The following is a 67,688-nucleotide window of genomic DNA, read 5'->3' on the forward strand; positions in this document are numbered from 1 at the left end:
TAAATTATTTAATTCAAGTCTCAAATTATATTTTAAACAATTTAATTCATAGCAATCACTAAAACTAATATTATGTGCGTAATAATTCATCATAAAATTAAACATAAACAGAAAATAAATTAATTTAATTATAATATATTAATATTAATGTAATATAATATAATTATTATTATTAATATTTAATAATTATTTTTTTAATATTAATCTAATTAGAATATAATTATTATTAACATTTAATTGATAAAATTACAAAATATGAGAAAATAAATTAAATAAAAAATTTATTAATTTAATAATATTTTATTATTATATAGAGAATAAATGAGTAATCTAATATAAAAATTAAATTTTGATAAAATAAATAAATGTAAAAAATTATTGATATTGACTAAATTTAAAGATAAATTTAATCAAAGTAATGCCAATCCTCTTAATTGCTTCATTACAGATTCGAAGAAAGCATCCAATGTAAGCCAAGAATAAGCCAAGAATTCTTCTTAGAAACTTCGGCTGTAAAGCCTGTATTCATCCAAGTCGGCGTGCGAATATTTGTAGAAAAAGATGAAGGAGAGTGGGATTGCAGAAGAATTGGAATTGGCAAAGAAGAGATGCTGGGTCGTCATAGATAGAACACCGAGATTGCCTCTCATCGACTCATGCAGGAGCACTCTCCTTAGACTCGCCCAGTCCGAGCTCAATTTCCTCTCCCGGTGTCCCACTCGCTGTTCCACACGCCTCAGGTCAGCCTTCCACAAATTGATCTTGAAACATTATGTTCTGTAAAACCCGTCTGGTTCAGTTCAGATTATACTTGAATTAACGAGAGAATTGCTGATTTTGCCGATTTTATACAATAGAAGAAGAAAATTAGAAAAAAAAAAAAAAAAAACCTGGCAAAGATGGTGCTCTCTGTGAACTATTTCGTATGTGAACTAGTATTAAACTTTATCTCAACTGTTTCGTACGTGCACTAGTTTTTTTTTTGAGATAGATGAGATGAGATAAATTGAGATTAAAGTTAAAAGTTGAATAAAATATTATTAGAATATATTATTTTAATATTATTTTTATATTGGAATTTGAAAAAGTTGAATTGTTTATTTATTTTGTGTGAGAATTTTAAAAAATTGTAATGATTAGATGAGATGAGATGAGATGAGAAAAGTGCGGTGAAAACATACTCATTTTAGTAGAAATTAGTGGGTCCAAATCTCTAAGGTTGAGTAAATGGTAAGGGGGGTTTAGGATGCCTATTCTGAATTAGATTATCAATTATTGTAACGTCCCAATGAAAGGCCCAAACCACACGATCTATATTTTAAAAGAATTAGTCAATAATACAAGTGGAACTCTATTGGAACATCGTAAGGAGCAAAAACTTCTCATTTTCAAGCAATGTGGGATCCTATACACTACCTACCTCATCCTCTAATCATATGGGGTATCACAATCTCTCTCCCTTAATTTCCCGACATCCTTGTTGGGCCCATCCGTCTTAGGTGGTAGGACTCAAATCCCACAATTCGGGTTGGAATAGGCTTTGATACCATTTGTAACGTCTCAATGGAAGACTAAACCACATGGCCTATAGTTCAAAAGGATTAGTCAATGATACAATTGGAGCCTCATTGGAACATTATAAAGAGTAAGAACTTCTCCTTCCGAAGCAATGTGGGATTACATACACCACCTACCTTATCCTTTTATCATATGGGGTATCACAATTATGTTTTCTAGTGGGGCTGCATTGTAATCTAATAAGTAAGGTTCATTGGTAATCCTGGATGGGTCATTTTTTGTTCTTTAGTTGATGTTCCCAAGTAATTGGCCATAAGTGGTAACTGTGTTTCTGCTTTTCTTGAAATAGAAACTAGTGATTACTAAGATTTGATCATTTTTTCTATGTGGTGACAGTTCAAATATTGGGCACCTCGAAGCAATCGTTCACATTCTCCAGCAGCCATGTCTAACCGGTGTTTCCAGAGTTTGCAAGCCAATACCTGTATCATTTACAGATTGGAATGGGTTGAAAACCAATTCTTGTTCTAAAGGCGTCCATGTTGATATAGTTTGTACTCTCAATAGGCAACCTGTGTGGATTATTGTATCTGATAGGAACCCAAGGTACATTCCTTGGGATAGATGTCAAAAGAGTAAGGGCTTGAGATTGCGAGTTGAAGAAGTCCTTGCTGCAGCTCGGTCTTCAATGACATTGAAACCTTACTCGATCATTCTTTTCTTCTCGAATGGTCTTGGAAACTTTGTTAGAGAGAAACTCAGAGAAGAATTTGGGGCATCTGAGATTGAATTGGAGTTCTCCGTTTTTGATTTTGACTTCTCTGAGGATTTGGATGGTGAGTGGATAAATGTGCTTGCAAGATCGTACCAAGATGCATGTGTGCTTGAAATAAAGGTTGATGATATTGGTGATATCATTTCAAGTCCTGGATATGATTTGAAAGGGGCAAGTGTTGCTGCAGTCACACCAAGGCTTTCAGGAGAGCTAGCGGAGAGAAGTGTGGGTGATCCTTTTTGTTCACTCATTTCGAGGATGAAATACTGCCCTTTTGAAGTTAAAAATTTGGAATATTCTGAAATGAAGGAGCTGTTAAGTGAAGTTGATCTTATAAATTTTGATACAACAGCATTGATTGCACTTGTATCAGGGATCAGTAATGGTGGTACTGAGAAACTTTTGGGTACTCCAGAGAGTGCATTGAGACAGCGGTTTAAGGGAAACTTTGAGTTTGTGATTGGACAGGTAAAATCACTTTATTTTTGTGTTTACTTCCACTTTGTCGAGTTGTGTTAGTATGGAACTGATACATTTGGTAGGTGTGAGCAGCATTGGTGGGGTCTGAATGCTGATGAACTTCTTTCCTTGTACTTCTCTTAGTTCGTGGTGTGTAAAAAAGTGCATGATATGTAAAGTCTTTGTTAGTAGGCATACTGCTTAAAACATGGTCTGACATAACTATCCTACCATGCATGACTCAACTGATGTGGCAAATCAACACATAAAACTGACATGGGTCAACTACTCATTTGTTGCCTGTCTTTTCCCATGGTAAAAGTTCTCTTTGCAGTTTCTCTTGCATATTACCCGCACCTTTCAAGGTATTCTACAATCAGATGGTGGTCTTCTTTGCTGCCAAATTTTCCTATGATAAAAAGTTCCCTTTGCAGTTTCTCTGGTGTATTTCAAATAACTTTCAAGGTATTCTACAATTAGATGGTAGTCTTAGATGCAGTTCTTCATTTCATTCATCAATGTCCCCATTCTTTTGAATAGTTTTTCCATGATACTTTGATTGATCCATTCACACACCGAAAACAAGGAAAAAGACAAAAAAGAAATGGTGACCTATTACCCCATAAAATTTTCAATTTTCCTATTCTCTTTCACTAATACTCAGTAGCGAGCCAATAAGTTGCAACAGTAACACTGCAGTCCTACATTGGGAATAGGCATAATCCACATAAAGTGGTAAGCTATAAAGATAGTCAAGAATGCTAAATCCCACATTCGCTATTGTAACACCCGGATCCAAATTTTATAGGCTTGGATAAAGATTTTTTAAGTTTGGACAATGGACCCAATTTTGTTAAGGTTAAAAGGGAGATTCTTTATGGAGCCCATTAGTCCGTACCCATTATTTGAGGATCTAGTATTGAGGAGATAGGATTGGATATGAAAATATGGACCTAGATTTAAAAAGGCCCATTAGGAGGCCCTGCCCAATTTTTTTCTAACCAAAGCCCATTTGATTTTTGGCTGTTAAATTTGTGAGAATCGGAAATCAATCCATGTTGGGTAAGTTAGAACCCAATTAGGTGCCAAGAAACCCTCTAGATGAATGCTATCCACACTAGGTTGTTTTAGAAGAATTCTTGCACCAGCCTGTTTTAGGACTCTTTCTAGATAGGATATGAGCTGTTATAGATCTGAGGGAGTAGAAATCAGCCCCACCTATGACTTCTAAATGGGTCCAAAAAATAGGAACATATTTTCCTCATAGCTCCTAGCCATTAGGATTATTAGAACCCTTTTCTAAGCCAACGGTGAGTTAAATTCGTACACGGTACAGCCCTATTATTAGGTTTTTCAGGCCTCATAAGGACCATATGGACTGAAAACTAGAAAAATGGAGGCTACTGTGAGTCTAGAAAGTTTTTATAGCAATCTCACGTGATGTGTTTCAAGAACACCCATCCCTAACCCTAGGAAAGTTGCTGCAATTTTAGGAGATTGAAAAAAAAGCAAAGAGGTAATTAGCATGATCATATCCTTACGTGTTTGGTAAGCAATGTTTTTAAAGGATTATGTATGTATGGCCCTATATTGAAAGCCCTTTTTTATGTTCCAAATTATGATGAAAGTGATTTTTGAATGGCAAGTTATTATGTGTTTTACCTGCACCATGATATGTTTTCACTAAAGATATTATCAACAGTTATATTTACTATGTGTTTGACATGCATCATGATAAGAAAGATAAAAGAAAAGTTATGAAAGAAGCTTTAAGAATGGCCATGAGAAATGCATGGTACCAATGCATTTATGGGTGGACGTGCAAGCCATGGACCTAAGCATTGTTCACCATATCTATGTTATGATAAGTTAAGCGGTTCCCCTTGTGGCTACAGACATTTGAATCGGTGCACAACCTTGGACACAGGGTTAATACGTGTTGGCCATGAAGATAATGATATGATTAAAGAAAGCAAAAGATAAATTCAATGAGTTATGCATGGCACGTGTTTACGTAAAAGTATTAAGCGTGCATGTTTTTCAAAGAAACCCTATGTTTACTGTTTGATGTACTACTTGTTGAGTATTCAACTCATTTTTTTAATTTTTTTTTGTTTGTTTTTATGTTTTTAAATGTACAGGTAAAGAAAATAGTGTTGATGAGCAGCCAGCCAGGCATAGTTCATGTTTCAAGGGATTTTCAGACTTAGTTAACAAGTGTTTTTCACCAAAAGATTCGTTTTAAATTTCTTGCTATGAGAATATGTATGTATATATATATATGTTTTATGCTATGTTTTTGGGAAGTTACTTCCAATAAATGAGGTATTTTTATTATGTTGGGTCTCTTTACTTGGCACTTGGCACGAAAGTACATAACACTCCTAACCTATGGGAAGGGAGTTTTACAGCTACATGCTAGGTGAAACTGGACTTTTTAAGTGATTTTAGGAAAGCTCTGAAATTGACTAGCCCCTTGGGAGTTATAGTGCTGATATAGTTATAGTGTAGATATGACTAGTGCTTTCCTTGGTCATTAAAAATCAGAGCCACGCACTTGTCAAAAAATTAAAAATCAGAGCCACGTGGTAAGGCCAACCATCTGATATTGGAGCGCTATATGATATAATCTGACAAGGACATTAGGAATTTGAGAAAAAAATAAAGAAGGGGGGGTTGTAATACGTTGGTCCCCATTGGGAACAGTTGTATAACCCACAATGTTGGGTAAGTAATAAAGGTAGTTATGGGTGCTAAGTCCCTCACTGGCTACGTACTAGATGAAAATGGGTTTAGAAGTGATTCTGGAGAAACTTCAAAATTGACTAGTATGTTTAGAGTTATAGTACAAATATGACTAGTAGTTTCTCTGGGTCAGTAGATAGACTTTAGAAAAGTCCGTTTGACATCCCCCCTTCCCTATCAAAATGTTAGACACAATTATTTAACACACACAGAGAGCCCTGTACCACCACCCCCCCCCCCCCCCCCCCCCCCCCCCCCCCTTCTCTCTCTCTCTTCTCCTCCCTCTCTGCATGGCAGTCACATGGTAGTCTATGTTTATGTGTTGGCAACAATGGAGTTTTGTGTGCTTTGTCACTTCAATACTCCCGGCATGTATTAACATCCATGTTCTAGTTGACGCAATCTTGTCTTCTTTTTTGGCAGGTGATGTCTGAAATTGAGAATCCAATTCATGTGGAACTGGGTGGTGTAATATCTGGAAGGAGAGGCATAATATGTGAAAGTGTTCATTCAGAGTTCATGGATTTAGTACTGATGTGTGGAGGGCCTGATGAGAAGTTCAGAGCCAATCAATTACTCAAGTGTCTGATGTGAGTTTCTTGACTAGTTTGTTTCCTTCTTGAACCACTATAATCAGCAACAATGATAAAAATCATAGATGTGCACATTATAAAATCAGCTTAATTATTTACTGATTTGATACAATCATCATTGGTATGTTTCTTTTTTTGTGAGATAGGTTTTTTAATTCTGTACTCAGTATATTGAGGTTAAAAGAATTCCAATCTTAATGGGTAAGAAAGGCTTCTTAGTTAATTTTTCATACAAAGCTGTCACTAGTGTTTAGTGTGGTCCTTGGAGAATTCACGTGAAATAAACATAAAATATTGGCTTCTAGGTTCTATTATAAACAATTTGTCCATTCTTTAAGTAATTCAGATTGTTATCTATTTTATTTGGTGTAAAGTCATATATCTATTAATTACTTGTTAAAAAAGGTCATATATCTATTAATTACTTTGTTTGAGAAGATAGGAAATAAATTTAGTGTTCTGGTAAATTTGATTTCCACTTATTGAACTTGCTTTTAATTATCCTCTTAAATCAGCATATTGTCTATAACGTTTAATGTGCTTGCATTATGATTTATTTATTTTATGTGTAAATTCTTCGAGGAATATTTTCTTTGTTCTTACACACAGACACCATGTGCACACCCCACAAATGGAAAGCTTTTGTGTTAAACTCACATAAGGTCACATGATCCACCTTCTTGTGATTTCAACTTTTGTTACTGTTTAGGAACATTCCAGTGGGTCATAAATTCCGCCATAGTTCTTTCCTCCACCCTCTCTCAGCAAAGAAAACTCTACCATGTCCTTGAATAAGCAAATGCAATTCTCTTTAAATGGAAAGGATCTAAAAAATCCATGTGCTTACTCTCCTGCTAATAGAGTTTACTGTAGCTGAAAATATGCAAATTTGAGCTCAGTGTGTCTCATCTTTGCTAAGAGAAGCAATTTATTAATTAGATTTTTTTTTGGAGGTAAATATCTCTGTACATCGGTGGGAGTTGAATCTACAAAGCTGTCACTAATGTTTAGTGTGTTCCTTGGAGAATTCACGTGAAATAACCATAAAGTATTGGTTTCTAGGTTCTGTTATAAACAATTTGTCCATTCTTTAAGTAATTCAGATTGTTATCTATTTATTTGGTGTAAAGTCATATGTCTATTAATTACTTTGTTTGAGAAGATAGGAAATAAATTTAGCGTTCTGGTAAATGAGATTTCCACTTAATGAACTTGCTTTTAATTATCCTCTTAAATCAGCATATTGTCTATAACGTTTAATGCACTTGCATTATGATATGGTATTTTCTTAATTGGTCTTCAGAAAATACTGATGCATGCATAGATCGCTATCTACCAACATGATATGGTATATGGTGATACAATAAGTTCTTTAGTGTGTTGGACTTGATGTATAGTATCTTAAATATCTCTCAGCAGTTTGAATGTTGATTTCTGAACTCATGTTACCAGAAGCACCCTCCCTTTTTTTTCGTACCATATATATATATATTTTTTTATAATTAATAAGAGATTTTATTACCAAGAATAGGTATAGCCCAAGTACACAGAAAGTATACAAGAGAAAAAAACCTACATACACTCTAGAAACCAAAAATGACTAAAGCAAATCAAGAAAATTCTCTCCATTCAATACAAAAGCCTTAGCCCAAGTTCTCCCACCGATCATTCTTTATCTTCAAAGCACCTCCCATTCCTCTCTAACCATAGGCACCGCATCAAGCACAAAGGAATCATCTTCCAAGTGGTAACAATACGTTGACTCCTCTCAAAACATTTCCAACATGCAAGAAAATCCACCACATGCTTAGGCATCACCCAAGCAATGCCCATCCTACCAAAAATCTCATTCCATGTCTTAGCCACCTCACAATGAAGGAAAAGATGGCTAACAGATTCACCATCTTTCTTACTCATGAAACACCAATCTACCACTTAAAGTCCATGGTTTCTTAAGTAATCTGTAGTGAAAATTTTTCCAAGAGACGCCGACTAACAGAAAAATGCCACCTTACTATGCACCTTAACTCTCCAAATGTTTTTCCAGGGGTAATCATAGACACAATGACAAGTTAGTGCATTATAAAAGGAACTAACTGAAAATCTGGAATTTCCTGCATGAACCCACAGCAAACCATCCTCCCATTCCTGAGCAATCTTCAAATCATGTAACCTGCCAAAAAAATCAGAGAGTACATTCACTTCCCAGTCATGCACATTTCTGACAAAATCAACACTCCATCGTAGATTATTATTCACAAAAGTCAAAAAATCAGTCACTGCAGCATCTTGATCCCTAGCAATCCTGAAAAGGGAAGGGTGAACACTCTTGAGAGCTGAATCCCCCCACCAAATATCATGCCAAAAATGAATCCTTGCCCTGTCCCCCACCTTGGATTTTACATGATTGACGAACTCCCCCCAACCCACCACAAACTACCCCTCTTACTTCATTAGAACACCAACTCCCCCACACCCTCCCATATTTAATGTCAACAACATTTTTCCATAATGCGTCCTCTCAATATGATATCTCCAAAGCCATTTTCCAAGAAGATCTTTGTTAACAAGCCTCAAATTTTGCACCCTCCAAATCTCCACAAGAAACTGGTTGACAAACCTTATTCCAACTTACCAGGTGAAACTTTCTTTTTCCTCCACTTTACCTCCCCACAAGAAATTCCAAAAATTCCTTTCAATTATATTTGCCACCCTCGCTGGCAAAGGAAAAAGAGGAGGGGGATAAGTAGGAAGATTAGACAACGTACTCTTCATCAAAGTAATTCTACCCCCCCTTTAGACAAATATAACTTTTTCCAACTAGCTAACCTATTCTTGATCTTCTTAATCACCCCATCCCAGATCATAATAGATTTGTGAGGAGAGGAGTACCCAAAAGAAGACCAAGATACCTCAATGGCAACAAAGATATCTTACACCCCAAAATATTAGCTAGATCTGAAATATTCGAAATGGGGCCCACTGGAACAATTTCAGACTTAGATAAGTTGATTTTAAGATCCGAAATAGCTTCAAAATCTAACAAAACGGCTCTCAAAGAATGGTGGTCTTGATTCGTCACACTAAAAATTAAAGTGTCGTCGGCAAAAAGGTGTGGGACTTTAAAGCAACTTCGAGACCCCTTTCCCACCACGAAACCTGACAAGAAACATCATTCGACCACTGCTTTAATCATTCTACTCAAAATATCCATAACTAGAATGAAAAGAAAAGGAGATAAAAGATCTCCTTGTCTCAAGCCATGAGAACTATAGAAGAACCCAACCGGGGTGCCATTCACCAAAATGGAGAATCTCATCATTGAAATACAATACTTGATCCATAAACACCACTTCTCTCCAAAACCATATCTCCCAAGTAAGTACAATAGAAACTCCCAACTAACATGATCATATGTCTTTTGATATCCAATTTAACTAAAATTCTAGATCCACCCAATCTGATTATACCATCCAAACATTCATTAGCAATTAAAACTGAGTCAAGAATTTGTCTCCCCTTCACAAATGCATTTTGAGACTTCAAAATAATTTTTTCTATAACCACACTTTTGCGATTAGCTAGCACCTTAGAGATGATCTTGTACACCCATTTACCAAACTAATAGGCCGAAAATCCTTCATTTCCTCAGCCCCTACCTTTTTAGGTATTAGTGCCATAAATGTAACATTGAAACTTTTCTCAAATTTCATAAATGAGTGAAATTAAAAAAAAAAAAAAAACCTTCATAATATCTGCTGCCCATATGACTAATACAAGAGGGGGGGTGAATTGAGTTGTATTTAAAAATTAAAAATTATAAATCAAATACACAATATAAAATATAAACAAAATACAAAACAACAATAAATATAAAGAGTAAGGGTAAGAGAAAAGCAAACTCAGTATGTTAACGAGGTTCGGTCCCACTGCCTACGTCCTCGTCTCAAGTTATCCATTGAAGATCCTCAAATTCATCATTCAACCTCCTTCAGGTGAAGATAGAAACCTATTACACCTTTGAACAACACCGCTGCTACAAAGGATCCGTGTAGAACACTTTCTACACTTGCAATCACCTTACACGTGATTTAATTATTCCCTGTATAGAACACTTTCTACACGCACAAGGGTTATACACATCCTTTTACTGATACAAGAGCTGATAGTGAGTAGGTTATCAGAGAACACTCCTCAATGAGTGAAATAAGAACAATACAGTGCAAACTATATCTCTCTCAAAATGAACAAGGGTTAAGGCTCAATGTTTAGAGAAGAGAGATTGAAAACTTTGAATGAAGGTTGAAAAACTTGCAATGATATCTCTTGGTATTGTTAATTTGAAGCTCTCAAATGATTTATTTATAGGCATATGAGACTTCATATTCAAATTTAAAAAGATTTACATGTCAAATACAACATCATTTACTTTTTCAAAAAATTCAAAGAAAAATTTCTTCTTTTTCAATTGTCAAAGACAACATCATTCACTTTTCAAAAAATTCAAATAAAAGTTTCTTCTTTTTCAATTGTCAAAGACGACATCATTTACTTTTCAAAAATTTCAAACCTAATTTTTTTACTTTTCACATATGACAAAAGGAGTATTATTTATTTTTCAAATTTTTTAAACAAAATCATCTACCTTTTGCATAAGTCAAAAAAAACATTAATCACTTTTGAAAATATTCAAATAAAACATGCATATGTGAATGATGACAATCAATCATATTTAATATTTTTAAAATTTAAAATTTTAATCATGTCATGCATATGTGAAGGATGACAATCAATCATCTTTCAAAATTTTCAAATTTAATTTTTAAAATATTAATGCATATGTGGAAAATGTATTTTAATGCTTTATGATAAAATATTAATTTTGAACCTTAATCCTAATTTCAAATTTTTTAAGAGATTTACAACATTACTCTATGAGCTTTAATGTGAACTTGTTCCCTTCTTGCTCATGCTTGGTTCCTTGATGTGCTTGATTCCATTGTGTAGACAACTTGAGTTTGAGACTCATTTAATCTTTGAATTTGTTTGTTATCATCAAAATCCATGTGTAGTTATATAATTACATGAAACTTGAAATTTTGGATTCAATAATATCTTCTCGCACTATGTCCCAACAAGTTTGGAAAAAAGCCATTGAAAAACCATCCGGCCCGTGCCTTGTCCCTTGCCATTCCTCTAACCACTTCAAGTACTTCTTCTTCAAAAGTACTCTCCAACCATTCTGAACTCACCTGGTCGATGGAATAAAAAATCTGCCCATCTAACTTAGGTCTCCAAGAGTATTCTTCCTTAAACAGCTTCTCATAAAAGCTCACAATATGTTCCTTGATGGCTTCTTGATATGAAGGAATGTTATCACCTTCATGAAGGATCTCAATAGCATTATTTCTTCGATGAGAATTCGCCATTTGGTGAAAATATTTTGTACATTTGTCTCCTTCCTTCAACCAAAGAACTCACGATTCTTGCCTCCAAGATATTCCTTCCATTAGAGTGATCTTCTTTAATTCAGCTCCCTTTTTTTCTCTTCATGACCACACCGGATATATCCCTCATCAATTCCTTATCCTCCAAACACTGCAGCTGTACCAAAAGATGCTTCCTCTTATTTTCCATGTTCCGAAACACCTTTGCATTCCATTTCTTCAAATCTTGATTTAGAGCTTTCAGTTTTCCAGCTAATACAAAACTCAGAGTACCAGGAAAAAGGTAAGATGACCACCACATCCTCCAGCCACATATTTTCGAATATAAAGTATCTACGCCCTCCGATAATGCCCCCACAATCCAACATAATGGGATAATGATCACAACAAATTCTTGGTAACTTTTTCTGACTCAAATCAGGAAAATACGCTTCCGAAGTGGCCGATACCAAAAATCTGTCCAGCCTAGACCAAGCCCTTCCATTTGACCAGGTAAAGTCCCCACCCGCCATCGGTAAATCAATCAAATCTAACTTGAAAATCAGATCTGAAAAGACAGTCATAGCATGAGAGAAGTAAGAATCCCCCACTAGATTGCTAGGAAACCGAGTAATGTTAAAATCCCCTCCAAAACACCAAGGAAGATCTCACCAGCAGCGAAGGCCCGCCATTTCATCCCATAAAATACTCCTACTACTATCCAAATTAGGACCATAAAAACCTGCAAAAGCCCATTCAAATCCATCATCTACATTCTTAAAATGACAAGTCAGCAAATATTCTCCCAAATAATGTTCTATCAACTCCACAACCCTCCTATCCCACACGACAATGATGCCCCCCTGAAGCCCCATTCAATACTAACTCAACCCACTCCACACAATAACAGCTCCACAAACTATTGACAATTGATTGATTAACAAACTTGAACTTGGTTTCCTGAGAGCATATAACATCAGCCCTCCACTTACGTATCAAATTCTTCACTTGAAGACATTTTCTACAATCATTAAGCCCCCAAACATTCCAAGAAATAATCTTAGGTTTCATTGATACCATATTTTTTAGTGGAAAGAATCTCATAAAAGGAACGTTGCACCAAAATCAAACGCGAGATCTGTTGCTTTAGGTCCAATGTTTAATGGTTTTTGGTTTAAGTTATGGAATTGAAACTTATTTAGGCTAGTTGGTTTTGTCTAGGATAAACCTATTCAAACTAAATTGAGTTTCACATACCCGTAAGTTATACTGTGTGTATTTGCACACATAAAATACATTAAGTAAATAAATTTTCAAGTTTTTTGTGCCATTTACCGTAACTATATGAAATTCATACCATGTAAATAATTTTCATGAAGTTCAGAGCTGATAAGCTTGAGGTTTTGAACAGGCTAGTGCCGGATAGTCCTTCACAACGTGTTATGGGTCTGCCAACTACAAGAAAGCTGGCATTGAAGAACAAGGTAGTTTTTGGCACCGGTGATTACTGGCTTGCTCCAACCTTAACTGCAAATATGGCATTTGTTAGAGCAATTTCACAGACCGGAATGTCCCTGTTTACCATTGAGCATAGACCACGAGCTTTAACTGGCGATTAATCTCATACATGTTAAGACATGCTTCCATAAATATCCATTGCAGGTAAGACGATCTCAATTGGATACACTTGATCTATATATATATATATATATTTTTTTTTTTTTCTCTGTTTTTTTTCTTTTTGGCCCAAAAGGAGGGCAGCACCTTCGACACTTAATTAAAAAATTCCTCACTTGTGGCGGAGGGAAACCGTGGTTACAACTCAACACTTTTTTTTTAGCCATAAAATGTCGAATATGAGGAATACCCAATTTGTCCATGTGAATTAATCCCCGAATTAAAAAATTCCTCACTTGATCTATTATATGTATATTTATGTTGCCAAGGACATGATCCATGCATGGCAAGAGTTAACTAATTCAATTAGTCAAAGGTGTGAAATCCATCTGCCTTGAAGAACTTATATAACTTCTGCCACAATGACGCACTTCAAAGGACCAACAGATTGTCAGTGTCATTTTTTGTTTTTTAGACACAGATTGTCAGTGTCCCGGTCACCCAAGTTCCTACACCTTGAAGGAAAAAATAGATATGCAGAAGAAAATAGAAGCACGCTACCGGAAATTACTTTGGGGGGAACCATACAAATAAAGATTTTGGGGAGGAGGTGCGGGGGAATTGAATTTTAATAGAATTTACCTTTAAAAAAATCTTGAAAAATTAACTTTTAATAATTTTTTCAAATGTTTTGGGGCTCAAGCCCATCTTTAGGGTGGGATGAGTGTGAAGGGATTCAACCAACCATCGTGACTTAGAAACTTGAATATGTATTATTTTAGTTAGAATTAGAAACTTGAGTCTTAAAAAAAAAAAGACGGGCAATGGTAGTGTTTATGAGTTTTCTCAACTTTTATAAATTTATTTCTTTTTATGATGTAAATGTTTCCATGCCTAGGAAAACATCATCTGGGGTCTTTCATATGTTTCTAATTACGTAGTAGATTTTAGCTAGAATTTTAGTATTTGGAATTGCATTGTAGGCACTAATGTTCATAGCACTATGTTGCTGCAAGATCCCAATGCTGTTGGAATAAGAGTTCCGTATGGCACTATGGCATAGTCTCAAACAGGACAGGGTGGTTCATACTTCATACTGCCAAATCCTATTTACCTGGCAGTGATGCCAAGCTCAAACGAGCCTTCTGCTCCCTGGGCTTTGTGCCTTTGCATCAGGCTTAAGCTAATCGAGACAACTAAGGTTTAGTACACTGATCTTTGGAAACTTTACTGCTAGGGTTTTACTTAAAACTGGGGTGTGGAATCAAGCAAAACCATAACCAGAGGTCCAGAAACTAATCAATTGTAGCGAGTATTTTTCAAACAAGAATGTGAAAATTATGAATATAGGATATTATTAATTTATTCACTTATTACAGTTCTAAATATGAATTATTAGTTTATTTGCAATATAGTAAAATGAATTTTGCGGCCAAATTTGAATTCTGCATTGATATACAAAGACACAGAGTTCAATTGATTAACACAAAAAAGTATGGACGACTATCTTAATAAAGACAACTTTTCATTTCATTCAAAAACAAAAAAAAAATAAGTTTCCATTTATGGAAAATCCGTTTGCTTTTCTACAATAAGTTACCAATCAATTGAATCTGTATTTCGATTGAGTATGTATTGAGGGGGCCCCAAATGTCAATTTTCTGTTTTACTAAACTTCTACAAGTAATGTATTTTATGAATCAGTGGGGTCCAAAAAGGATGTTTTGTTAACCCACTTAGGTATGTTGATTGAGAAAATTGACACTGCCATTGCTACCTTTTTATTTTTATTTTTATTTTTTTGAGAAAATGACAATGTCTGATTTGATTTCGACAACCACCTCGGTATTTTTCTGATGGATACCATACTCATGTCATGGAATACCTTTTCGATTAGGGTTCCAATTTCCAGTAATTTCTTTATAGTTTTCTTTAAGTCTTTGTTGGAATGTTTTTAATAATATTTATTTTTACCGTTGCTTTCCTTCACATAAATGGCAGATTCAATGCCATCGATATTGATATATTCAAGTTGTTGTTAACGGGCATGTTACCGTTCTTTTTTAATGTTGGCTTTGAAGTTTATTAAGAGGGTTATTTAAGTTGGTTGCTTTTATTATTTTTCCCGTTTGTGTCCAGGACGTTTTGGTTTTTTGTCCAATAAGTAATATATATGTTAGTTTATTTGGTTGTTACTGGACGTACGAGTCTGAGAAAAAAAATATATTTTGGATAAGTGAGATAAGGAAAATAAGCTTAGTGAGTTTATATTTTTTAGAGTATTTCCAAAGGAAAAAAAAAAAAAAAAAGGTGTTCCTTTGGTGGAGTTTTGGGCTCAACCACTTGTGCAGAGTTGGTTCGGGCTGTACGACAATCAGTTGGGCTGTTGTATTCTGGATAAATCAAGTCAAGAGAAATTCTGCTAAACCGGTTGATATAAGATTTTGTACACTGCAGAGGGTTTGAATTTCCTTAAAGAAAGCGAGATTTTTGTATCTCAGTTCAAACTGGCTTCGTTTTAATTTTAATTTTATTGTAATTTTTATTACATTATTATGTAATTTCACCAACAATCTTCAACCATTATATTTAAATTTAATTATTTAAGGTAATGTAAGAGAGGCTGAGGTGTAAGATCTGAACCATTTTTTGGGAGATTTGAAGAACTTCAATTTGCAGATACATACCCAGAAAAGTCTATAGATCTTGAATGATAGTTTCTTCTCAATTACCAGGTCGATGAAAATTTTAGATTGGAAAATGAAGATCAAAGGAAACACTCGTAGTATGTGTCATATTGTTATTAAATACAACGCAATTGAATAGTGATATGTATGACGGAAAAAGAATCAAGTTTCCCATCCAAAACGTGGGAGACACAGCAAGTTGTGGAAAGACAAATAACTCAAAATCTATAGTGATGAATTCAAAGCTTCAACCTGAACCTACAATCGCTGGCTTTAATGCTGATGGAATTATTAGCAGATAAACTATCCACGACCAACAAGCATTCCCCCAAGATCCTGACCTTTTTGAGCTTCAGCTTCCCAAGTTTGATTGCCACCGGTGCATCAACCTTAAGATCCAAAGGAATTCTTCCAGTTTGTTGTTGTTCCTGGATTGCAGTCATCAAAGTGCTACCATATTGCGTTTGGCCAGTTAAGGCCAGATGCAGTACTGTCTTGTTTTGATGTCCCTGATAGAACTTTGGTAATTCCCCATCACAAAGCTTAGTGTTTGCATACCACACACTCAACTGGCCCCCTTTCTCGTAGTAAATTCCGATCTTCTTGTTTGGATTATAGGTCGTGATCTTCACATCGAATTCTGCGTATAGGGACATGTCAATGTTGAGCCCTAAACTGCTTATCTTCAAGCTATCAACTGAGTATGACGGAAGCTTTGGTTGGAAGACTAGGTATAGAATTCCAGCAGTGGCTCCGACTATAACTAGTAGGAGAACAAGGAGGCTAATTGTCCAACATATGCATTTGCAACAACTACTACTCTTTGCTGGCCTTGAATGGAATTGGATCACCGGAACAGAATGCTTTAACAGAGGGGGACGCCAAACGGGACTACCTTTCTCTGATATCGACGAGCCATGAGGCACCAAGGGAGCTGTTGGTGGGGCTTCCACGCCCACCACTGGATGGATTCTTTGGTGCTCTGCCATTGGTATGTATATATTTTCTTCTTGAGCTCAACAAATATGCACCTCTTCCACAGTGATAGAACCCACCCTTTTTCTTTCTGCAACTAAATTTCATGTCCAACAGAAGCCTTGTAAAGTGTCTGCAATCTGTACTGTTTTATAGATGGATTAGTTGGTCTTCCAAAGTTGACTTTTTTTGTTTTTCCTTTTTGATGTTTCTTTTGTGGGGGTGGTGGCTTGATTAATTTGTTCTTCAGAGGAGGAAACGGGTTGGAGTCTAACCTTCCTCACCTAATAACTACACGTACAAAGGCCAAGGTATATATAGAGGTAGTTCAGCTACGCATGCAGTTCCCACTCAATAACTTTCATTGGCGGGAATCTTTCTCTATTAAATGGATGCATGCGACACTCTGGAGCACATAATTCTCATTAGGTAGGTTTCGTGGAAAAACATGGCTTCAGATTGTGCCATAAAAAAAAAAAAAGAAAAAAAAAGGCACGTCTTTTTAATTACTAATTAATAAGAAGGATGGAGGGAAAAAAAGAAAGAAAAAAAGAGCATGAATACGTGACTGTGAACAGAAAGGAGATACAATTTGCAAAAAAAAAAAAAAAAAATGTAAGGAAAGAAGCAAAGAAAGGAAGAATATTTGGAAACAACTTCCTCGCGTTTTGGTTTGAAAGGAAAAAGAAAAGAAATGCAGCACGAAGGAAATAATAAAAGAAAGTAAGAAAAAAAGGAGAGTACGTAAACATGGAGAGAAGCATTGGACTAATCCGTAATTTTCTACCAAATGAGTTATTCTTTCTTCTCATTGTTTTATTTTATTTTTATTTTTATGTAAGTCTCATGTTCACTTTTTTCAATAAAAAATACTTTAGCTATATAGGAATTACACAAATGTAAATTTACAAACTGATATAACACTGATATGACTTGATGTAATACATCAAATTGTAAATTGTAAAATAAATCTAACGTATCACATGAAATTACGTCAGTTTATTAATTTATTTGTATATAATCTTCTTGTATCTATAATAATTCTCATTTTTAAAATGATTGCTCGGCGCTTACGAATTTCTCTCATTTCTATTTTATTTAAGTTCTATAAGACACCAGTTGGGCTTTAATGGCTTGCGAAATGAGACTTGGCCCATGGCTAAGAGACGACAAACTCTCTTCATCTTCTCCTGAAATGCTGCTGTGGGTTTTGCTTAATCTCAAAGTAGAAAATTTTGATGCCACTCATGCACTGCTCTTAAATAAACAAGCCTTCATGGGTATCAAATTCATAACTCACTTACTCTCAATTGGATTAGACTCGTGACTTTATCATCTACGCCCTTAAATATGACATTCGATTAAATAACTATAGAGGTAAATACACTGAAATTTATTTCCATAACCATATAGTTCCATGCAGCACAAGAACCCCAAAACCAGAGTCCTCCACAGGCACCACTTTTACATTAAAAAAATCCTCAGATTAATGTCAGATCCTCACATACAGAAGCAATATTTATGTCAAATCAAATTTAGTACATCTAATTCTATTTCATGTGAATAACACAACGCAGACAACTACCTTCTACCATGAGATCAAAAGCTTTGTTGATATCTTCAAATGGAATATTATGAGTGATGAATTCCTCAAGCTGAATTTCCTGCAGGTGAAGTAGTGAAAAGAAATACATATTAATCAACTATCTAGTTATTCATATAAGAACACAACAATTGGAAATGAATGCACTGTTCACCACATTCATCCAAAGGGTATAGGCTGATCTCGAATTCTCTCCTCCTTTTTTCTTTTTTTTTTTCATAATTTAGGATAGATTTCAACCTCAGATTTCAGGTAAATATCATCCAGCAAAAGATAGCACGATGTCATCTTGATTCATATTTCATAAATCGGCATCCTTTCCCTGGAGCATTATTCCTGCTAGGCTTTCTGTATTCAATTATTTTCTCTATCTATTATTCCTTTACTAATTTTGGGTTTGGACTTTCTGGGGGGAAGGAGGGGAGAGGGAGAGTTGAGGTAAAAATGCCTGTAAAAAGAGGGGGGGTAAGTCCCTGGGTTCACATATCCTTTCTTAGAAAATGATCATTGGACTTTCAAAACTGACTTTTTACCCTTTAGGTTTTGGATTTAAATAAAAAGGTCCTTCCATCAATTATCCGTTTGAAACCTTTCTGATGGATAAATTTTTTTTAATAGGGGCCTAAAAGTTTTTTTAATAGGTTAAAACCTTCCATCAAATCACCGACTTAGCATCACAGGTCAAATGCCATAAAGAAAATAACAAAAAAATAGTTCAAAATAGCCAAAAGCATTTAAAAAGCAAAATAAATAAATAAAAAGGAAACAAAAAAAAGAAAACGAAAATAAATTAAAATAAAATAAGCCAAGAATATTTCAAACAAAACCTAAAAAATAATTAAGACAAGAAACAAAAAATGTACAAAAGAAAAAAAAATATAAAAATATGTAAAAGATATAAATAACCAAAACATAAATAAAAATTACAATAAGTTTTAAAAGCCATAAAAGAACATGTGGAAAATATAAAAAAGCCCAAAAATAAAAGTAAAAAACTAATTTTTAACGAATCAACAGTGGTGACATATAGAGGGTTAGTAAAAAAATGAATAAGGCTGCTAATTGCAAAATGCATAAGTTTTTTTACAAACAGCCGAGCAGGAAGGACATTTTTTTTTTCTTCTTATTGGAACCAGGTGTCTGTGAACAAAGTCTTTGGCCCTTGGCAAGGAGTTTCCCGCAAATGCAACTTGCGTAATTCAAGTGGAAACTCCCCCACTTGATCTAATCAAAATTAATCAAAATCTTATATTTGGGTCAGTCAGTGACTGAAGCTCAAACATGTTTGAAAAGCACATTGGTGTCAAAATTTTGTAGTCCTAAATTAATATGCTTTATGTACTGTGCAAAATTTTATATAACCCAATTCGAAGTTCAAAACCAGTACTCTCTTAAGTACCCATGCAACCATATTTCTATTAGGGTAATGGCCTAAGTATCTCAAGCTGTGTTTCCGCACTTCAGAGCTTTGTGTTACTGAACCCTACTAGAAACAAACATGTGGCATGTTTTATGGCTGAGCAAGCCCACTCCAAAATTTGATGCTCTTAACACTATGGAAAACAAGAAATTGCAGATAGCAGATCTACACATTTGACAAGCGAAAAGAGGTAAAGTTTGGTCACGCAACTCTACCAGAAGTTTTCATATCCACTTACCTTCTTTGCGTACATGTCTACTAATGAGGGAAGATCAGACTTTGGTTTCCATCCCCCAAATAGAGATCCTTTCAACGTTCTTCCAGTGAGAAATAGAGAATAATGAGCTTTTATCTCTGGGTTTACTTTAGGTACGCCAAGAGTAACAGTCATACCCCACCCCTGAAAGAAACATGGATGGACAAAGAAATATTCAAATGAAAAATGCAATTCAAAATGCTTCCTTAAAGACAAAAACATGACACAAGGGACATCGAGAGAATTACATCACAACATGACTGCAATGCAGTAGTTATCATTCCAGTATCACCTATACATTCAAATGAGTAGTCTGCCCCTCCACCAGTGATATGCTTAATAACCTGAAAGAATTTTACCAATCAGTATGTTGGTTTCTTAATGCTCCAAGGGGTCCAATTCAGATAAAGATTCAGATGGTAAATAAAATGTCTGACAGTCATTTGCTTAGTTCTATTAACCTGTTGAATAGGTTGATCAGAGTGATTTGGATCAAGAAACTCTGTTATACCAAAAGCCTTTGCTGCAGCAATAAGAGCACAACACGAACAAAGAATGTTACAATGGCTCGAAATACTGCTGCCAATAATATGAAAGAGCAAAAGTCATGGTACCTTTTTCACCCTTCTTCGGATTAGTGTCCACACCGATAATTCGAGATGCCCCCCGAAGTTTGGCACCCTGTGCAACCTAGTCTTACAAGAAGTAATGTCAGGATAACTAATTTCCATGCTCTTATTGAGGATACAGATAGAATGCAGGACACAGATAAGAAGTAATGTTACTGTGCCAGCAAACTTACAGAAAGGCCCACTGTTCCAAGTCCAAAAATCACCACTGTTGATCCTTTAGAGATATTAGCAACATTCCAAGCTGCACCCAAACCTAATAAAACAACCCCATTGTTAAGCAGACTCAACTAGAACAAAGAATTCCTTTTCCATAGCACAAAGAAACGAGCATAAGCATGTATAATATGCATGTAGGTGCACCTCCACTTTTCCTTTTTCTTCTTTTCCTTTTTAACATGGAGCAACTCGCCCAGAACCAAAAATTCTTTCTGCTTCACAGAGCTTAAACAAGGATACACACAAATATTTCTACCACGGTATAGAAGTTGAGTGACATTACTATTTACCTAACTATAATTACATTTCCATTTGCATCCCCATGATGTGTTTTCATACTAAGATATACCAAAACAAAATTAAATTTATTCAAGGTCTCACTACCAAAATTTTGCCTAAAATAGGTTGATTAGGAAAAAAACTGTATCCCAAGTGGTTGATGTAATTCCGGTAATATACAGCCCACGCTCTTCCCAGAAACCATGGAAACTCCAAGATCCTAGTGCATAAGTGCATGTGTAGGTGTAAAACAGATGCATAAAAACAAAGGGTGCAGGAGTGCCAGACTTTATGGCATTATCCTGATTTGGTGTTTAAAAAGGAAAAAACAGTGGGCACCGTGGCATCAGACTTTATGAAATCATGATTTGGAGTTTTTACCTGCGGCTACTCCACAACTGAGAAGGCATATTTTGTCCAGAGGTGCAAGTGGGCTCACTTTGACAGCACATCCCGAATGCACCACTGTATATTCACTGAAACTTGAGACTGCACAATAGTGAAAGATGGGCTTCCCATTTATCGAGAAGCGTGTCGTATGATCACTATGCATTACACCTCTCCTTTCCAAACCAAGTGCTTCACAGATGTTGCTTTTGCCTGATTTGCATGGTCTACATTTCATGCATTCTCCAGTAAATACAGTAAGCACGTGGTCTCCCTCTTGAAACTCAGTTACTTCTTCCCCCACACTCTCAACAACCCTGTGAAAAAGCTACTAATCAATCCAAAGTTCAGTATCCATTGAGCTTTGCTACACATAAGCCCACACATCACACATTTTTTTATTTATTTTTATTTTTCCCAATTTTCTTTTTGAGTTTATTCTTCTTAAACTAATTAAATTTTTTTACTCATTATCTATATATCAAACATTTGATAAAAGAAAAAAATTTAAAAAAATTAAAAAAAGTATGGTGTGTGGTGTGTAGGCTTTATGTTTAGAATTTTCCGGACTGATTATCCTCATGGTATTAACTCTGCAAAACTTGGTGCAAATTTTCCAGTATCTTTACCAAAGTTCAATCTTAGTGAATGTTCTAGACTATCTCATGCACAAAATGGTACAATCAAACATGATTGTCTTCAATCCTGTTAGCATCCAGTGTATAACCAAATTATTGCTGTGCATATCATATGGACAAGTCAATTAGCATGACTCCTTATACTTAAATGAACATTCAAGGAAATCAGTTGAGAGAAGGCTGGCCAAAAAAGAGGAGAGATTTTGATGCAGACCAGGAAAAAATAATTATGGTTGTTTTTAAGGGTGAGATGTAATAGATGTAATCAGGTGTGGGAGAATCCCACCTCTTTGGAGAGATCTGAGTTTATGATTTGATCCTAATCTATGAAGGGTTTTCCTTCAAAATATTGAATCCCAACTCCTATGAGACTGCTCACTTTAATTCTGGTGTGCTCCTGAAATCATATAAGCCTGCCCATATGTAGAGTTGAGATCACATGTAATACCATGGACGAGTAAGAAGGTGTTGAATGAGATCCAACATTGCTTGGGAATGAAGTTCTTGCCCTTTATAATGAATTTCAAGAGACTCCAATTTTAACATTAACTAGTACTTTTTGAGTATGCCCCTAGATGTGGCTTGGGCCTTTCATAGGTTGTTACAAATGGTATCAGAGCTAGGTTCAAGCAAAAGTGTAGGACTTGAGCACTCCCAGTTATGACGGGATGTAATGGCCTAACAAGCACATGAGGGATTTAAGGGGAGGAGATTGTAATACCCCAAATTGTGCATAGGAATGTGATGAATGGGATCTCACTTTGTTTAGAAATGAGAAGTTTTTATCTTTTATAAAGGGGCACCAATTGTAACATTAACTAGTCCTTTCGGAGTATAGGCCCGGATGTGGCTTGGGCCTTTCTTGGGTCATTACATCACAAGAGTGTAGATCATTAGACCTTGAAAACCAAGAATTTTAGATTTGCACTAGTAGATTAGAATGGAAGACAGAGATCAAATGGACTTCATTACCACTTTAGATCTTCAACAAAACAATTATGATTGCTTGGAGATTCGATGATATTAATGACTTTTTCTAAACTCAATATGTTTTTGCGAGTATAAGCAAAGATCTAGAGACTTAATTTCATCAAATTATATAAATAAATCAAAAAGCATTCATGGGAAAATATATATTGGCAATCAAATTACTAGGAAGTAAGTCAGCATTACCCTGATGCTTCATGGCCAAATATTCGAGGAAATATAGCCTGGAAAAAGAAGCATATTGTGTCAGACCCTGAGAGCATTCCCCTGCAGCTCCCTTTACCCACCACCCAACCAATAACCAAGTACTAAGGTGAGAAGTGCAGCGGAAAATGTATATCAGTGTATCAACTATGACTTCAGCTTCCGGAAGGTAACAAAGATGACATACTTTAAAGAGATTTAATGCTTAGGAAATTGGCGAATAACCTAGAATTATCATATTATTTAATGTTCCGTTTCCAGCCAATGCTACATAGTTATGTAGAAGTCATTGCTGGCATATGCACTATTTTTCGAAGTGGCATGAATGTTAGCATTGAAAACAAGATATTAAATTCTACTGTGTTCTAGCAGAAAATGTTCTCTCTTACATCCTGATTTTGGCCCCTTTACTTTGTTTGACTGATCTTCTCATGGAAATACTTAACAGCATATCCCATATATCTCAATCCCTCAGCAAGGGAAACAATGAGAATTATAAATTCACCTTTCAATCTAATTTATGCTTTTAAATCTGCTTCGAATTAGGATTAACAGATGTTAAGCTGGATTCATAATTATGTTGTCTCGAGTGAGCACTTACAGTTTTTTTTTTTTTTAATTTATTTATCCCGAGACTAGGTTCCTAACCCATAAATTTCTTCTAGCCAGGGATTTCAATTCAAGAGAGATATTCAGAACATACAAAACATATCATGCTGTGAAATTAAACAAGGTGGTATTGATGGATGTATGAGTTTTTAATGTAAAGACAATTAAGTCATTACCCTTCCCACTCCCTTAGATGTGGTAAACATTTCAAAGATTGTCCTCCAGGTTCATGGATCAATAGAGGTAGTAAAAAGAGCTCAGAATATGAACAATATTGATAGCATGTATGGCCATAATTTCCTTTCCTTGAACTTGCCAAGTTTCTAGCCCTTAAGGCCATAAGTTCTCTTAAAGTTACTTGTTTTTGTATAGTGGCACACCTGTCCCCCTCTTAAAGTCACTAGTTTTTGGTTCAGAAAATCCCTTGTTGCATAACTTTCTAATTAAAATATGTTCATGGTTACAGACATCTTAATAAAACTTTTGTCCATATATGGTGAGGTACAAGATGAATCCAATGCTATGGACAATGCTATAGTTCCATATACAATGTTAACTTCGGTCTTCTTGAAAGAAGATGCTTACCCAATAACACAGATTAAATTATCAAATTATTAGCTATCACAGAGTTTGAATCATATTGCAATGCATCTTTAGGACCCTAATAGCTGGCCTATTTTCCTATCTTGGAAGTTTTTAGAAGCTTCAATTTTCCCCCACAATCTTTTAGAAGGGGCAGCACGGTAGCACCACGTTAATCTGTCTGAAATGTAACATTAAAAGAGAAAAGTGATAGAGTCAAACTGCATATATAATTGTCCTATTCTCTTAACAACAGTACTTGACCGCGAAGTAAGCAATTTTTTCTCTCGGTTTCAACTTTATTCACCAAAAACCCAGAAGTACGTAAGAGAAGATTTAAGTAGAAAATTTTAAGTATACAACTTCAAAACAGCATATGCTTTCGTATAGGAAAGTCAAAAGAAATAAAGGGGAAGAATGAGAAGGAGACGAAGAGCAAGTACGTGGGACTGCCAAGCTGTGATATCGCTGCGGCAGAGAGAGGTGCAGACAACTTTAATCCTAATCTCCATGGGTTGGGGTGGACTCACTTCAACTTGCTCTATCATCAATGGCTCTCCAGCACCCCAAGCCACCGCAGCTTATATAAGTAAACCCAGATAAATGACACATATTAAGACAACAAAAAAAAAAATCATATTCTCGTCCAAACACGAGGAGAAGAAGAAGAGAGACAGACATGAACATACAAGAAAATGCTAGTCATTTCATGAAAAAATGACGAGAAATGCCGAAAGTAAAGTAGGAGAACAGAAGAAACCTTTGCAGGTAATCACGTGGGGATGTTTGATGGAAGACATTTGATCGAGGTTCTTTCGAATCAGAAGAAGCGAATGGTAGCAGCTAACTGGGGAAGTCGAGCAGTTCTGGAACGATGAATAATGAGTTGGTGGCTAGTGGCGCGGTAGGTAGGCGGGTTTGGTAGAGGTCGTTAGAAAGAAATTGGCAACAGTGAATTGTTTCGTTCAAATTTTCTGCAATTTATTTTTATTTTTATTTTTTATTTTTTGTGTCTGAAACTATTATAACTAATTATAAAATAAATAAAAAAATTGTTTGACTTTTAAGAAGAATATCACATAAGTTCAAGTTGTTTTTATTTTTCACTTAATAATTATAAAAACTAGTCGCTACATTAGAAAAACATAAGATATTTAATTAAAAATAACTTTGCTATATTGAAAAAAAATTAATTTTAAACTATGTGAAGATATATAAAAATTTTTAAATTAATGTTAGGGTTAATTGCAAAATTAGTCCTTGAGTTTTCATGTTCTTGCAGCTTGAGCCTTCAGTTTTTAAGTTTTGCAAAATTGATATCTGAATTTCAAGAAATTTGTTGTTGACGACATGTTTTATACACAGATCACCAAGCTTAACGACCTGCAACACAAGGAAATTGGGGGCTCAGGATTGATGAAGCACCTTCAATGCCTAAGTTTGTTTTCAACTCTTAGAGAGAATTTCAATGTATTAGAGAATGTAAGTATGTCATTCTAACCTAGTGCTCGGCTTTTATACTGCCTACCAAGGTGGTCTTTCTATCCCTTCTGAGAGGTACCCGTCTTCCATACGAGTTACCATGTTGTCATCTTTAATGTAGCATGGCATACATGGGTCACATCCTTGTGGCAAGTTGGTGAGTGCGGTTACTTTCGGTGCACTTTGTTAGGGACAAGGGTTTGCTTCTTGCACTTTGTCAGGGGCATGGGTTTGTGCCACTTTGTCAAGGACAGGGGGCCTTATTGGGATCCCTATCAACCTTTCGTGTGTATCCTTGAGAATGGTGTGGCCCTACCACTATGTGGATGTGCAGGGCAATGTCAGGTATGATGGCATCCCATCATTCCACGTCTACTTTCTTCTTGCTTTGGCCCTATGCCTCTTTTCCCTTTCACTTGCTTGTGGACCGACCACACATTGGTTGTTGGGGCTCCCTGTGATAAGCCAGGCCTAGTCCAGTAAGGGATGTAAACATTCCTTCTAGTTACCCTAAAAATTCCTACCATACGTGTATGGTGGAAATTTTTCCTTTCTTCTCTTTCTCCTCTTCTTTTTCTTTTCATGATGCCTGGCAGTTTGTAACACCTGTCAAATGGGTTGCCCATTGTGGGCACCTGTTCATTTCCCCACGTCGAGGGTTGCGTTTGACAGCCTGATCCCTCCCTCGTGCAATGGAATAGCAAGATTTGTCCCCTTGTCGCTTCGCTCCTAGTGACACCTATCACTCTCTAGTTTGGGTAGTCCAATCGCCATAGTCGCTGCATCGTTTGGCATATGGTCTTGGAGACTGTGGGCAAAGATTACCTAGACCTAACTACTAGAGAGTTCCTATTCACACATGGGGTGTGATGGCTCAACGACAACCTATGCAACTTCCGTCCCCGCTTGGGATATAGGGTTGCTTGCCTGGAAACTCACTTTTCCTACGTTAAAGACTAGTTCACTCAATTCTTCTTTGTGTCGGGTCAAGGTTGGGAGTTTCTTGCCGGGGAAGATGTCTGCCACGAGTTTCCCGTTCGTGCTGTTTGGGGAGTCTGGCTGGAGGATAAAGAGATTTGCTTGGATTTGACTGGGCAGATGCAGACTCAGTTGGCAACAATCTATGGTTGAGTGGGGACACATCAAGAGGAAGTCCACATTGATGCCCTTCTAACCAGAATTAATCCTGGTGTCTCCAGATCAATCTCGTTTTAGTGGGTGAAGCATCCCGAGGGGATCATTTGCTTCTCGGGATCAGAAATGACATCCCAATCCTCCGCCGAAGGGGAAAGAGAAGAAGCCTCACATTGAGGTTGTGGGGGACTAGGAGCTATCAGGGTCTAGAAGTAGCAGTAAAATCTCCAAAGCCGCAAGAGTGTCTCCCCCAAGCCAATCTTCCCGTGCACCATCTACATCAAAGGCAATGGAGCCAGCTCGGTAACTTTCCTTGGGTAGTGCATGCACTTTCTGGCCGAAGCAACTTCCTACTTCATTGCAAGTGGTGTTCCAATGTCCTACCCTACTGGGCAACATGGGGTCGACACAAATCCTCATCCAAGGGGAGGAAGAGCTCAAGATGACTTTTTTTCTTGGTTTTCCTTGACCTTGCTCCAAGGGAATCCCACGTCTTTATCCTATTATCTACGGATGCCTCGCAAATGGCTCCCTCCCTTAGTGCCAATGATCTTGAAGTGACGGCCAATGATAGGGCAACAGCGTGCTTGAGCGGTGGTTAGGATGTTCATTCTCTACACTCAAATCGGTTTGCAAGGTTGTCTTCGAGCCATCCCCTAGTTGTTGATCTTGGTGAGGATGGGGTCTCCATCCTCGACTCTCTCTTCTACGTATCCCCTAAGCCCAAGGTCGTCTTGTTAGGGGCCTTAGAGGAATTTGCTGGGGTGACCCCCCATTTGGCTAATATGGAGGTGTCGAGCAAGCAGTAGGTTGGTGATGTCTTCTAGGCCATCTAGCCCAACCAAGGGGCTATTCAAGCCAGACAGGAGGGGATCGTCTTTGAGAGTTTCTTAGGAGGTTCGGAACTAGAATCATTGGGTAGGACTAACATCCTGGTAGGTTGCACGTGGGTATCGGTGGTCACTTTGGTCGTGACCAAACATGGGGCTTCAGGGTGGTTGGGATGTCGCAGTGACACTGGTGTCAAGACCTATGACTGACACAAATGCCCTGGATGTGTGACACCCCCAAAGCCCCCCCCACTTGGGATGAAACAAAGACTTGAAGTGTCGGGACATACAACACATGGTTACATGTTAATATGCAATGCATCCTAGTGTACAACAAGTAGTATGCAATAATCGCAGCATAATAAAGGTAACTTATAAAAATTTTATGCAAAAATGAACTAAACATCTCAAAAGATTAATTAACCATAAATAGATACTGCCTCACATGATGAGACATAAGTTCAAACATAAAGTGGGAGATATAATCTCCTTAATACAAATACTACATCCAAGTTCCGTAGTCAAATCAATTCTCTCATACACTCTATGGTGTATAGAGTCATTGCTATGAACACTAACATCAAATCTAGCCTCCACTCAGGATCGGGCCCATCCTCAATTATCTGAAGCCAACGCCTCATCCTGTTTGTCGTTTGCCAGATCTGACATAACTTCTACCATTCAGGGGGAAATTGTAGTGGGACTATCACGGTAGGAATCTTTAAAATCCCAGTAAATTAAACAACTAACTTGCATAGAAATAAGATATGCATGATAAATGACAAACATGAGATGTATGCAGAAAAATTCGTATTTGTCTCCCATCCAAATTCCTCAAAATCTTTTAAGAAAAACTATAATGCACATTTTCTGATAGAGAACACTTTGTACTATACCTTTTAAAAAATATTTCATTTCTTTATCAATTAGACCCGTCATTAACATAACATGTGATATCCTCACAGCTCCTCATATGCACTATGAGTACCTATCGGTGAATGTAGTACAACTCATATTGAAACTACGTTGTCTACAAACTCATAACTCAATGCATTGATAACATGACATTTCATCATCATAGCATATCATCATAATATATGCACCCACCAGCCTTAGGTGTCATAAACAACTTAGCTCTATTATTTTGTAAAAAGAATCCATTCGAAATTCGTTAACAGTTCTTTGTCAACCTAAGAATTACCACTCCATTTTTTCTCACTCCAGAGTGGATAGAGGAGTTCTATTAGAACAATTCTTCATCCTAGCATTTTGGGTCATGACATTTATTTTCATGCTATGCTTTAAAAAATATATTTCATGACATCTGATTATACATTATGCTTCATGTGGAAATGACATTTTTCATATAACATGCTAATAAGGTGAAAATTACACATATCATGTAAGCAAGTATTTAAATGTTCAATAAAGTATTATATGATGTTTCATGCTTAAATAAAATTTATAATATGAATGTGGTGTTTATACAATAATTATAAATAAATTATCTAAGAGTAAGTTAGAAGCTAACTTACAAACTTTTCAGGTATTAGGATATTGGTGCGGCTGTAATAAGAGTTATTCTAAGTTAGGAATTGCACAACTAAAGAAGATGTTCATAATCAATAGGATTCAAATCAAACTGCCCCTATATTTTTCCAAAATTGCCACTTAGGCCCTAGACTTTTATTATTTGCAATTTAGCCCTAAATTTTACCAAATTTCACAAATCTCTCATTTTTCATATTCTAAAACCATTTATACCCTTAGAATTTCAAGAATCAATCAAAGCCTATGCCAAAACTATCCAACTTGTGGCATGCATTTTGTGGGTCTATTTGTGATTTCAAGCCTATAACCTCTATGGATGCATGTGTGCTCAAGTTTAATCAAGTAAGAAACTATGAATATGATCTTAGGGATGTTTATTAACTTATATTCAGGTCACATGAAGCACTTATGCATTGGTTTACACCAAATCATTACAAAACCATCAAACTAAGTATATGCATGATGTTTCTAGCTTCTCTTTGTCAAATGGAGGTTTAAGACCTAAATGAATCATGCATTCTTACTCTCGCCTTGATCACAAAGAATTTCTAGATGTTTAACACTCATGCTTAGGAAACTTACCAAGATTTTACAAAAAAAAACTTCAACCAAGTGGAAATTGAAACATGCTTGATGATCAACACAAGATATTGATTTATAACCCTATCATGACATGCTATTTTCCTCAAATTTAAACCTTCAATAAATATTTAAAGACGTTATTAAAACATATAAGATCATATCAAGATATTTAATAGCTAAAATTTCATCCCAAAACAATTTATTCAAGACAGACTTCAAAACTAAACCAAAATGCATCTCTTCAAATTAAACCTATAACTCAATCAAATTTTCATTCTCATGCTATAATTCAAAGCCTAATATGTAAATCTAACATCCAACAAGACATAAGATAAGATTACTTATAGAAATCATGAGTCTTGAGCTCTCAAAACTCAACTCACTTCAAGAAACTCAATCAACCTACTTGGCTCCAACCATTTTCTCACACAATTGAGTGTTTAATCTCAAGAACACTAGAGGAAGGCTAGAGGAAGTTGTGTGAAGAAGTGAGGGGTGAAGGTAGGTATTAATAGGGCTCAAATGGAGGGGTGAGCGGTGAAGGACCGTTGGTTTGGCTGATAGGGAAGTGTTATGAGTGGTGGATGTGGGTGGTGGAGTGTTGAGTGCAAAATCTCATTTGTCTCATGGCTTGTTCAATTGAATAGTGGTCTAAAGTTTCATAATTTCATCATGGTCAAGTGTTAGAATATGTCCATAGATGCATGGCATTGCATGGCTCAGAATTTTGAAACAAAAATTCACAAGGAAAGTAAGTCATGGCCAACGGTTTTGGTTCCTCCAAAATTGTCTAGATTTGATCCCTCTTTTGTCCCATTCTCTAAGTTTGATTTGAGGGCATAATTACCACCATTGTGTGGCTTTCTTAGGTGGGTAAAGGAGTATGAGTGGTGGTCAATTGATTACATTTGAGCAGAAAATGAAGGAAGGGGTTTGGAAGTGCATGGATTTCCTTCCCATTTGCTAATCGGTTTTGAGGTTCATAGAAGGGGATTGGCCAAGCTTTTAATGGAGTGCTTTGAAGACATTTCTTAGGGTGAAATGGTTAGAGGTGGTGGCAGGTGGAGGTGGGTAATTTAAGTGTAGAAAATCCTTGAAAATCCAAGGGTACTCGGTTTTGAACATAACCTTATATCCTAGGTGAAAAGTGGTGTTTTTGGCTTCTCATATGGAATGTTTTTTGGCCAAATCTTAGGTTTGGTTTTAGGTAGTATCATGAGGTCTAAAAGGTGTAAAAAGCTTCTTGTAAAACTTAAGGAAGAGGCACTAGTTTTGGTGGCTTGTTGAAGGGTTGCATGGTTTTGCACCAAGGGTACCGATTGTTGGGTTCTGGTGGCAATGATATGGCTTTGCCTCAAGTAGAATTATCCATGGATCCAATGTCCAGATTTATTGGGCCTTTCATTGGCCTTATAGTCCACTATGTTGGGTCCTGATTTTGGGTCTTTTCTAAATTGGGCCAATAGTCTTGAATCTTACTAAGTTGGGCCCAATAGTCTTATATCCACCAAGTTAGGCCTAATGTCTTGTATCTATCAAGTATGACCCAAGTCTTATGTCTCCCAAGTCAGGCCTAAGGTTTTAGTGTTTATCCTTAGCCTGTCTCATCTTTGTAAACTAGAGCCCTCATTAAACCATTATTGGGCCTTCACCAAATCCATCTAACATTTAACCCAATTGATTAGCCCATCAATATGGTAAGCCTTCAATATGCCATGTGTCATTCTTCCATTGGCATCTGGGCATCTTTCCTCAAAATTAATAAAACATTAGAATCTTCTAATAATTCTAACTAAACCAAATGTTTAAGCTCTTTAGCCAACTCAAACTCCAAAAATTTCCTTCTTTTTGAGTATCACAACCTCTACTTAACTAGGGTCAAAGCTACTAGGGTTATTGCCTAAGTTATTTATTTTAAGTGGGTTAAAAGATGAGACCGTGGTTGGTCATGAGGCTGAGGGGGCACTCGAGAAGGAGATCACGACTGACCATAAAGTTGAGAGGACACTCGAGATGGAGACCACTGTTGGCCACTAGACCATGGGAAGGTCCGAGTTGGAGACCACCATCAGCCACTAGGCCAAGGGGATGTCCGAGCAGGAGACTATGGCTGGCCTTGAGCTTGTGGGGACATCCGAACCGGAGACTACAACTAGACACAGGGTTAAGGGGACATCCGAGTTGGGGTTGGCAGGTGGCAATAACATCATGGAACATTTAGGTAGGCGCCGGTAGATGGTGCCATAAGTGGTACTGAAATGCCACCCAAGTCGGCGCACAAAGGGGGTGAAGGTGCTCATTCCTGATTCCTTTATTCTCCCCTTTGATAGCACAAGGGGTAGACCTCCAGGGTTGGATGGAGTGAAGCTTCAAGGGCTAGCTCAAGCTTTGATAAAGCCAGGGTTGAGGCCATTGGTCTGGAAGTTGACAAACTGAAAGTTTTCTTCTCCTTGGTAAGGCATTTTCCTCATTGTCTATTATAGTTTCTTGTATTCTCCTTCCTCAACTTGCTCTTTTCGTTGTTTAAGTTTGTTTGGCCTACTGGGGAGTTAACCAGTTGGCCGCTCTAATCGTGGATGAAAGGAGGGAGCTAGAATAGGAAGTCTGGGCAATGAAATCTCTTGGTATCTTGGCCCGCATAAAGATTCGCAAGGTGGATAGGGATAGGTGGGAAGTCAAGGAATTTTTCATCCAGTTGTACTCCAGCAGAAAGAGGAAGAAGAAGAAGGAGATCGCCAAGCTTTGCCTAGAAAAGGCCTTCATTCGGGATGACTTGGCTAAGTCTTGAGAGGAAGCTGGCCAATGCCTCATTGAGATCAATCTTTTGGAGGAGGAATGGGACAACTTACGTGACTTGTTGGACCATTAGGAGCTAGAGCTGGAGGAACTCTTGGAATCATGTCGCGCCCTCCAAGGTGAGAAGGACAGGTTGGTCATGCAACACAACTCAAATGTGAGGTTGCATAACTGGCTGCAAAAAACTTACATGGACTTCATGGAGACCTGGAAGTGCAAGTCATCCATTCTCAATTCTCGGGTCAAGCAAGTGAGGACCCTAGAGTCCTAGTTGGCTTTGGTCATAGGAAAGCTATAGTCACGAGATCTACAAGTCGAAGCTCAAGAGTCTAGGTCAACTGCTTCTCAAGAGGAGCTAGCCACCCAGGACTTGGAGATCGAAGCCCTACTATCCGAGTTAGTGGATGCCCAAGGGATTGTTGCCCTTCTTTCTGTGTAGATGCCAATGGTGAAGAAAATTCTTAACCAGTACCGCATTGTCATCTTTAATGCGGCATGGCCTCCTTGGGCCACATCCTTGTGGTAGGTTGGTGATTACAGCCACCTTTCGTACGCTTTTTCAAGGATAACGGTTTGTGCCTTGCACTACGTGCATGTGTAGGACGATGTCAGAAATGTCGGCATCCCATCATTCCACGTCTACTTTATTCCTACTTGGGTCTTGGCCCTCTTTCCCCTTTCGGTAGCTTGTGGGTTGACCACACTTTGGTTGCTGAGGCTCCTGAGAAAATGGGCTCCCTGGGATAAGTCAGGCCTACCTAGTAGGGGATGTAAACATCCCTTCCAGTTACCCTGAAACTTCCTATACTGTGAAAATTTTTATGTACGGTAGGAATTTTTCCTTTCTTTTCTCTTTTCTTCTTTTTCTTTTCACAATGCCTGGCAATTTGTAATGCTTGTCAAATGGGTTGCCTGTTGTGTGCGCTTGTCCGTTTCCTCATGTTGGGAGTTACATCTGACAGCTTGATCCCACTCTTCCTCATGCAACGAAAATTGCGGGATCTATCCCCTTGTTGCTTTGCTCCTGGAGACACCTGTCACTCTTTTGTCTAGGTAGTCCAATCGTCATAGTCGCCTATTTAAACCCAAGTCCTATCCAGCTTTATCTTCCTACCACTACATGTGTGTGCAGGATGATGACAAAAATGCCGGTGTCCCATCGTTCCATGTCTATAATTAAAGAGTGAATGATACAACTTTATGGAAATGGTTTTTATTTATAATAAGATAAAGGATGGTTTAATTTTGTAAGAACAAAGTCTCATGTCTTTAAAATGAAAAATTATAATCTCAAACTGGTACGTAAAACAAACAGTGTCAATTGTTAAGGCGTGTTTTGTAACCATCAGCTCTAACAACGCTCCAAGTGCCTGTGAGGGAGTAAGAAGTGGTGGTCAGGTGTGTCAATGACACCTCTGATGCCAAAGTTAGAATGTATTTATCATAGAGAACAAAGAGGAACGCTTAGAGAGTTTAGGGAGTGATTAACCTGCTTTTCTTTTCCTTCCTTCCTTTTTATAATAAATCCCTTTAAGGATCCCAGACCCTTCTATCACTGTAATGATCCTCTCATGTTCTAGACGGCATAGTGTCTCATTTAATGATGTTGTTCCTATTAGCAACACATACTCGACTTTGGCGCCAGCCATTCGACGTTGCATTTAATGCGGCTGATCCTACAGGGAGCAGGATCTTGACCGGTCTTTTCCTCATTAATGCTCTGGGTTCGAGGGAGGGTCATCTGTCTCTCCCTTTTTGGGCTAGCTTGGCCTTCTTCCTCATCATCCCATAGCCCGCCAAGTCATGGGTCATGGGCTTTGGTGAAGTGGCTTGAGCTTGACATGGCTAGTTATAAAAACCTCATTCTAGAGTAGATGATGCAATTTTATGTAAAATGGTTTTTATTTATAATAAGATAATGGATGGTGTAATTTCATACGAACAAAGTCTCTTGTTTTAAAAATGAAAAATTAGATCCTCAAGCTGATGTGTAGAACATAGCTAGTAAAATGCTTACATGACATTTTTCGAAGATAAATTTTAAAATTTAAATCGTACAAATCAAGTCTTATTATTTAAGTGATGTGAATGGTGTGCTCTACATATTGAAAAAATATGAATCTTTTAAAATTAGATAGTATCTATAGATCTAAGTTTTAAATAAAATTAGTAATTTATTGAGATGTATTAATTGTTATAAGTTTAATTTAATGATATATATTTATTATATAATAATAACGCAAACAAGAAGTAATGATATTGCTTTATAGCACTAATTATTATTTAACAATAGTATAGTGGGATAGTTGATGATGGATAGTGAGCGTTATGGTCTGAAAATTTATGGTATATAAATTTTTAGAATTATGAAAAATTTATTAAAGCTGAACTAGTTATGAATAAAAAGTTTAAATAAGTTTTTTATTTTATTAACTTTAAAAGGAGTAACTGTTAAATACTCTAGGAGTGACAAAAGTCGTACTCCCAACTTGTCACACAATCTAGGATTGAATCCTCTAGAGCAGGCTAGATGGGCAATTCTAACTTTGATAAAATGCATTTTTTAACACCTTGCCCCTTGTTTGTGGCACAACTAGCCAATACAAAGTTCTCTTTTTTTTTTCTTTCTTTTGGGGGGCGCAAGGGGTGTGATGGTTCTGAAAGGGCCAATCACTCATTCTTAAAACCAAGACCAAAGATCACTCGTGGCATTAAGTAACAATACACCCATACAAAGTTCGCCTTAGACTCAAACCAATAATCTGTTGCTTCCTAAAACTCATTACTAACTCCAAATATGTCTTTGACGTCATTGTATATTCAAGTTTATCCAATCATACTATTAATGTAAAAATTCACTGAACAAGCTGGAACGGGAGGAAAGAGTCTGGGAAGGGGTTCCCACTTCTAGGCAAGGCTGGCAAAGACCTCTGAACCTCCTTAAGATGAGCTTGGCCCAAATCACATAAGCACTAGATGACTTGGGCCCCCGAACTACAAATCACGTACTAGGGAAGGATTGGCAAGCTAGCACGCACCACATTGCCAATCAAACATGCGCGCTAGACGAAGACAAGGGTATGCCATAGTGGCAGCACAAAGATATCTACAAATGACAAAGAGGTTAGGGGATACCACAAGTCAGAGAAAGTGGAGTAGTGGGCGCAGTCCCCTCCCTCTACCTGACAAGGCCTGTAGACGTGAATAAGAGTCATCCAACTTCTAGTGCGACGGCGAGGCACTGCAGCGACAGATGGAACCTTGCCAAGAATATGGTGTCTCGTATGACCTGCAAGCCATGTCCCTGTAGAGGGGTCACTGTGGCCCGCTATATAAACCCCTCTCAGAGGCTAGAAGAAGGTTAAGTTCTATTCTCTCTCTTCTTGATTTTTTGCACTCATTCGCATAATTAGAGATATAGTCTAACTTAAGCATCGGATGTGTCCCTCACCACCCCAATCCTCTTCCTCAGTGGATTTTGCAGGTCAACAAGTGGATCCGATGGGCCGACAAGGATATAAAGCAAGCCCTCAACAGAGTCATTTCCGGCTCACAATGGTGATTTGGGCCACAATGATATAGTCAAATAGCCTACGATAGCGATTTGGGAGTTGATATCAAAGTATTCGTACGTACAGCCATGGAAATAAACGATAAATAAATAATACAATATAAAGAAAGGGATACACTTGAATTTATGTGGTTTGACATAAAGAGCTACGTCCATGGGTCGTTGGAAGGCAGAATCCACAATTATGATATTTTACAGTCTCTCATGGCCCCATATATCTCTCAATACAATAGAGGTAAGTTAGAGTTTCTAGAGATTGATGGAGATGCGAAGCTTTTGAAGAGAGAAGATTTCAATGGCTTTTGTATGCACTGGATTCTCTCCTAAATTTGAGGAGATTCCCTCTTTTTATAGAGGTTTATTTCGTTTCTCAGAGTAATTGAGTCATACTTATCTTGTGAAGCCATTTATTTGTAGTCTTAGTCAACTTGCCTTATTTTTTGGCTTGATTCTTGACCTTATCCTTGGACTTAATTCTTGGCTATTGACTTTATACCCAACACCTACATTAATTCATAAATCATTGCTATTTGTTGCTCTAAACTTTACAAGGTCAAGTTTTTTTTTTAATGACCAAAAAACAACGTGAGAAGGCAACTTATTCTGACTTATGTAATTATTGGAGATTGAAGATGATTTTGTATTACTAATTCTTGATTTGGGTCAGAAGCTAAAACCAAGAACAATGATGCAAGTTTTGGTTGGACTAAGATCATAATCACTTTGAGTGACCCTACGTGCATTCTGTTTATACCAAACCAAAAGCGAATTGCAAACAAAAAGCTCCAAACACAAAGTGTTAGCAAGTGAATATTAGGCTTGTCGGCTCGTATTAACTTAATAAGCCCAACATAGATGCAACGAAGGGAAATCAGTGAAGCAGGAAGATTACCATCGCTCAAACATATCCCAATTTTATTCTGTCTTTAAATAAGCCTAATTGCCTTTGTTTATTCAAAATGGCAAGAGTTCATAAACCTTCGTGGATTTCCCCTGTGAGGGGGGCTGGCCCTAGGCCCAGCAGCCCAACCCAGAACCTCCAAGTAACCCCAAGCCAGGAAGAATAAGAGGGCTCGTGGTAGTCCAGGGTGAGGGTCCAACCAACAAGATGTTGAGGGACTGGGAAAGGAAGGACTCGGCCCGTCCCAGCAACTCCCTCTGCCCCACGAAAGGGGCCCCAAGGTCAAGGCCCATATTTAGCCAAGAGGCCCGTTACAAGCCCATGCCACTCAAGGCCATCACAGAGAGTTGGAACCTAACAGGGTCACATCATGCAAGAAACCTTAGGAGGCGCCAGTGGTCAGACATGCCCAGTCATGGGCATCCCTGCCAAAAAAACATTGCATTTAAGGCATAATAGAAGACACAAGCACGCAACAACGCACCTTTGAGACAACATGACCTCAGTATGGCACTGCACCACAGGATCCAAGGTATGGCGAGTCTGACTCGAACGTGATTTGGCATCCCACGATCCCCCTCGATGTCAAAGTCCAAGCCAGGTATAAATACCCCGACCTCATCCACAAAAAATAATTGGATACTTTTTCATTATTCACATACTTAAATTCTCAACTAACTTTGGCATCAAATAACTCACAGGCTCAACCCAAGTCCACTCTTTGTTCATCTTGTAGGTTCCATAGTGTGGACTCCGTGAAACTGCTTAGGCCATGAAACACAACATCAACATCCCCTATGATGATTTTACTTTTTCTTTTTTTACAGCAAGCATTTCATTAAATATTAAAAGATCAAAATACTTGAGGGGTAGGGTCCCCCAACAAACACCAAATAAGTGTAATACAAAAGAGAAAAATAAATTGAATTTTGGGACCAAGAAATTGGTCCCCACCCATTTTCTCGCAAATTAGGAATCGTCTTAAATGATGATTTTTTTATAATTTGCCAAACTATGGTGCCATATCATTGGAGGTGGTGGTTGGTGATGTTGCACTAAAGTTCGTTGGTTTGAAATGTTCGTAGAAGAAACCGATGCCTTCATCCTCAAATTCTTTGATTAAGAAAAGTGAAAACATAGGATGATAGACGGTATTGATTGGCTCGAACCGTTGGTAGCCAAATTTCTTCTTGCACCTATGATGGGATGTGGAGGCCATGCGACAGTGATAGTAAGGTGGAGTGGGTTAGATTTATGTCACTGTCAGAGGCATTTCAACACAGCGGTGCATCATGGCCACGTGTGGGCTAAAGTGGGTCTCGCCTAGATTTCGCGACGGTCCCACAATGTACTAGTAAATCCACAGCTAGAGAGTTGCGTGGTGGAGCACTTGTAGATCAGGCGGTAAACTGGGCCTAAATCGAACAGGCGGAAAGAAAACACCAGAAAAACTAGGAGAAAAGCATACAAACAAGACAACGCAGAAAATGGAACCAAGAGGATGAGGGACTTTTTTTCTTTTTAAAGATAAGAGGAACTCTCCCTAGAAGCGGGAATACAGTATATTCCCCTATGATGAGTTGCTACTTGCTAGTTAATATACCTTTATACTCATCTTCACGAAAGGTTTGCGCATGAGAACTTCATTGAAGTTTTTGTGATTAGCAAGAGCATTATCTGAAACAAAATTACCCCAATCCTACCTTTATCAGCTCATTCCCTTGAGCCAATACCTAAGGGTCAGGAAGTCCCACAACTATGCAGATAGAATTACCCATTTACAATACAAGAGTTAAAAGACATGAATCTTCATTTTCTTCATTACTTCTTCACTAGAATGTATAAAACAACACGGCTGCTGCAATATTCTGGATGCCACTGTGTCTGATCCACACGCCCAATTATGAAATTCTTCATTGCAACTTCCAGAAAGTACTCAAGGATTGCATCTGCAACATGAAGAAGAATTGAGAACAATAATCCGTTGGAAAGAATGAAAAACAGATATCATACCATTTCGCAGTTCACCAGCCAAAAAGATTGTTGTTTCAGATCCACATAGTTCGAGTAGGGTAGCCACTAAATCTGTCACTGCTTCCTCGCTATAGATCACATCCGAACCTAGCACTGAAATAACAGAAATGTATTTAAAAAATCAAATCAAGCCAAACCAAACGTGGATGAGTCTCTCATTCAAATAAATTTCAGCTCAATCGGGTAATGAACATCAAGAAACCATTTTGTGTGCCACTGAAGATGTCAATAGCACGGAGGCAGCCAAAATAATTGCACACTTGTGATGCCGCCGGTCCCACTTATGGAAGACAGACAAAATGCTTTTAATACCGATACTCACAGATTAAAAAAATAAATAAATAATAATAATAATAATAATTGCAGCAGGGGCCAAATGACATGTTCTGGAAAAAATTGTCAACACACTGCTGTTTTATCATAAGATTAATATTGAGAACATCGGCATTAGATTAGCTAAAAGTCTAGCCAAGAGCATTGCTCTTTTTAGTCATATTTTAGCTTGTTTCCTTAAAAGAAATCCCAATAGTGAGCTAGCTTATCCTACAGTAAATTTAGCTCGCGGTATTTCTCCTTGCCAAACCTAATGAGCAAACTTCACTGGCCATTCTTTTTCTTTATTCCACACTTTTTTGCACTCTCTGTCTCCTCTCTTTCCACACTCTCCAGTCTCCCTCACAATAATTCTCTACCAAAACCTCGCAACAAAAAGAAAAAGAAATCAAAGCCGAAGCAGTGAAGAATAGCCGCCATATTTGAAAGTGAAGAAATTCTCAGCTTTCTACACCAGAGTTTTCCTTCATCAAGCAAGAAATTATTTTCTTTGAGTGCTGAAAAGCTCTACTCATCAAGAAAATCCAGAAGATTCTTGAGACAAAAGTACTTCAACTAAAAACCTAGAGATTCACTTTATATTACAAATTGATCTGGGCTTAAAAATCTACAATTTCATCTTACTTCATTTAATATCCATTAGTGAGTGAGTGTGTTTCAGCAAAACTTTCCAACTCATATTTCTGTCGTCTTCATTGATTATGGGTGCCAATGACAGTGCCATGATTTTACTGCAAAAGAAGGGAACTTCCTAGAATACGCAAGGGTGAGGTTCAGTTTTGGAAAAACTTTGGATCTTTTGGTGTGGGTCCTTGAGCAATTTCCTTTAAGAGTGAAACTCATCTTTCAGTGTGGATTTGCGGTGATGTGTGCGAGAGATGGTTCCATGGAAAAAGTGTAAAAATTACAGGCGCAAAAGCCAAGCAGATCAAGCAGTACAAGTGCCCAAGTTGCAGTAACAAGGGGGCTAGAATCTAAAATTTAGGTTATGAATTTGGAGAATATGACCTTTGAAAGAATATGACTGAGAATAAGGAGTAAAATAAGAATAAAGAGATAATGAAGAAAGAGTGAACAATAATTTAAATGTGGGGATTGTTAAATATGGCTAGCTGAAGAATAAACCCTCCAATTACCATGAGAATAAAATAAATAAAAAAAAAGATGAAAAAAGGGATGGAAATAAATATTTAAATGAAATAGAGAAAAATTCAGAGAGTTTGTCATATGGTGATTTTAAAAAGTGGCTGGCGAATCAAGTGTCCAATCTCTTTTAACCAGAAAATGTGAGATTACTAGTCTAATTTTAGCTAAAAGTATTTTCAACTTGTTAAGGGAACATGGTTGAGGGCCAGAGACTCACTAAGAGAGATAGGGTGTGTGACGGACAGAGAGGCTGAGTTGAGGGCTATGGCGGGCAGCTATTCGGTTTCTTCAAAGGCACGGTGGTGTAATACAAAGGAGAAAGCGATGAGTTTTGGTGCCGTTAGCGTAGAGAGAGAGATAATGGAGAAGGAAAAGAGGAGATACGGTCGTGGGCTTACCGGCACTATGCAAGGATGAAGGGAAACTTTCGGCTGGCTAATTCTGGCTATCTAGGGTGTTTTCCGACTCTGCCTGTAGTGGTCGTCGGTGGGTAGAACCAAAACACAGAATAATTGGTCCCTTCCAGTAGACAGAGAAGATGAAAGACGAAGGAAATGGGTCGAAGCCTGTTGTGGAGGAAGGTGAGAACTACCGGTCAGCGTTTTCTGGGTGTCTTCAAGCGGTTACCGGCAATCCGACCCAATGCTATTAGGTATAAGAATATTTTTATTGGGCCTAAATTATATGGGCCATATTGGATAAGATCACGATTTATTAATTACTATGGTCGGTTAGGAATTTTAATTAGGCCTGAGAGTCAAAAAGTTTATTTTAAGGCCCATTAAGGTTTGAGGGATGCTTTTGGGATCCTATTAATAGGCTAATATTTTTGGGAAGCCCAATCGAGATTTATTCAATTATTTTGAATATGCCAAGGGCCCAAAATTTAGTTAAACGGATTATGAAATTTTTATTGGGCTCAATAATTGAGTCAAAGCCCATTTAATATTTTATGGGCCAAGCGGGCCCCCTATTTAATTAATGGCCCTAGAAGTTTCTTAAAGCCCATAAAAATTTATTGGTCGACTTGGACTTATTTTGAATTCAAGACAAGGCCAGTTGAAAGTTATTGAATACTTGGTCCATAAAGATTGGAAGCAAGCCCTAGAATCTAATTGGACCCATTAAATTGGCCAACCTATTTACTAGAGCCCAAATAAAGACCCAACAGAAAAACTCTTAAGACCCATGGATCAAGCCCATAAAATGGACCCAAACCCAGTAGGCCCAAGGCCAATCTGTGTATAAACTCCAAGCCATGCACGTCTCCATCAAGCACACTAGGGTTCACACCTCATGGCAATAGCCTATATATATATATATACACGCGCACACACACACACAAGCATAAACATTCATGTTGTAACACTCCGCTCCCCATGGTTAATAATAAAGTCACTTTTAGAAATTCTTAGGAAAGATGGATTGCTACTATTGAACCTTGACTTCAAAATATTTTCTTATACTTGCACCAGATACAAAGATTCTTTATAATAAATAGGGTCATTTTGAATTAAAATACTGAAATCATAAATGAGAGAGTTTGCAGAAGCATTAATTAAAATTTCTCAAAGTCCGTGCCATAAAAATCATAACTTAAAATCTATGTACACGATCTAGGCCACTGTCACGCCTCCCTAGACTAAGTCTCGTCCTGCAGCTCTATTTATTACGCCCTCCATTGGAAGCTCTTTTTTACGTACCCAAGGCTTGAAAAATTTATAAATGCCATGATTTTATGCAAAAGTTTCATATTAGTTGCATGACATGTATTTGAGATATTTTAATGAAAATCCATGATTTTATGTGAATATTTGTGAAGATTTATGCATTAAAATATTTATGAGAAGTCATGATTTTATGTAAGAGTTATGCATCAAAATACTTATTATAAGTCATGATTTTATGTGAGAGTGATGCATTAAAATATTTATGAAAAGCCATGATTTTATGTGAGGAGTTATGCATAAAAATATTTATGAAAATCCATGATTTTATATGAAGAGTTATGCATCAAAAGGTTTATGAAAAATCATGATTTTATGTGAGGAAACATATATCACAACATTTTATGTAAGATTGAGATTTCATTTGAAATCTATGATATGATAAGGAGCAATTTCACTTGAAATCTATTATAAGATATTACAAGATATGACAAGAAAGTATGCATATATGATTATGATGAAATATGTATATGATTATGATGAAATATGAATGTTAAGATACGAAATGTCTTATGTTATGATATGAAGACGGTACCATATGTTATGGGCATATTGCTTTGCTAGGTCATACATGCTAGTAGTGCACCCAGTGTGTCTTCCTTATGTATAGATTCCACGACCTGCAGCCACAGGCAGAATCAGAATCTACTTAGATTCGCTAACCCTAACTCACGGAAGTCAATAATGGTATTGGCCTATGACAAGTGAAAAGACAAGTTAAAGCATTTCATGCACAATTTAGGTTCATGTTCATGTTATTTATGTATAACTATGAGTATGCATGTTTTTCCAAGAATCCCTATGTTTACTGTATAATATATTGCTTATTGAGTATTTAACTCATTTTTGTATGTTTTTATATTTTAACCACACCAAGTAATGATTTTTATGAGAATGAAGCTATAGGACATGACTTGGCCTAGGGAGGCAAGGCAGAGGCCTAGACAATTTATGAAATGCTCTGTTTATGATTTTTAGTTTTAATAAGTTATTTGATAAGCATATGAGACTTTATTGATTTTAACAAGTGCTTCTGCAGACTCTCTTTTGGATTTCAAGTATTTTAATAAAGATGGACTTTATTATTTTATAGAATCTTCTGTATCTGATGCTTCGTGAAGAAGAAGAAAATTTTAAGTCAAGGTTAGTAGCACACCAGGTCCCCCAAATTTCAAAAAATTTCTTTATTATTAACCATTGGGGAATAGGGTGTTACACTACCGGTTGGCATTTTCTGGGTGTCTTCAAGCGGTTACCGGCGAGATGGGCTTGGCTGGAAGGTGGTCTATCTTGTTTATGGGAAAGCAGGGACTAGGTGATTGATGATGGGGATAGCTAGTATTGCTTGTTTACAATGATGGCTAAGAATAGAATTTTGTGCAGAAATAAAAGACGGGGAGAAAGTGTTCGACTTGAAGTCAATTAGTGACTGTCATAGGGTGAAGACTCGGTCATGGTCACCCAAGAAGAGAGGGAGGGTGACGGAAGTTGTGAAGTTTAAAAAGTGTTACGCAAAGGTTTAATCAACATGGGACTCGGTGTGAGTGAGCTTGTTTGTGGGTAGTTTACAAATTAATCACATGGTTTATTCTTTTATAGAGTACTAGGTCAGTGGTGAGTTTAAACATGGAAAAATCTAAACAGATGATTTAACTACATTTATCCTTTTAATTAGTAAAAATAATATTAAAAATAATCAAAGTTTAAAATAAACAATAATAGTAGGATAAAATAAATAACCCCAACATTATTTTATGGCCTAATTTTTGGATCCGTATGTTACATTGACCCATGAGGGTGTGAGTTGCCCATACCGTATGTTACATTGACCCATGAGGGTGTGGGTGCCACCAAAGGCAGTGACCTTTTTTCTTAACTTTATGATTTTCTAATATTTTCTATTTTTAGTTTATTATTTTACCTATTTAAAAGTTAACTGTATATGCATATAATGCATATCCTCTAATGGTTGATTACAATGTGGTAGGTATATGCTATGTCAAGATTTTCCATCATTGAACAAACGGAGCTTGGACCAAGTGGTATTTTTTAAATAGGCACCTATGGGGGTTTGTTTAAATATCTTTAATCCACGCATACTAGTTTGCAAAAATTCCAAACCCCAAAGACCTTAATAGTAATTTTCTTAATATTGAAATAAACTAAATAAAGTTATTTTCTTCTAATTTTCAAAATTTAGGAAAAGTAATTTCCAACCTAAGGTCAATTACATGGGCTTGAACACTCTTAAGCCCAACATTTTTACTCAACTAAGCCATAAATGGGGATGTATAATTAGCTTTGGAAAAATGTAATACACTTCTAACAATTGAATTTGATAACTCTCCAGCTCCTTTGTAACTATGATCATGCTTTTTGATTATTGGATTGGGTCTAGACGACATAGCTTGTTTCAACTATAGTATGGGTAGAGTGAAAGTTGACATCACCTAAAATTAAAGTAATACCCTGCACTCTAAGCTATAGGATTGGTGCCAAAACAACCAGCTTGGACTGCATTACAAATACCTGACGGTATTTAAAATATCCAGACATTAGGTACTTAATCATCATTACTAGAAAAGGAACTAACACTAAATATGGCTATCAAAAGTACTTGGATCTAGTATTGCAAAACAGTCGGTCAGGCAAAGCTTGCTTTAAGCTTAAAGGATTGGAAACATAATGAAGAATGTTTTCTTGAAAACAAATCACTTCAGTCCACACACACAAAAACATAATCCATCCACCAATATCAGCCAACTAAAGCGAGGAAGGCATGATGAAATATATGTGTTTGCGTTGGGTAATATCTTTTATCACCATATCATGACAAAGACTCAAGGTGCAGCCCTTAAAATTTAAAGTAATTGTTACCATTAATGAAGACATAAAGAAGATTTATTACCATAATCAGGATGGGGTTCAATTAGCTCCCTGTCAGGATCATCACCCCATACAAGCTCCCTCACTGTTGCAGAACCCTGCACATTTCCATGTCTCAGATTGGCTTCAACATTCTTCTTTAGTAGCCTTAGTCTATCAGGCAGATCAGTAAGGATAACTTGACCACCCAAAAGAGATGCAACACAGCTGGTAAAAAAAAAAAAAAAACAATAACAACATGCCTCAAATAGGAGAAGCAGCTCATTTCTGGTCCAACCAACAGATTAAGGGCATCTTTGAGTAATGCGATGAGATGAGAATTCTGTAAATAGTAGTAAAATGATTTGAGTTAAGATATTTTATTGGGTTTTGGAAAATGGGAGAGAAAAAGTTAAATAAAAATACTATAAAGTTAAAAAGATTTTGGTTTTGAAATTTGAAAAAGTTGTATTGTTTCTTGTGTTTTGTTTAGAAGTTTGGGAAAGTTGTATTAGGTAATGATTAGATGAAAATTTTGAAGATTTGCAATTGAGAAGTGTTTTGTGTTTTGAGTGATGTTTGGGAAGGAAATTATGACAAATTTTGAGATCATCTCATCTAACTTCCCAAACAAGCTCTAAGATAAAAAATCCAAGTAAAAATCTAAATTTCATGTCCAGCACCTCCAATTAACTTCCAATAAGCTAGATTAATGATGCCCAATGGATGTTATTAAAATAACATTATTGATCCCATGATAATGACGTGTCATTGAGCCAAACTGCCTGATGAGTGGGGTTCTCTTAATCAGTTACTCTTGACATTATAAGTTCTGGATTTTTTGCCATTGAAGAGATACCCTCCAGATGAATATTTTTTTCTTTTTTTGATAAGTAAAAATATTATATATATCAAAAGGAATAACCAGTACACTGAACGTATACAAGAAAACACCCTGCGCATATTAAAGAGCCCCTAATGACCCAAAACATCCCGAAATACCCAAAATAAAGAGCCTCAACCCCTTGTTTCCTGTGGAACTAATACCTAGCCCCAACCCCAGCCCCAACCCCAACGAATATTGATAAGATTTCTTCAAAACATCTATCACATAAAAATAAAATAAAGAAGGATAAAAGCTAACAAAGAGATTGCAATCATAATTACCCAACTAATCCACATCCAGAGCCCAATTCAACAATGTTCTTGCCTTGTAGAAGAAGCATCCTTGAGTCCACAGCATGCTCTAGAAACTTTGCCAGTACAACACCACTGTCCCACATTACCGCTCCAGTTACTCCAGGAGTGCTCTACAGTCGAATAAATCAATATACTGCATGATGATTAAGATGCTGATAATAGTGGGGATATAAAAAAAAAGAGCAGTTGAACATTTTAATGGGGCGGGGGAATCGCTAGGGGGGAAGCATCATTGAACGAATTCTTGTTACATGCACCAAGAAATTGACAAAAAGTTAATAAAGCCAATGAAATTCAGTTCATTAAAACCTATTTTAATCAAGTTGTCTCATAAACGGAACCAGAAAACAGAAGTTGGAGAATGTAGAAGCAGATGACTTCTACTAACTTTATTCAATCTACAACATAGACTAATGAAGGCTGTTAGGTGTAATCAACCTGTCTTTCTTACTCCGTAGTTACAGGCCCAAGGCATTTTAATTTTTTTATCTTTATTTTTCCCTGCCCCTCTTTTTGTTTGTATATTTTACAAAGCTTATCTCCAGAATGCAGATAACTTCAAAGTTGTAGAAGAATTGATGAATACATCTTGCATCAATCCAATTGAAAACAGCCGAAAAGAACACATAAATGGGTTACATTTGGTCCTAAGATGATAATGCAAATACTCTGATAATTGAATGCTAAATTAATCATTCAACGTCTTTTTCTCATCAAACTATCCATGATGCTTTCGCTGTTTTGAATCATTCCACAAGACTTTGTATCTTAAGGCACAAAAGCCTTGACTCTTGAGATGTTTTCTGGGCACGTTGTTGTTGATATAACATTCAGGTAATACTACTGACAGTTAAGCTCTTTCTATGGTCATGTCATGTCACAAACACCTCGACAATTTCCAAGTGAAGAAATTAGTACTGTTAATGGCAACACGAGAAAATGCCAATGTCCCCTAGATGCCTCGCCTGCAGCAATATGAAAATGCACCGGGCAGAAAAGCCCTAACTATCAGTCGTTGCAAGTCTTTCCACTTCATTTCCAACATCACTATTTGATTGTTAAGGGACCCATAATCCAGCCCACCAGAGTTTTTCGACACCCATGTAAGTAATGCCTAAAGAAGCATTTCTTCAACTGATAAAGAGAACCATTTAATAATTTTTCTAATTTTGCCGCATTATCACATCATGTGAGGAATATATAGGCCCATCATAAGACGAGTCCCGCTAAAAGGGAGCTCATTCCCATTCGATCTCCATAAAAAAATCATGTAACAATAAACCTAGTCTATAGAGATGAAAGTGAACGTTTTACGAGTGATTAAGGTTAGTAATATAAAACATCATTTTATATGTGATGTATACGAATAAAAAATATGTTTTGAATAAGGTTGCCAAAATGAAAAGAGAAGATATTATACCAAGGAAGAAGGGGACTGGAGAATGGAGAGAGATTGGCCGCAGGCGTCGAGGCTAAGTTGGAGAGAGGATTGGGAGACGAATGCGTTAGGTTTCGAGAAAGTGGGCTGTTGAATCCCCCAAAGCAGCATGGTCTCCTCCGCAGCAGATTCTTCCCCGACGGATAACAGCTTCACCTTGCCTCCGTACGATCCCATAGACACCATTACCACGTCTCCTTCAATTTTTGCTTCCTCTGCAGTGGCCATGACTTCTCCCAGGATTGGGGTTCTCGCAAACTTGATTTGGGATGGATTTTTACACGAAAGACGTTTTTTTTTTCTTTTTTTCTTTTTAATAAGAGTCCACGAACAACGTTTTAATTTGCCTATTGGTCTAATTTTTATTCCGACGAGGCAAGTCTGAATTTCACTAAGCTGTAGCTTTTATAATAATGGGTGAGAAACTGTATCAATGGGTGGTGTTCGACGCAGGAAACCGTTTGACCTGACCCACCCACAAACCCGGCCCGACCGAAAAACAAAAACTGATGATTGGGTTCAACCCGTACAACATGCTAATCAACCCGTCTATTAAATTCAGCTTGGCCAATAAGATTTTTTAAATGAAAATTTTGAGTTTTAAAATTAAATATTATATTTTAATATTATTATTGTATTGAGATTTGAAAAAGTTAAGAAAAAGTTAAATTGTTTATTATATTTTGTATAGGAATTTGAAAAAATTGTAATGATAAGATGAAAATTTTATGTTTGAGATGAAAAATCTAAACAGCCAAACCGAACTAAGCCCACCTTTTATGCTTTCAGATGAAACTCTAACCTAGCCTTCCCCCCCCCCCCCCAACCCAAAAACTTCTCTTTGCATTGCCACCATTCCCTCCCTCAACACTTTCCTTTGCCATCGCCACTTCTCGAAAATCGACAATAAAGAGGTCAGTTTCTGTTTAGTTGTTGAGAAAATTGGTTTGAACCCGAGCAACTTTGGTGGAGGCGACATTGAGAACTATGCCTGCGCTAAGAGATGAGGTTGGGGCCACCTTCAGGCTAGTCTTTCAAGGGAACCAAGCGGAGGATCTACAAGTCGAGGCAAGGGCCATGGCTTGTACTGTCAAAGCCTCCATCTATAGTTCTGAGCTTCTTGCCCTCAAAAACCACTCTCGCCCATTCAAGATTGTTTATGTTTCTTGTTTCTTTTTTCAATTTTTCCAATAAAGGTTATATAATTGATATTTCGTATTCGCTATGGCTATCGATTCCTTGGTTATGTTGAATGTGTTAGATTTCATATTACTTCAATGCATTTCTTGTCTAGCGTAGAAGATATTAGAATTGAATAGGGTTGTAAATTTAAACCGCTTAACCGACCCAGCCCAAAAATTCCGAAGCAACCGACTCGGAATGAAACGGGTAAGAAATGGAAGCCTTCCGTTTGAGTTCTGAAATTATTCGGCTAATTCGGTTAATACCCGATAATCGAATTTAAAGACCAACGTTTTAGTCATTTACTGGATTCTCTTCCTTCCAGCAGACACCCAGTCCTCTCCCTCGTGATTCTACTCTCGATTCTCAGTCTATACTCAGCCCCCTCACTTAGTTTTGGCCATACATGGACCCTAACCTGTTTGTTATGGAAAAGGAAGTGTATCTCTGTTCTCTTTGCAGGGTGCAGAATTCATCAGATCCATGACATTTTATGGATGATTATGCTCAAGAATGTCAGTAAAATCATAACTGGCAAAAATTTTCCATGTTTTGGTGAATGATGTATGAATCAGCCACTTGTATACCATAATTACTTAAGATTGGTTTCATCTGGGGACCGAATAGCGTCTTTAATGGGAGGATTTTATGGAATGTTTGACCTTGATGTTGATCTGGGTGAAAGTATAGGGAAGAACTCCTACTTCATTGGATTTTCCCGCAGATATTAACATCTTCAAAGTATCCTTGGCTTATGTTGTATCTACGTGCAGATGCAACTGAAGGATTTGATGGTGGTTATCACTATGGTAGTCATGGAATCATAAGAAAGGTTTCTTCCTTCGCTTTACTTCTTCCTCGCAAGCAATAAAAATTTGTAGCGAATATAGTATATAAGATTTTGTATACATAGTCGGGTAATCGGGTAATTTCAGAACAAAATCACCTTTCGGTTAATAAGTTAATTTGACCGGTTCGGAAATGTCTAGTTCGGAAGTCTATGTGTTCGGGTCGGGTCGGAAGTCCACTTTTCGGTCTGGGTCGGGTCGGGTGAACAACCCTAGGCATGAAGCACTGAAGTTCCAATGTGTTCTTATGGCAGTCGGGTTGAATCGGGTTGGGTTGGTTTGTGTTGTTTTGGGCGCTAGGTCTGGCCCAGGCACAAACCGGATTGATAGGGTTGCAGGCTCAATGTTCGTGTTGTGTCAAATCATATATATTATATGATGAAGGATGCTACTTATCATCTTACATCACAACTTTACATATTTTAAAATTATATTTATTATTTTTTATTTTATTGTATTTTTGTTAAACTAATTGAATTATTCTACTTATTATACATACACCACATACTTGTTATAGAAAAAATAAAAAAATAAAAAAATAAATAAATATGGTGTGTAGTGTGCAGAAATAATAAGTAGAATTATTCTTATATGATATGGGTCAATCCGAACACGATAAATAATTGACACAATATAATCCGTTTTGATCCATTATAAATTAAGTAAAAATATATCAACACGACACTATCAATATCAACCTGTTTTAAAATATTTATATAAATTAATTAAACTAACCCAAATAATCAATTTGGACTGATTAATATAATTTTACATAATAATTAACATCATAGTATCTCCCAAAGATATAAAACTACCTCTTAGTACGCTTGTAAACTAACTACATATTTTTATAGTTTTGATGTATATGAAAGCAACAAAGCAAAAGAAAATAACTAATAAAGTAGATAGGCTTGTAACAAGTGGCGGAACTTGACGTTTGCAGTGGGGCCAACTTTTCTAACCTATAAGATACTGTGAAACTTTTTTTTTAAAAGAAAAAAAAAAGAAAAAAAGAAAAAAAAAGACAAATCATAATTTTAATTTCACAAAAAATCAATAGAAATAGCTGTATATGAAAATCGGATCTTGGTAATTTGTTATATAAATATAGAAATATAATTCTGAAAATCTAAATTAACACGCGTTTTATACAATAATATTCATCTATTATTATTTTGTAATAAAATATTTGAAATTTGTTTTCTAAACTATCAATTAATATTTTATAAGCTCATATTTTATTCTAGTATATAAGTTAATTTATCAAGTTTAATGGAATTTGGATATTTTAGTGTCACATTAAGCATATAATGCTACAACTGAGATTTTAAATAAGTTTTTTCTTACTAAATGAAGTTTAAAAGATAAAACTTCTCAATTATTTTTCATATAGATCATTAAACTTAAATGATTTATTATATTTATTTTTCTTTGAATTTCAAATGAAGAAACCTAATATTATATAATAAATAAATTGAGATACAAATTAATAAATTTATTGTTTCTTATAAACTTGTTTTAATTTAATTCTTGAGGGGTCACATCATAGAAAATAGATCATATATAAAAATTATAAAAAATTTTGAGATTATAGGAAAAAAATTAGAGCGACATTGCTATGTATATAGGAAGTTTAAAGAATTTTAGAGAGCATATTGGATTATAAATTTTTTGAGGGTGTAAGGAGATTTTCCCTCCTATAAGGCCAAGTAACAAACCTATGAGGGACTTCGGGAAAAAGAGGAGGAGAGGGAGGGTAGCCCAACCCAACCCAACAATCCTCCTCTAAGAGAAGTCATTGGACCTTGGAGCACTCGGCCTGTAAGTAAAACCAACGCACAAAGCAACCCTCGCTCGAGAAAGATGAGCAATAGGGATAGATGGGACTCGCTGTCTTGACACACCCCAATAACGCCTAGCCCTCGAGAACCTGTATAGGAAGGTGGGCGAGAGATATAAAGGACCCTCGATCTCTTAACAGCAAGTAAGGAGAGACTCGACAATGATCACTCGTAAGCGAAAGTTTAGTCAGGAAGCCACATTAATGACACTGCTCCTCGGACTCTATGCCGTAATGATGTCATCACAGGAGCCACAATGCACTAAAGGATTTTGACCAAATAATAGTCAAAGTGACATGAACCAAGGTACAGGGTGTCCCCACCCAAAAATCTTGTATAAAAGCCCTATGTACAAAGAACTCTCTCTGATCTCTCAAAGCTTTCGCACAAATTACAAAGAAGATATACTGACTTAAGCATTGAAGACTCATTTGCTTCCACCAAGGCCTCTCTCTCTCTCTCTCTCTCTCTCTCTCTCTCTATTTTCTTAAGTGTGCATGTGTGAAGACCCAAGACTCGAGTTGCTGAAATCTAGCTCAAAGGCATACAAAACACAACGTTAACAGTGGCGCTATTTGTGAGATCTCTATAGACTTCACGTGTCCTTCGTATACCTGCAACAACCCGTTCTCAGACAACTCGAGGATAAGAAAAAACAACATCAACAAACATGGAAGCCAGGCTCGCAGCAATGGAGCAACTGGTAGGCAAAATAACTACCAAAGTAGAGACCCTTCGAAAAGAGAACGACACACTCAGAGTAGCCACCAATGGACAAGAAAATGATGAAGGGCTAAGCAATAATGAGTACGTAGAATCCAGAAATGCATGAGGAGAAGGTGAAGCGTAGGAAGAAAGAAGAAACATGCAAAATGAACTACGTATCTTTAAAGAAAAATATGAAGAGATGGTAAAAAGATGGGCATATCGTCATCAGTAGACCAACCGCTCACTAGCACGGGCTCACCATACAAAGCGGACATGATGGCCATGTTGCTGCCACCTAAGTTATGAGTTCCCCTCATGAATATGTACGACGGGACCAAAGACCCCCTTGAACACCTAGAGACCTTTAGAGCCCACATAACTCTACACTGTTTTCCAAGAGAAGTAGCTTGTAGGGCCTTCTCACTAACTTTGAGAGGACCAGCCAAGGTGTGGTTTGGGTCTCTAATGCCCAGATCCATAAACAGCTTTGATGAGCTTGCCCGCCTGTTCCTCATATAGTTTATGGCAAGCCGAAGGAGGAGACACCCCGCAACATATCTCCTCACCATCAAGTAAGGGGAAGATGAGGGCCTAAAGACGTATTTGTTTATGTTCAATAAGGAGTGCATGACAACAAATGACCAAGATGAGAAAATAAATTTAGTATCACTGCTAGGGGGAGTATGGCCTCAGTCTCAGCTTATGGCAGAATTAACCAAGAGAACTCCCTCTAAACTGTGAGAATTTATAGATCATGTCGACAACTTTATCAATGCCAATGACATACTCTGGGCCTTGACTGAGCCTAAAAAGAAAGAACTAGAGCAAACTGATAGAAAGGGGAAGGCGTCGAGCAAGAGCAAGGCCCGTAAAAAATGCACAATTTCACTCCAAAAGCTTGGGCATCTATCTGTAAACCCAAGTCCATTGGAGGTAGGTTAGAATAACAACTCACTTTAATAGAGCTCTGTTGAGAAAGTTAGGATAACATCTTATAAGTGAGCAAAACAGCACCTAGAAAGCCTTTGTTTCTGCCAAATACCTAGAAAATTCGTCTTGGCTCTCAGCTTAAGCCAAACCATCAGACTCTAGATTCTAGAAAAGGCTCTTGAAGCAGAGAAATTTCATATCTTCCAGTTTCTATTTCCTAATCAATAATTGGGTAAAATAAAAGTTTGGTTTGACCCTTAGATCCCTTCATTAGCACCAGTAACCCTCACCCCATTGTCTTTCTCAATACCTCGAGACCCCCAACTGAGGGTCTCTGAACTCACTCTAGAAGAACCAAGGAGATGGAACACCTTCCTATTGTAGGCCCACTTTTCTCAAGATACAATGAATGAAACCCAAAAAATCCAGCGTGTGCAGTTCCAATTCAACAATCTAAGTGATCCCCCCAAGTGGATCTACCGAATATTTAGAAAATTTTCTGTTAAATCTGCATATGCTGCAATTGTCATCAATCAAAATGACCTCAATACTCCCCATCCTTCATCAACATGGAAAAAACTTTGGTATTTGAATATGCAAGATCGTCTAAAGCTTTCTCTTTGGAAAGTCCTAAACAATATCCTACCAATAAGGTCTCTCTTGAGTATCTACATACCCTTCATGGAGGATCAGAAATTGTGTCTTATTTGTCATATGGAAGAAGAAATTATAAGCCATCTCTTTTTTAACTTTCCTTTCACAAGAATCCTATGGAGATCATCACCTTGACCTCTTGACATTTCATCCTTAGCATGACCTGACATTGGCAACTAGAAAAATGTGATTCTGAATCCTACAAGCAACATGCACCTTCTTCAAAAGAAAATCACAATTTTCAATTGCTTACTTGTTATGGATAACGTTTGGCACACCATAAATCTATTAATCTATGACATCTCAAGCTCTGCTGTATATAAATTCATCTCCAAATATTTCAAGGTATATAAAGAGCATTGTCGTGCATGAGACTAGAAAATAACCCCAGATGGTCTCCTCCTCTTAAAAAGGACTAGTTTTCAGTAACATTTGATGTGGTAGTTAGACAAAAAGGTAGTGTGACGCCCCCAAATTCCGTTTGGGATCAGACGGACATTTGAAGCGTCGAGACATGCAACACAAGGTTACCTGCCTCCGTTCATGACATATAAGATGTAATGTTCCTAATATGCATCTAACAATATGCAATATTCGCAGCAGATAAATTTTTTCTTTAGTAATACTATGCACCAAATTGAAAATATCTCAAATACTTAAAACATACTTCATACATAAAAACCCATTGAACAACTAAGATCACAACACTAATCCAAAATGGTTATGATCCAAAAAGTACTAGAGATGCAACTCAATCGTATAAGTAGTAATTTACGTTAATTACTATATTAACATTGATGTCGCACTGTCGCTTAGTCAACTGTGTCTAATTGATCAGCTCCTAATTCTCCTTCAGGTCTTGTAACAAGATCTACCATTCGGGGGGAATCGTAGTTGGGACTACCAAAGTGAGATTTGATTACAAATCTCAGTAAGTTAACAAAAAAACTTCCACACAAGCTAATGATGCATGGATGACAGTAAAAGCATAAATGCATAATTAAATTCATAAGTAATTAAAGCATAACTTAGCGTACAACATAGCATAATTGACATAACTTAAATTGAAACATGAACTGAACTTGACTTGACATGAACTTGATCTGAAACTTGACTTAGCATGAATTTGCTTTGAAACTTGAATTAACGTGAAAAATACATACTCCACAGTTGTTGTGGCCCCGTGTATTCTATGTGTAAATACACACTCCACAGTTGTTGTGGCTCCATGTATTTTACGCAAACTTGACTTAACATGAAAAATATATACTCCACAGTTGTTGTGGCCCCATGTATTCTACGTGTAAATACATATTCCACAGTTGTTGTGGCCCCATGTATTCTACACAAACTTGACTTAACATGAAAAATACATACTCCACAGTTGTTGTGGTCTCATGTATTCTACGTGTAAATAGATACTCCACAGTTGTTGTGGCCCCATGTATTCTACCAAAACTTATTCTTTAACTGCTTAAATACATACTCCACAGTTGTTGTGGCCCCATGTATTCTACGTGTCACAATTGCTGTGTCTCACGTAGTGTATGCATCACAATTGCTGTGACCCTATACATAAGTAATCAAGATGAAATGTGACTGGAATATGAAAGGACTGAAGCCCTGACATAACATAACGTGACTTGAACATAACTTGAAATACATGACCAACTTGAGATAGAAATATTTCGTAACATGGCATAACATATAATAGACAACATATTTAACATGACATACTTGCAACAGTGAATATTACATGACTTGACATACATGTAATAGATGGCATACTTAGAATGATGTACTTGTAATGTACAGCAATACAAGACAGAATATATTATGTAACAGATAAAAACTGATGACAGAATAAATTCTATATAACAAACAATTACGTGATGACTTGGCATGGCATGACATATATTATAACACACATACATACACTGTAGTTCCTTTACTTAGCACACATACACAGTAGACTGCTAGTAAGTTAAAAGCTAACTTACCTCGATCTTCGCGTTTCTTATAAAACTTTAAGCGCGATCACGAGGAACTGTAATTAGTGATTCTAAAAGTTAGCACTAAATCACTAATAAATTGAAATATATAAAATACTAACTTAAAGAGTAAAATTTCCATTTTACTCTCTGTATGTAAAAAAATGACCGTTTTACCCATAACTTAAGGATTTTGCATACTAACTCCAAAAGTTACCAAAATTTACATGCATCATGTAAATTTTATCCTCAATTCAAATATCAATTTAGAAAAATTTAAAACTAATCACAACTATTAAAACTCCATAGGGCCGAAATTCCCATATGCTATTTCCATTGATTTTTGTTTCCAACTTGTTTTGATCAACCTTTTGATTTATGACTTATAAATATGTGATCTTCAAACCAAACCATCACATGGTTTAAAAAGATGTCCTAAAACATATATAAGCTTCTAATTCAAGATCATATGGTTAAAATTTAACCAAAACATAAATTTAGCCAATAACATCCACACTTTGGCTTATTTGAATATCTCTTTGCATAAAATTTCATATCTTTGAAACTAACATCAAATATCTTCAAAATAATAAAACATGTATATAAGATGCTTAGGATCCTCCAATAAAATTATCAAAGTCATTGGAATAGGTTTAGACCACCAAAGAGTTAAACTTTCTCAAAACAGAAATTGTTTTTCCTCTTCCAATTTCTAAGTTTCTAAATCTAAGAAAATTTTTCATTAAAACCTTTAATCATGCAAAAATCCTCAATCAATAATCATATACACATGTTAACAATACTCTATAAAAATTTCGAACCCATATCTATCCATTAGCTTGGTCAAAAACTCCAAACTATAACATATTCTCCAGTTTATCTCCCAGAATGACCTTTCTATAGTTTACATAATATTTAACTGACCAAATGATTTTCAAATGGGACAAATAAGATATTCACGTAAACTAGACTAAAAAAAGAACAACTTATATGAAGGAGAATTTATGATAAAATACTTACAAAAGTTTCGAAATGGGCGTGCAAAGGAACTCCTAAAAGCTGTCTGAGAGAGAGTGTTTGATATTCTTTTAATGGAAAGTGTAAATGAAGATAATTTCGTGGGGAGGGGTGGCTGGAGATACTTATAGATGAGATATGGAAGAGATGAGGCTGGAGTGAGAGTTAAATATAGGACTCTCTTACCCGAAGTGAGAGTTAAGTGTAGGACTCTCTTACCCGGAGTGAGAGTGGAGTGTAAGACTCTCTTACCTAATAATATCTACAAAAATCAATTCAAGATATTTTTACCCAATAATATCCACGAAATTAGTTTAAAATATTTTTATCTAATAATATCCACAAAATTAGTTTAAGATATTTTTATCCAATAATATCTACAGTTTTGAACAGGCGTTTTGTCCGAAAATATGAAAAAAAATGTTATTGCGCCATAAGACCTTAAATAACCCTCCGAGTCTAATGGCACAAACCATAATACATTTTGACACTTCTAACTATCTCCAATAATCATAAACACACTTTTGATACTATAGTAAATAATAACACTAACTATGTAGTTAGACAAAAACCTATATGATTAATGGATTCGTGAAAACTTATGGGGTCTTCACAAGGTTTCTAAAGTTAATAGAAATTTCACAATTGAATTTCTAGCGGGCTGTTACAGGTAGCACAGCAGAAACAGTTTGTAAAAAGCATGATGGCTCCTTAAAATTTGTAATCACTAGCTTTACAACTAGCACCAATCCGAACCAAGGAGAAGCTAAGGCAACATTCATAGGAGTATAAGAAGCCGACTTTCAAAAGATCAAAGATGTCATCCTTGAAGGTAATTCCTCAATGACCATCTCAACCATAAATCAATCCCAAAAAACAACTGACAAAGTGATGGAAGGCACAATAAGAGATATAAGATTTCTTCTCAGAGAATTTGAAAGCTGGAGAGCTAAAAAAACACATTGATCTCAAAATTGATGTGTGCATTCCATTGTGCAATGTGCACTCCATTGCACAATGTGCACATTCCAACAATATGTATGGAAACATCCCTCTAATTAAGATACCCTAGTATTTATTGGACTTTCACAGTGGGAAAGATCCCCCACTAGATATGTAACTATTTTGATTGAACAATAGCTTAGAGTTCTTTTTGTAATGTTTCAGACTAATTTTTTTTTTTTTTTATCAATGAAGTTCGCTTGCCAAGGAAAAAAAGTCCATTCCTTTAGAAATCAACACAACCATGTCAAACTTGTATCATATATGTTGCGCATTTCCATACTTTTACTTCTTCTCAGCCTTCTATTTTATAACCACGCTAAAACTCAAAATCCATTCAATGTAGGATCATATGTCCCATATACATAACAAAATTACAAAGCAAACTTCATAAAAGGATTGGATTTTGCAATCTGGTGGAGGAGCAAATGAACTTCAACAATAGTACCAAAAAAAAAAAAAAAATTCAATGTCCTATCCATCCATGATGTGGAAGAAGAAGCAACATGACCTAAGAATATAAATCTCCTTAAAACTGCCTAACCACCATTTTGAAAACTTGGAAAGACATGGGACAAATATACTCTCACTTAGCAAGCTTGCATTTGAATCTCAATCGTTATGTCTAGCTTTCATGGCTTGACTTGTGTGGAGCTATGTATTGCTTTAACTTATCTATGCTTGATTTGCTACTATGCTAATATGTTGTCCTCTTTATGTATATTAGTAAATGGGTTATGTGCTATGAATATAGCACCTGCGATCGGTAGTTAGCTAGAAAAGCATTATAAGGGACCTCTTTGAAAAGCATTATTATAATAGTATTTTTAGTACATAAATATTTGAAGTTTAATATTTTTTAGACGTGAAATTTTATATCATGATATAAAGAATATAATCAACTATTTCAAATAAAGTGACTGGTATGAATACATGCAATTCATAGATTAAAAAAAAAAGTATATTGTTGACGACGTAAAAATTGTTCAACAGGCCGGAGGGGGAGAAAGAGTCATTCTTGGCCCACTAATGCGATCCGAGACTCTATCAGTGTTGCTTGGGCCTCCCGGTGGTGTTTCGGAGGAGCTATAAGGCGTCGGTGTATGCGTACATGACGATGAATAAAAAGCAAGTGCAAAGAAAATAAAGAAAATTGGACACAAGGATTTACACGGTTCAGCACTAGGTCTATGTCCACGGGTTTGGAGAGGGGAAATTTACTATAATATTTTAGTTCTTGTTTATAATATCTCATGATCTCTCATGCCTCACTATACAATAATGGCTCTGAATATATATTTACTGGAGAAGAATCCTTGCACTGGAGCCTTCGGTCTGGAGCTTGGAAGTGGAGTTGAAGGAGAGGAAGAAGTTAAGAGAGAGCCACAGGAAGGAGTTCTTCCCTTTAAATGCCCCCTGACACCCCCTACCCTACTTTTTGTCTTCCTATCCCTTCCTGACACCCCATGCCTCCTCTCACGTCTTGTCCCATCTTGTCTTCTAGCACCCAAACAGATGAGTCGGGCTTGGACCCTGGGCCCTAGGGTTTTACACCCATCACATATATGAAACAAGTTTTTCAGACGTAAATATTAAAGAGCAATATATAAAACATATATCTAAACTATATTGAAAAAGTATCATAGAAATTCTTTAATGGTAAGTTCTGAAGAATAGTATGTACATCATAAAAGTTTGTTGAAGTTAAGGAAACGTTATTTTTACAATATGAGGGAAATATAAACATCTGTAAGTCATGTCGTTGTTTTGATTACTGGATGCATAGATATCATGTTAAATTTTTTGTGTCGTACTTGTTTTTTAGATTGAGAGAGACTCAATCTAACTCATCTTATTATTATAATTTTTTATAAATTTTAACACATAATATAATATACAATTTAAATTTTCAAATCCTAAATAATAATAATATTAAAATAATATTTTAATAAATTTTCAACTTTCATCTCAACTGATCTCATCTAAACTCATTATCTATCCCAATGATAAGATACTTAAATAAAAATGTAAACTTACAAATTGATGTAATTTTGTAGAATCTATTAAATCTATTTTATAATAAAAATAATTTTACAATCTAATTTCTCACGTCTAGTCAAATATAATTTTGCATAATTGACTAAATTATTTTATTTATTTAAATTAATAAAAGTCACACCACTACCTTGGTACTGCATGTCGTCATGCTGAATTTTTTATTATTTATTACTCGGTATAAAGGTGGGTCTCAAGGCCATTTATTCATCACACATTTCAATGACCCCACCCACCATTACTTAACTATGGTTAGTGTCGGCATGAAATACATGAACTTATACCCCTTTGTAGTTTGCTCATTGTTGTACCATTCATCTAATTGATCTTATAGAAAATTAACAGCATGGTTAATTATATAAACATCACTTAATTTTATTCCTCTATTTTTCATTTTTTGGAGTTTTGAATTTCATCAATTGGTCCATTGGGTTTGTAATTTTAAGTTTTTAAAATTGAATTAGTAGTAGGTGATCAAGTTGTAGTCATTTGATTTTTATTCAAATAGTGAATTGACTTGCATGGTAAAAGATACATCATATTTTGACCAGGGCTACGTGAAGCTACTGGAGAGCTATGCATGCTTGGGCTAGCTACGTAGAGGAACGGCCTAAACAATCAGTCATGATGATGCACGTGGGCATCATTACTCTTATATTACCCGTAATTAATTTTTTAATTTAAACCTGACTAAATTCCAGCTTGAAGAATTCCCCTTTAATCTCTCTCTCTCTCTCTCTCTCTCTCTCTCTCTTAATTCTCCTTTAAAAACTTAAAACTCTCACACGATCTGATCTCCAGCTTCCACACAAAAGACCAAATAGACCAAATAAGCTCCCTTTTCCTGTCGACAACCTCTACAATTTCTCTAAACTCACTCACTCACTCACTCTCTCTCTCTCTCTCTCTCTCTCTCTCTCTCTCTCTCTCTCTCTCTCTCTCCCCCCCCCTTTCTATTTCGTGTTTGTTTTAATCTTGTTTAGTACTCTTTTGTCCACTTGGAGTTGGATGCCAGTGGGATTCTGAGAAAAATATAGTAAGAAATTTCATACATAAACTTTTACAAGATTTTAATCTGGTTTTTGCAGGTGATGTAGAAAATAATCGAGACAATGGGTGAGAGGGGGGAAATACGGAAGCCATTGTCGAGGAGGTCGTTGAAGGTGTGAACATCGCAATTGTAGGTGAAGCTGTTGTTGTCATCTTTGGTTTACTCCCGTTTAAGAAGGCGGCCTAGTCATGAAGAAGGGGAAGGGCTCCATATGCTCTATGTTCATGCATGCGGATGGTGTAGACTTATTAATGGATTTGGGGATTCTTGGATGCGTTTGCGATGGATTGTATAGCCAATCATAACAAAAATTATTGTTCATTCACGGATTGACGCTTTTATATATAAGAAGATATAAGTTTTTATTTTGATCCATTAAAACTTGACAATAATTTAAATAGAGCATATATACGTGCTTTACACGTAGAATCATTACTAGTATTTATCTATATATGGAAAATGCTAATATGTGATAGCCCCTAGACTCTACTACAAGTGCATGGGTCGTGAAAAATAAAACAAGACAAAAAGAGTATCATTTCCACAAAGAGGAAATTCAAGTACAAATTTATAAAATTTTTTATATTATTTAGACAATTCCAAATTGTTGTGACTAACTGCAAATTCTTTACTTGAAAAAAAATTCAAATATGAAAGGTTCCTAAGGCTTGAATTTCATCAATTGAATTCTTTCAATGAGTTTAAAAATGGTTGCTTACATTAATGTTTTGCAATTACAATGAATGAATTTTTTTTTTTTTAATGTGATATTCTCTTTCAAGTTATAACACTTATATCTATATTAATCCTATGTCTACTGTTGCGATTATAGAAATTAATATAAACTCATTATGCTATGTGAAATTCTTTAATGTAGGTCACAAATGTGTGTATTTATTTCTAAACTACACTGTCAAGGTTTGATGAATTCCAGGGCCAGCTCTTCCATAAGGTGAGTTAGGCGGTTGCCTAAGGCCCCATAGGGGAAGAAGGCTTCAGAAAATACTAAAAATGTTATAAACTGATTTGTATGACCATTTTTAGCCATCAATTAAAACCATTTTTAGTCATCAATTAAGACCATCTTTAGCCATGAATTAAGACCATTTAGTCATCAATTAAGACCATTCTTAGCCATCAATTATAACTTAAGCTATATATAAATCACTTTGTACTCCTATATATATGGGTATCATTCACTTGTATATAATAAAGTTTTGCATTGAATAACAACGTTTTCTCTTGTAATATAATTTCTCTTTTAGTTTCTTAACACGTTATTAGTACGCAAGTTCTAACGATTTTGAAGCTAGTAGTCTTTTACTTCAAGTAAGTTTTTCAATATATTATTTATAGTTTCCAAAATGAATATGAAATGTTACATTACTTATTATTACTCGATAAAACTCTGTGTTTATTCTCATAATTTTGTGAATATATTTCTTGTTTACAATATAAACATACTTATTTTCCTAATTTATATACGTAGAAAATGTCAAATCTTACAAAATTGGAATTCGTTGCTCTTGACATTTCTGAAAAAAATTACTTATCTTGGATCCTTAATGCTGAGACCCATCTGGATGCGATGAACCTGAAAGATACAATTAAATAAGGAAATCAAGGGTCTTGGCAGGACCGCTCTAAGGCAATGATTTTCTTTCGGCACCATCTTTATGAAAAATTAAAAATTGAATATCTCACGGTGAAATATTCTCTTATTTTGTGGAATAATTTAAGGGAGAGATATAAGCACTAGAAAACTGTAATCCTCCCAAAAGCTCATCATGATTGGATGCACCCGAGATTGCAAGATTTCAAGAGTGCTAGTGAGTATAACTTTGCACTCTTTAAAATGAGCTCAATATTGAAATTATGTGGTGAAAAAGTCACTGATGATAACTTGTTAGAGAAGACAAATACTACTTTTCATGCATCGAATGTGCTCCTGCAGTAGTAGTATCGAGAGCGAAAATTTAAAAAATATTCTGAATTTATATCTTGTTTTCTAGTGGCTGAATAAAATAATGGGTTTTTGTTAAGAAATCATCAGTCACATCCTACTGGTTCTATATCATTCCCTGAACTGAATGGTACTATATTTACATCATTTCTAGAAGCGAATGGTGCATCTTTTCAAAGAAACTAAGGGCATGGACATGGTAGGAAAAACTATAGAAGTGGAGGTCCTATAAGCGACCACATTAAAAATGATAATAATAGATATACACCGTACCACCAGAAGTGGTTCAACTTAGAGAATGGTAAAGGTCATCAGAACAAATTTTCAAAGAAACATGAAGATAGATGCCATAGATGTGGTATGACTCGACATTGGTCTCGTATCTGTCTTACAGTTAAGCACTTGGTTGACTTATATCAAGCTTCTATAAAAGAGAAAATAAAAAAGTTTGAAACAAATTTTGCTGAACCATCAGATGCTTTAGTTTCTATAGATGGAGAAGATATTACCATCCTTGATGTTTCTGATTTCTTTGAGAATTCTAGTGGTAGATTTGATCATTTGATTGGTGATAGAAGTGTTCCTTTTTAATTAATGTATTTTCTTTATCTTATAGTAAATTTTTTTTATATTTTGCAATGTTTTGTTGTAATGAAAATTTTACATATTTTGTAGAATCATGAGTCTTACTTATGAATTTTTTATCTCTGAGATGAATAATAGGGATGTATATCTGGTTGACAGTGCTACAACTTACACAATTATTAAAGATAAAAAATATTTTCAAAATCTAACATTGAGTAAAACCTACTCAATTAGATTTGGTTTATCGAATCTAATTGAAGGCTCCGGAAGAGCTTATATTGTATTGTCTAATTGCACCAAATTTTGTATTGATGATGCTATATTTTTTTCACGATCCAGAAGAAATTTATTGATTTTTAAGGATATACGTCATAATGGTTGTCATATTGAAACCAGCAATGAAGGCGGTAAAGAGCATCTTCTCATTACTAAAATAATTTCGAGCCAGAAGCTCGTATTGGAAAAATTGTCTGCTCTCATTTGGATTGTATTATACAGAAATGAGAACAATTGAATCACATATGGTAATGCACCAGAAGTGCATTGACCCCAAAGTATTTATGACTTGGCATGATTGTCTTAGACATCCAGGATCAATAATAATTATACAAATAATTGATAATTCGTATGGACATCCTCTAAAGAATCAGAAGATTATCTTACCCAATAAATATCCATTCTCAAGGTAAATTGATTATCAAACCATCTCTCTCTAATGTTGTTTTTGAATCTCCGTCATTTTTACAAAGGGTTCATGGGGATATATGTGGGCCTATTCAACCATCAAGTGGACCATTTAGATACTTTATAGTTTTAATTGATGCATTAAGTCGATGGTCACATGTTTGTCTACTTTCCACTAGAAATATTGAATTTGCTAAACTTCTTGCCCAAATAATTAAACTACGCGCACAATTCCCTGACTATCCAATTAAAACTATTCGATTGGATAATGCAGGTAAATTTACATCTCAAGTATTTGATAACTATTGCATGTCAATAAGAATGGATGTTGAACATCCAGTTGCCCACACACACACTCAAAATGGTTTAACTAAATTATTAATTAAAAAAATTCAGCTAATCGCTAGACCTTTACTTATGAAATCAAAACTTCCTATTTCTGCCTAGGTACATGTTATACTTCATGCAGCATCGTTGATTCGAGTTAGGCCATCAACATATCACAAATATTCTCCATTACAGCTTGCATTTGGTCAACAACAAAATATTTCTCATCTTCGTATTTTTGAATGTACGGTATATGTTCCAATTGCACCTTAACAATGTACAAAGATGGGTCCTCAATGTAGACTTGTGATATATATTAGGTTTGATTCTCTATCTATTATTAAATAGTTGAGCCTCTTACAGGAGATATGTTTAAGGCACGTTTTGAGAATTGTCATTTTAACGAATCCATTTTTCTAATATTGGGTAATAAGAAGTCAGTGCCTGAAGCAAGACAAGAAATTACTTAGGAAAATAAAGTCATTTTCCAATTTGATCATTGTACAAATGAATGTAAACCAAAGGTTCAAAAGATTATTCATTTGCAAAATGTTGCAAATCAATTACTGGATGTATTTATTGACACTGAAGGTGTGGTAAAATCATATATTCCTGCTGTTAATATTTCAATAAGGATTGCAGTTCCTATCGACAAGTTGCCAAAACAATAATAGGTGAGTCTAAGACACGCCTGAAGCATGGATGACCTATTAGTGTAAAGGACCAAATTTCTTGAAAGAGAAAATTACAAAATGAATTTGGTATTTTTGAAAAGTCCATATCCACAACACAGGCCATAAGAATAATTGATGCTCCTGAAGAGATTAAATCTCCTGAAAAAGAACTTCATGAAGAGGTATTTAATGAAATTTCTTCCCTTAAAGAGGGACAAATACTTGAAAATAACGAGATCTCGATACATTTCATGAATACTAGAGAAATTTTGGATAGAAATAACACTGTTGTCGACAACATATTTTTATATAAAATAGCCATTGACATTACTAGAAATAATAAAAAAATTGAGTCAAGAACTATCAAAAAATGTCGACGTAGAAATGATTGACCAAAATGGAAATCAGCTATTGAAGCTGAATTAAACTTGCTAGCAAAACGAGAGGTCTTTGGACCAATTTTACAAACACCAAATGGTATAATGCCTGTTGGATATAAATGAGTATTTATACGTAAGTGTAATGAGATCAATAAAATTGTGCGATATAAAGCATGACTTGTTGCACAAGGTTTCCCACAGAAACTAGGAATTGATTATGAGGAAACATACTATCCTGTTATGGATGCAATCACATTCAGATTTTTGATTAGTTTGGTAGTTACAAAAAGATTGGATATGCAGTTGATGGATGTGGTTACTGCATATTTATATGGATCATTGGATCATGATCCATATTTATATGAAAATCCCTGAAGGATATAAAATGCCTGAAACTTCTAATCTGAGTACATCTAAAAATATGTATTCTATTAAACTTCAAAGATCTTTATATGGATTAAAGCAATCCGGACGCATGTAGTATAAACGCGAATATCTATTGAAAGAAAGATTTGAGAATAATCCAATATACCCATGTGTTTTTATTAAGAAATCAGACTCTTGATTTGTTATTATTGCAGTTTATGTTAATTATCTAAATCTTGTTAGAATTCTTGAAAAGATCAGAAGAACCGCTACATATTTAAAAAGTGAATTTGATATAAAAGACCTTGGCAAAACGAAATTTTGTCTCGGCCTGCAGCTCGAGCATTTACAAAATGAAATTCTCATTCATCAGTCAAATTATACAAAGAAAGTCTTGAAGCACTTTTACATAGACAAAGCTCATCCCTTGAGTACTCCAATGGTTGTTCGATCACTTGATGTGCAGAAAGATCCATTTCATCCTTGTGAAGATGATGAAGAAATTCTTGATCCTGAAATACCTTATCTCAGTGCAATTGGAATCTTAATGTGTCTTGTAAATTGCATTCAACCTGATATTGCATTTTCAGTTAACTTACTTGTAAGATATAGTTCCGCACCAACTCGAAGACATTGAATGGTATTAAACATGTCCTTCGATACCTTCGAGGTACGGTTGATATGGGATTATTTTATCAACATGGATTAAGTCCACAATTAGTTGGTATGTGGATGCAGGTTATCTTTCAGATCCACACAGAGGTAGATTTCAAACTGGATATGTATTTACTTATGGGAATTATGTTGTATCATGGAGATTTGTCAAGCAAACACTATCTGCTACATCTTTAAATCACTAAAAAATCATTACAATTCATGAAACAAGTCGAGAATGTATTTGGCTAAGATCATTGATTCAACATATTCAAGAAAAGTGTGGTCTTCCAGTGATTAATGATTGCCCAACAATTTTATAAAAAGATAATACTGCTTGCATTACTTAAATTAGATGAGGATATATCAAATGTGATAGAACCAAACATATTCCACCTAAATTCTTTTATACCTATGAATTTTAGGAAAAATGTGAAATTAATGTCAAGTAGATACGATCAAGTGATAATCTGACAAATTTATTCACTAAAACATTACCAACTGCAACATTTAAGAAGATTATGCAGAATATTGGAATGCAGAGACTTGAAGACCTATTATCATACACTTTTCAAGGA

The 67,688-nt window shown here is 36.1% G+C and overlaps 4 protein-coding genes across 9 annotated transcripts; 1 reads left to right on the plus strand and 3 right to left on the minus strand.

Annotated features, from left to right (window-relative positions):
- Positions 1–426: 426 nt before the first annotated feature.
- On the plus strand, positions 427–16,993 carry LOC122296248. Of its 4 annotated transcripts, none has more exons than XR_006238444.1 (6): positions 427–740; positions 1,915–2,761; positions 5,921–6,087; positions 12,928–13,178; positions 14,117–16,343; positions 16,439–16,993. XR_006238444.1 is itself a non-coding variant. In XM_043105799.1 (5 exons), the coding sequence occupies exons 1-4, from the start codon at positions 562–564 to the stop codon at positions 13,133–13,135; spliced, it is 1,401 nt and encodes a 466-aa protein (XP_042961733.1). In that variant the 5' UTR covers positions 427–561; the 3' UTR covers positions 13,136–13,178; positions 16,471–16,993. The 4 variants fall into 4 exon arrangements, 2 of the variants coding, with proteins under 2 accessions (XP_042961733.1, XP_042961732.1); XR_006238445.1 differs by having other exon boundaries at positions 14,150–16,343; XM_043105799.1 differs by lacking the exon at positions 14,117–16,343 and having other exon boundaries at positions 16,471–16,993.
- Positions 15,907–16,809, minus strand: LOC122296250 (NDR1/HIN1-like protein 6). Its single transcript, XM_043105802.1, has one exon. The coding sequence runs from the start codon at positions 16,807–16,809 to the stop codon at positions 16,060–16,062; it is 750 nt and encodes a 249-aa protein (XP_042961736.1). The 3' UTR covers positions 15,907–16,059.
- Positions 16,994–18,169: 1,176 nt separating the features above from the next.
- LOC122296249 (alcohol dehydrogenase-like 6) lies at positions 18,170–25,554 on the minus strand. 2 transcript variants are annotated; one of them, XM_043105800.1, is made up of 10 exons: positions 25,369–25,554; positions 25,052–25,188; positions 23,400–23,437; positions 21,583–21,905; positions 20,877–20,959; positions 20,689–20,764; positions 20,536–20,597; positions 20,323–20,418; positions 20,057–20,218; positions 18,170–18,459 (listed from the first exon to the last, which is right to left on the minus strand). In XM_043105800.1, exons 1-10 carry the CDS (start codon positions 25,406–25,408, stop codon positions 18,346–18,348), a joined length of 1,131 nt encoding a protein of 376 aa, XP_042961734.1. In that variant the 5' UTR covers positions 25,409–25,554; the 3' UTR covers positions 18,170–18,345. The 2 variants fall into 2 exon arrangements, with proteins under 2 accessions (XP_042961734.1, XP_042961735.1); XM_043105801.1 differs by lacking the exon at positions 25,052–25,188 and having other exon boundaries at positions 25,369–25,509.
- Positions 25,555–38,943: 13,389 nt separating this feature from the next.
- Positions 38,944–48,576, minus strand: LOC122295367 (protein N-lysine methyltransferase METTL21A). 2 transcript variants are annotated; one of them, XM_043104373.1, is made up of 5 exons: positions 48,181–48,576; positions 46,733–46,870; positions 45,604–45,679; positions 39,469–39,582; positions 38,944–39,404 (listed from the first exon to the last, which is right to left on the minus strand). In XM_043104373.1, the coding sequence occupies exons 1-5, from the start codon at positions 48,424–48,426 to the stop codon at positions 39,277–39,279; spliced, it is 702 nt and encodes a 233-aa protein (XP_042960307.1). In that variant the 5' UTR covers positions 48,427–48,576; the 3' UTR covers positions 38,944–39,276. The 2 variants fall into 2 exon arrangements, with proteins under 2 accessions (XP_042960307.1, XP_042960306.1); XM_043104372.1 differs by having other exon boundaries at positions 45,604–45,788; positions 46,728–46,870; positions 48,181–48,574.
- Positions 48,577–67,688: the final 19,112 nt, after the last annotated feature.

The sequence above is a fragment of the Carya illinoinensis genome, chromosome 15, assembly GCF_018687715.1.
Source record: "Carya illinoinensis cultivar Pawnee chromosome 15, C.illinoinensisPawnee_v1, whole genome shotgun sequence".
In the NCBI taxonomy this organism is placed as follows: domain Eukaryota; kingdom Viridiplantae; phylum Streptophyta; class Magnoliopsida; order Fagales; family Juglandaceae; genus Carya; species Carya illinoinensis.

Coding starts and splice junctions, on each gene's coding strand:
- LOC122296250 (XM_043105802.1), bottom strand. CDS start 16,809: ATGGCAGAGCACCAAAGAATCCATCCAGTGGTGGGCGTGGAAGCCCCA.
- LOC122296249 (XM_043105800.1), bottom strand. CDS start 25,408: ATGTCTTCCATCAAACATCCCCACGTGATTACCTGCAAAG. Junction 20,598..20,688: donor TCCGAAGAAGGGTGAAAAAG/GTACCATGACTT, acceptor TTATTGCTGCAG/CAAAGGCTTTTGGTATAACA. Junction 20,419..20,535: donor CTGATCAACCTATTCAACAG/GTTAATAGAACT, acceptor AAATTCTTTCAG/GTTATTAAGCATATCACTGG.
- LOC122295367 (XM_043104372.1), bottom strand. CDS start 48,426: ATGGCCACTGCAGAGGAAGCAAAAATTGAAGGAGACGTGGTAATGGTG. Junction 46,871..48,180: donor TCCAGTCCCCTTCTTCCTTG/GTATAATATCTT, acceptor ATTCGACTGTAG/AGCACTCCTGGAGTAACTGG. Junction 39,405..39,468: donor GGCTGGTGAACTGCGAAATG/GTATGATATCTG, acceptor TTCATGTTGCAG/ATGCAATCCTTGAGTACTTT.
- LOC122296248 (XM_043105799.1), top strand. CDS start 562: ATGAAGGAGAGTGGGATTGCAGAAGAATTGGAATTGGCAAAGAAGAGA. Junction 2,762..5,920: donor TTGAGTTTGTGATTGGACAG/GTAAAATCACTT, acceptor CTTTTTTGGCAG/GTGATGTCTGAAATTGAGAA. Junction 6,088..12,927: donor CAATTACTCAAGTGTCTGAT/GTGAGTTTCTTG, acceptor GGTTTTGAACAG/GCTAGTGCCGGATAGTCCTT.